This window comes from Echeneis naucrates, chromosome 9 (genome assembly GCF_900963305.1).
Source record: "Echeneis naucrates chromosome 9, fEcheNa1.1, whole genome shotgun sequence".
NCBI lineage: Eukaryota > Metazoa > Chordata > Actinopteri > Carangiformes > Echeneidae > Echeneis > Echeneis naucrates.
Genome location: NC_042519.1, coordinates 339,929 through 412,017, shown reverse-complemented (window position 1 = coordinate 412,017; position 72,089 = coordinate 339,929). Strand labels below are relative to the sequence as shown.

Here is a 72,089-nt window from a genome sequence, read left to right as displayed (position 1 = left end):
TATTGCTGCTTGTTTGTTTTGTCCAGCAAATGTGCATGTGACTTCAGTAGCCATGAAACACTAGTGTGTGTCTGCATGAACTGGAAGCTGGGTGTGTTGGGGCCTGATATGAGGTCTATGTGACTGTTAAAAGATGATAAGATGTGGCAATGCACTCCCTGCGCTGCCTGGAAATTATTATTTCAGCTTCCTCCCTCTATCTCTTGGTGGAACACACTTTTCTGGGCTAATGAATGGTAACGCCATGATATTTTCACTCTGTCACATTTGCAACTATGTTTTGTTTTGCTTTTTTTGTTCCTTCCTTCAATGTAACAATGAATCTTTTTAAAATATTTTTTTCTCTCGTTTTTAAATTGATTGCCCATCAGAGGTGCCAAATTTTCTTCTTGACTTTTTGAGAGATGAAAATGAATAGGGTGTCAGTTAACTGCCAGCCACTATAGACCTTGCTCTATAGTGGCTGGCTATAATAGAGCCTATAGAGCTGTTAATATAGCTCTATAGACTTTTTCTGTTGGATAACAAATCCTATTTAAACCAAAGAAAACTATGCTTTTGTCTGTCTTTCATAACATTTCCTGACTCTTCCCCCTGTCTATGAAGGTCCAAACCAAGCTCTTTATTTAGGCTGAAAATCTCTTTTTGAAGTAATTGAGTCGTTTCTGTAAATCTGTGGCCTCTGAAAGAATTTTCAGATGCAGATAACTGGTTTTACTGAACCGCATGGAACCCATGAAATCAATGAGCAGGAATTCTTTATGTCACATCTGAATAAATTCAGCTTGAAAAGAATAAGTTGGATTCACAACATATGATATATTTTCATAATGATTTCCTCTGTGTTTTAACCATGAACTGAATATAAATGTGTCAACTCAAGTCAGTACAGGGACAACCCCAGTGGGAGGCACTGTTTCACTGCCCCTTTTTGCTGTCTCTCAAGTGAAATAACAACAAGCGACATAAACAGCTGGCAAAATTGGTCACATCAGTTGGAGAGACAAGCTTATCTGGGTAATATGGAATCCCAAAGGACTCTTAGATACCAGCGTCTCACATATAACACACTTATTAGGAGATCATAGCCACCACAAGCTCCAATCTGGCAAAGACAACTGGACTGAGTGAATATTCATGCACTGTCTAAACATAAGTCTTCCATAAGAAGATCTTCTATTTCCATCATATTTAAATTTTTATTGGGTAAATACAAGTTTTTGATGAATGAATACGTTTGTGTTGACATGTTCATTCATTCATCTTCAACTGCTTATCCATTTCCAGGTTGAGGGGGTGCTAGAGCCAATCGTAGCTCACACTGGGAGAGTGCAGGGTACAACAGCCACTCAGACTCAGACCTACAAACAATTTAGAGTCACCAATTAACTCAAACATGCATGTCTTTGGACGGTGGGAGAAAACTGGAGTACCCACGCAGGCATGGGGAGAACATGCAAACTTCACACAGACAGGCCCCAGGCCCAGGAACCGAACATGCAACCTTTTTATTTTGGGGCAACAGCGCTAACTATTATGTCGTCGCCATGTATGTAGGACAAAATTTCAGAGATACGTTTAATTTAAAACATATGTAGGCCAGAACGGGAGTACAAAACACATTGTCTTTGATATGCTATGTACAACAGACAACACGATCAGTTCAGAGCTCTCTAGTCAAATGATCATACCACTGACTGCTGAGATAGACTGTCAATGATAAGAGGCACCTGGCAACAAACTGAACAAGGGGTGGTGGGAGGTGAACAACACGAATGAGAATGTTATTATTTTTGTCAGCGTGATTTGAGCACACACATACGCACACAAACACACAGATACCCTCTCAGAGAGGGATATGATGTGTACCCTCATCATACGAGACCAATCTAAGTGACGTTTCTGGGCTAAGAGTTGCCAGTCCTTGTCCTTGGTATTGACAGTGTCAAAGGTGGCACAGATCCTCTGGCGGATGGACAGGGGGATTTTGAAGGCCTTGGGGCCTGTCCGGGACGTGATGGCACAGTCTGTGTCTGTTCTGTTCCTCCAGACTGAAAAGGAGTCAGTTCCATTTCATACACAGACAGACTATAATCAGAGTTTAGAAAGCTTTGACAAATGTCAAAGCCAGATGGATGGGGTTTGGTGGGTCAGCGTGACTCAGACAGGTATGTTTAACATTTTAAAACATCAGTAAATAATCTGTAAACAAATCAGAGAAAGGTGCAGACATCTGGTCAACTCTGTCTTCCAAAAATGTAAAATGGCTTTAAATGCCTTATATGTTTCTCCTTCACTTCAACAGAAGCTCCTTCTTGCTTTCAGGTTTCAGGTGGTGGATATAGAGTCCTTACAGGCTGCATTTTGATCAGCCTTTCTCTTATTTTTTCCACTAATAATAAAAATTCACATACCAATCAAACCAACAGGCGTACTGCCTTGTGTTGTGTTTGTATAGATTCATTTTCAAATGCTAACCTTTTCTGAAAAAGGAAAAAAAAAATTCAAAGTATGTGAACTCAAAATAATCATCTTTTCATCTCTGTGGGCATCTCTGGTGGGAACATCACAGCAATACTTTAACCACTCAATACTTCCTGTTGTGTTTGTTGTGTTTGAGGTTTTCAGAAGATCTGAAAGTGAAACTTATAATATTCAGAAAATATTAAGGCTATAAATCAATCATTCAAGTAAAAAGTAGTGCAAAGCATGTTGGAAAAAACCCTCTCTGTCAATGTATAAATTACTGGTTATTGGTTTTATAACATTCCACCACATCAGTGAGATTTACTATTTGTTTTTTTTTGTTTGTTTGTTTGTTTGTTTGTTTGTTTTTTTAAATTGCTTGTTTGACGATTTTACCCGTATTATTTTAGTTCCAACCACAATGGAACAGAGCGGACAAGGGAGCAAGTCCGTTTAACTCATCTTTAAAAAATTAAACGGATTAGGGTTAGTGTAACTTGGTCTGTAACTTTTCTATCTCATACGCGCTCCTCTCACGTTTTTATCTCCCACATCAATTGGCTGATCTATGAATGGGTAGGCCATATTTCCGGGGTATTCATGGGTCAGAAGGCAATCTTTTATACCTGCTGAGCATTGATCCTGACCTTAAGCTGCTCCAGGGGCAGGTTGGGCATTCAAAGTAAACTACCATGGAAACATAGCAAAACCAACGGCAGGTTGAGCCAGCCTATCGGCCCTGTGTTTTGTCTTCTTCTTATATGATAAACCGGTAAACCTGAGAAAACCAAATTAAAATAATCTATATATATATATATGCTTTATATAGTGTTTGTATTTTAAATTAATTATTTTATGAATTAATTATTTTAGATTATCTTCTTTATTATAGTTCCCCCTAATGCTGCTGCACTGATTTCCAGTGATCAATAAAACAACATCTCTTTTTACTATTTCCATTATCTGTTTTTCAATTTCACCTGTCTTGACCTGACTGTAAAATGGAAGCAGTGTTGGTGTCCTTGAGGTTGTTTGTTTGGTAAAATCAATAAGTAACTGAGGATTTCTGTCTCTGCATCAGTGGAGCTGCTAAGGCTGATAGAGGACTATTGCTGGGAAGCTGAGATAGGACAAACTAGAAAATTCCATGGAGGAAATTTTGAATGACTCAGGGGGCCTGCTGCCAGGACAGCGACATTGGCTTGGCGCAATTCCAGAAGCGTGTATATCTGTCAGCCTAGTCTGACTTAGGTTGGGTCAAAGATGTTTTGCCGCTTATCCAAAGGGCTTTGTCAATTCCTAACACCTAAGTCCTGAGTTGAATTGCTTTCAATTCAATTGTGGGCCGGATTATACAATGACCTGTGTTAATGAGAATATACACAGACAGACGTATGTCTTTAGACGCGTCTATTTATTTCAGACATCCATTTCACTCATACACCCTGAGACACTATTGTAAAAACTGAAAAGTGTTGTCTATCTGTTGTGTTTGTGTGTATGCGTGTCTGTCTGTGTTTCTGTCTCTTCATGTAGACACGCGTCTTTTTATTTTACACATACACCCTGCGACACTATTGTAAAAACTGACAAGTGCTGTTAGTGTCTCTTTATGTGTGTTTCTGTGTGAAAATTTGTGTGTCTGTGTGCATTTGTATATTTGTCTCTGTGTGTGTCTGTAAATATGTGTGAGTGTGTCTGTCTGTATATGTGTGTGAGTGCGTCTGCATATCATTCTCTATGTGTGTTGTGCAGTTTAACAGAAATGTCAGTAGTAAGAGTTGATCAGCTGCTCTCATATCAGAGGAGTTGGGGATGAGTACATTGATTTATCAGGGCCGGAGAAAAAATCAATCAAATTGCCATAGCTATAGTGTTCATGAGCTTTGTATTTGTTTTTTGTGTTTTTGTGTGCCCGTCTCTCTATATGTGCGTGTGTCTCTACCTATGTCTGCATATGCGTGTCTGTATGTGTGTGTGCGAGTGTGTCTCCAGAAAGCCCATTAGAAAACAGGTTCATTTCTGTCGGCGAGCCTCTCACTCTGGGGCAATTTGTGACAAAACGGTAACTCCTATCTGAAAATTGAGTGGACGCTGAGCACCACAACAAGTGTCTGAAACTATGTGTGTATTTTGGTGTTTAATAGGATGTAAAATGTGGACACGGGAGCGATTTAAAATCATGTGAAAATGTGAACTCCTCTGTTTCCCGCCAGAGAAAAATACACGGGGAGAGATAGGAGAGACAAGGGGTGAGCATGACCTTCAGAGGGGCACAGTTCAAATTTGGTTTGTCTGAAGTAAACAGATTTTTCTAGAGAGGACAATAATCTCTACTACTTTGGAGAAAATGACGTGTGTACCTTAAACTGTGTGCCCGTGAGGGCAATTTACAAATAATTTTCTCGAGAATCATCAGCTCACTGACGCACTCTAACTGAAGAGTCCTCCACTCTAAGCAACCAACATTCTGGACCAACTCTGGGCTCCGCCTAGAGTCACTATTGTCTCTATAGCCAAAGGCTATAAGAGGCAGTAGTGACTGTGCAGAGCCCGAGTCACTAATAAAGGTTAAAAAATATGTACAATGGGATCCAAAGACTTCTTCACTGTACAGAACTGGAGGACTGCTCGATCTCTGTTTCACCATGAAATGATAAAGCAATGTGTTCAAATGTGACACTGTTGGCATCTTAAAGCTCCTGCAAGTAAAACGAACACAAAGGCTAAATAATCTCAAGTCATGTCTGTCTTTATGATGCTCGTGTGGGGAATGCGAATGATGCCAGGATACATGTTTTGAGGCTCCAACTGGTTACAGCTAAATGAAAATACACAACTTGTCCAAACAACATAAATAGTACAAGCTCAGAAGAAATTATTTTATGTTCCAACAACTGGTCCCAGAGGATCATATATTAACTCCCTTTCTGATGGTTGTTTTCTAAACCCAAGGGGACTGATTCTGTGTCGCATCTGATGATCTAAGCTGCAGTTTAGAAGAAAAATCTGAACTTATCATCACTCATCACAGTGAATTTAGCCATACTGAGTACAAATTCTTTAACTTCATTAATAGCAGACACATCAGAACTCACACGCTTTGATTAATCAGTAAACTTTACAGATCAACACCACAGATACACCACAGAAATTGGCTCCTTGCAGGAATGGCAGGATCTTGCAAATTAGCACTTTCATATCCTATCCACGTTATGACTCATTGCTTGCCGACTTTTTGCAATGGTTACCTGACATGTGGTAAAGGGTTTGATGCTCCACAGGAACTGGGGGACATCATGGATGGACACCTGGAGGCGGAAGGTGTTTGCTTGGAAAGGCAACATTTTTGGCTCCTCAAGGAGCTGACCTCCTCTGGTTTCCTCTGCCACCACCACACCCTGAGAACAAAAGGAGGACAAAGGGATGAAAAAAAGACAGAATAATGGAAAGAAAGGAAGGAAATGGGTCAGGGCATGAGAGAGTGATAACATAGACACGGGGTGTTGGAGAAGTAAATGCATGCAGGAGAAAACACAGAACCTTCTCCTTCCCTTTGAAACCACACCATTTTTGCATATCAGCACAGACACCTGTTGCTTTATCCTTTCCTTTGTCACATCCACTAATTGACTCATCATAAATATTAACACAGAAACAAACTGCCCAGAATTGACGTTAAGTCTCCACTGAACAAATCCTACAATATGTGCTCTCACATTAGCATCACATTTGTGGCCTGAACATGACAGATTGAAGCTTGAATTTAATGCCAGGGAAACGTGTATCGGGAGGCAAACGTCCACATCACCCAAATTTAATTTGCAATGATGAAAGAGTGCTTTGATTGTTGCTTGCAGGTATTCATCTGCCATCATTATTCAGTGGCCCCAGACTCTGGGATGGTTCAGCATGGCCTATCTACCCTAAGCCGTCTCAATCTCAAAGCAGGAAGACAGTGAACATAGCTGTGGCTAATACAGGGCAGAGCTGATGAAGTATCCATGTGAGGCAAAGCTTGTCTATATGAGTGTGTGTATAGCAACACATGCACTGTTAGGTGTGTGTATGTACATATTGTCTATTCTGTTAGTGTGGAAAAATTGGCTGATGGCAAAATGCAGATGAAAGAAATACATCATCTGGAAAATAAACATGACAGCAAGGGGACCTGAAATGTGATGTGTCTTAGTGGTCATCTGCTGCCACATAACCGGGTGACATGCGGTTTACTCCTATAGCTTTGCGTTTCTCAGTTTGAATTTATTCAAGAAGAAATTATTGAAGTTTTCTGTACACTGTGATTTTTTCTTATCTGTTGTCTGACACAATTCATGTCTCTTAGATCATGTCTTACAGATGAGGGAGTGTTGCAATGTCAACCAAGAATGAGAAATACAGAAATACAGGGAGAGATTTTGAACATCCAAAGTTCTACCAATTCCTGTCATTATGATGGTATATAAAAATCAAGTGGATAAATGGTTGGGTCAACGTCACCATAAAAGTCTGTGTTATTATGCTTTTCACAATGGTGGATGATCACATTCAGATGTGTTAACCTAACCTAACCCTAACCCTCTGTCACACATCTCAGGCTGACTGTGTCTCTTAATAAGTCTGCTCTTTGACGCAGTTCAGAGCTGAGAGAAAACTGTTATGTCAACCCAAAACTGATCAGTCACACAAGTAGAGCTGCTGTAGGAGAGAAAGACAATGTTATTCAACATCACTGACCAAGTTCATAGTGACAGTCACTTAAAATAAATTTCTTCTTCCTGAGGTTTCACTGCAAGACAAGACACAAAGCTCCAGTACAGCTCAAGGCTAAAGGTTAGGATTATTTCAAAGTTGAAAACATTGTCCCTGAAGATGATTTATTTTTGAGATGGAGAGCTGATGACATCACCATTAGCAATGGTCTAGATGAAATAAAAGATCAGCTGTCTTCCAGATCACAACTCGACTCTACAGTCCAGACCAAGCTTTCTTGGTCTGGACTGAATGATAGGTTTCCCTCACACAACTGTCTGTGCTGTATCAGATTTTCTGTTGATCCAGGATATAGTCTGTAAATGACTTTGTGATGGCACAGGAAAAACACAGCAGCGCTGTGGTACTATCAGACAGGAGTCCAGGGGATGAGCAAAAGTCTGCCATCTGCCTGGCTGGCTGGGAATTCATAAACCATATCCAGAATGTATTTTAAAGCCTGCTGCCACTGACAGTTGCAACATGACAAGCAGGTGGTCGGGAGGCAGTGCCAGCGACAAGGTTCACTGTGTTCTGCTGGGGTGAGTTTGGAACAAAACAGCACACACACAAGATAGGGTGTGGACTTCCTCATAGTCAGATAATGTTAACATGAAATAATGTACCCCCATGTTTCTGTGAAGAAGCCTAGAAAGTGAAACTGTTGATGGACAACTACAAACAGATGAGGAGTCAGCTGGGCTGAACTTTTCTGCCTCCACCCTAATACCATGGAGGAAAGAAAATTTCAATTTGTAGTGCATGGAAAAACACCATTGTAAAAAACAAATAAATAATATAAATATAAAAAATACAGCAACAACTCAACAGAAAACATGCTCCTCCAGCAGATCCACAGACTTTATTCTGTATATTTTTCATTTGAGCTATTTTATACTGAGTCCCCGTAGAAAGTTGTTTTCTGCAGATTCTGCAACTGGACACTGGAAAGAGGTAACATTTTTCGAAATCAAATTTTAAATGCACGGAGCAACACGAAAGCAATCTATTTTTTTAAGGAGGCTATATCATACTAACCCTAACCCCGAATCCTCTGTGCAGCTGTTTCCTTTGCCATATGGGGGCAGCACAACAATCTGTAAACACCATGGCGAACATGTCAACAAACAGTAGCCTAGTTATACATTGCACCAGTATTGAAAACCACCTTCTCCTGCTCTCATTTAGGTCATAAGGTGAACCCTGGTATCGTTTCATCTCGCTCTGATGTCTGCGAACTACATGATCTAAAGTTGATAAAAAAGAACAAGATATGCTAAGCTTACAACAAAACGTTTGTCGCAAAGATCCTGCCCATTCTTTATGGTGAGGCATTTCATGCAGAACTAGCTTCTTCAGGGCATAATATGATTTTTGTTTGCAAGTGGTAGCACGAGTCGTCGCTTGATAGTGCTTGACCAATACAGTAGCTGATTTATGACAACAGCTTGGCAACATGGCGGCTTCCATGGTTTTATTCAACGTTACCAATATAGAGGAATTCTTCCAGACGTCTTCTAAAGTGGGCCAAATGGATTCTAAACAGTGCTTTATACATAGCCGCCTCCACGAAGAACAGTGAGGCAAATAGATGATAAGGAGGATTTTTTATGTTAAGTCATTTTGATCAATAGAAGGAAATAATTGTTTTTAATGACAAGGACCATTCATTTATTCATTAGTTCATTTATTCGCTCAAAACTAAATACAACATTGGTCAACCATAAAAAACAATCTGCATTAAAAACATATAAACAGATATATAATATATAAAACAGCATAAGAAAATGAATGGTAATATTACCAATGCAACCAATGCAATACAATTCTGAGGCAATACCACGTGACATGCTAGTCCTCACTGTCAGTGTCAGGGCAGCTGTCATCTTCCTTCTCAATTTCCTTTCAAATCAAATCAGATTTATTTTTAGAGTGCCAAATCATAACAACATCAAGGCACTTTACACTTTATTTTGTGTTTAACCCTCCTGTCGTGTTCGGGTCAAATCTGACCGATTTCCAACTTAAAACACTCATAAATATTGTCTTTTACATCTAATTGCCTCAAGTCCTTATGATATCCTCCACACCATGCACTTGAACAGATAAAAGTGATGATCACCTCTTTCATTGAATTTTGAGTGTTTTAATCAACCTTGTTACACTTGTGGTGTTCCCTGTCAAAAGTGACTGCCATAGGAAATGAATGGGTATCCAGATTATATTCATCCCTCAGACAGAAAACATCCCCATACACACCACCCCAACTCACTCACACATACATTTCAGACTGAACAATGTCTTTTGCTGGTACACATCTCTTTCCCGTGCTTATGTGTCAATCCAACTTCCCAATGAAACAATGTATCATATCTTCACACAGACTAGACAGGTGTCTGTTATGCGAACCCATCTCTTTCCCACGCTTTTGTGCCTATCCCTCACGTGAACCACACCTTCCAGACTAATCAATATATCCTCTTCACACAGACCCCCTATATATATAGCATTATGTTTGCCTTGCACTCCTTTTACTCTGAGCACAATGAGTAGGCCACTGACCAAGCGGTTCTCTGTCGAAGAGGTTCTGCTCCAGCTTTTTGGACATGATGAAGAGGGCACTGAAATTGAACCAGAGATAGAGGAGGATGTCTCGGAAGTGGAAGACAACCTAGATTTTGATCCAGACTTTGAGGAGACAGACCAGTCAACAGATGGAGAGGGAGAGGCACCTGAAGAACAGGCACCTGAGGAGACATTCCAGTCCAAGAGTGGACATTTGCTCTGGTCTTCATCCCCCCAGGACAGAGGAAGTAGAGCAAGAGTGGAAAACATCATAAAGATTACGCCAGGGCCAACATGGTATGCAACATCTCGTCTGAATGACATCAATTCCAGCTTCCAAGTCCATTGAGGGAATTATACTCGAGATGACAAACCTGGAGGGGAAGCGTGTGTTTGGGGACACCTGGAGAGAAATCGACCTGGTAGACCTCCAAGCCTACATAGGTCGGTTGATTTTATCTGGAGTATATCGCTCAAACAATGAGGCTACAAAAAGTCTGTGGGATGCAGAGTCTGGGAGGCCTATATTCCGGGCAACTATGTCCTTACAACACGACCCATCTGCTGGCGAAATGACAAACTGGCTGCCATCAGGAACATTTGGGACAGGTGGGTGGAGCGCCTACCACTCATGTACAATCCAGCCCCTGACGTGACAGTTGATGAGCACCTGGTTCCTTTCAGAGGTCGCTGTTCCTTCAAGGTGTACATTCCAAGTAAACCAGGGAAATGCCTGGAATATGCAGGTATACATGGGAAAACCCAGTACTGGAAGGGCCGAAAAAAACCAGGGCATGCATGTTGTGCTGGACATGACAACCGGTCTCCAAGGGCATAATATCACATGTGACAACTTCTTCACATCATATGCTCTTGGTCAGGAGCTGCTGAAAAGAAAGCTCACCATGGTAGGGACAATGAGGAAGAACAAGCCTGAACGTCCCCCTGCACTTGTATCGACCAGAGGAAGAGAGGCACTCTCATCAAAATTTGCTTTCACTGTCACACACTCTTGTGTCATATGTTCCCAAGAAGAATAGAAATGTCATCCTGATGAGTTCGCTACACAAAGACGTATGATCCAGGACTACAACAAGAACAAAGGTGGCGTTGACTGCCTTGATAAGGTGATGTCAAGTTTCATCCATCATGCATTTTATTTTATTTTTATTTATGTGAATCATAGCATTTTGTGTATGACCGATTCAATATTGTTCCCAATCGCTTATTTATTGTTCCTTTTATTGCAGCTTACTGGTACATACACCTGGCAAAGCAAATGACAGCCCACTGGCCTGTGGCACTGTTCCACAACATCCTTGATGTGTCTGCTTTCAACACATATGTGGTGTGGCCAGCCATCGCCTAAAAACATATAAAAAAGCTCTCCGCAGTGCTAGAAGTTCATATTACTCAGCACTCATAGAAGAAAACAAGAACAACCCCAGGTTTCTCTTCAGCACTGTAGCCAGGCTGCCAGAGAGCCATAGCTCAGTTGAACCAGTGATCCCCTTAGCTCTGAGCAGTGATTTTTATTAACATTTTTACAGACAAAATTCTCATGATCAGAGAAAGAATTTATCAGCTCTTGCCTACGTTAGATAAAAATCCCCTTCTGAAGACGGCAACTCCTGAATCAGCTGCGGCGCCTCTTTTACATCTGGAATCATTCTCACCTCTAAATCTCTCAGAGCTAGCTTCTATAGTTTCATCATCCAGACCGTCAACCTGTCTATTAGACCCAGTACCAACTAGCCTCTTTAAAGAGATCTTTTATTTAATTGAGCAGTCCATTCTAGATTTGGTTAATCTGACTTTATTTCTGGGTTATGTACCTCAGGCACTTAAGACTGCGGTCATCAAACCCCAGCTTAAAAAGCCTAATCTTGATCCAGATGTTTTGGCAAACTATAGACCCATATCGAACCTTCCATTTATTTCTAAAATCATTGAGAAAGCTGTAGCAAAACAACTACACGAGCATCTGGATGGGAACAGTTTGTTTGAAGAGTTTCAGTCAGGATTTAGAGCCCATCATAGCACAGAAACAGCCCTGGTTAAAGTCTCCAATGACATTCTAATGGCCTCAGACAATGGATCAGCCTCCATACTTCTCCTTCTAGATCTCAGTGCTGCATTCGACACCATAGATCATAATATTTTGCTACAGAGACTGGAACATGAAATTGGAATTAAAGGAACTGCACTAAGGTGGTTTTAATCCTACTTATCAGAAAGACATCAGTTTGTTCAACAGCTCCTCCTCATGTACTGTAGTCAGTCATGGAGTCCCGCAGGGTTCGGTACTTGGACCAATCCTCTTTACGCTTTATCTGCTTCCTCTAGGCAACATTATCAGGAAACACAGCATCAACTTCCACTGCTACACAGACGATACTCAGCTGTACCTATCAATGAAGCCAAATGAAGTCACTCAGATAGTCAGACTGCAGGCATGTCTTGAAGACATAAAAGTCTAGATGACTGGAAATTTTTTACTTCTCAACTCTGACAAAACAGAAGTTATTGTACTCGGTCCTAAGCGCCTCAGAAAAATACTATCTAATCATCTCATCAGTCTGATGAGTAATTTCTGACCAGGACATGTCCTTTGTCCCTCACATAAAACAAGTTAGTCGGGCAGCTTTCTTCCACGTGAGAAACATTAGGAAAATCTGAAACATCCTTTCTCAAGATGATGCAGAAAAACTAGTCCATGCATTTGTAACTTCTAGGCTGGACTACTGTAACTCATTACTATCTGGTCCAAACAAATGTCTAAAAGGCCTTCAGTTAATTCAGAACGCTGCTGCACGGATATTAACAGGAACTAGGAAAAGAGATCATATCTCTCCTGTGTTAGCTGCTCTTCATTGGCTGCCAGTAAAATATAGAGTAGAATTCAAAATCCTTCTTTTAACATATAAAGCTCTTAATGGCCAAGCTCCATCATATCTCAGAGAGCTCATAGTTCCTTACTGTCCTAGTAGGCCACTCCGCTCTCTAGATGGAGGTTTACTTGTGGTTCCTAGAGTCTCCAAGAGTAAATTTGGAGACAGATCGTTCAGTTATCAGGCTCCTCTTCTATGGAACCAACTTCCAGCATCGGTCTGGGGGGCAGACTCTTTAGTAATTTTCAAGACCAGGCTTAAAACTTTCCTGTATGACAGAGCTTATAGTTAAAAAGTTAAAGTCCTCTACTCTTTAGCTATGCTGCTATAGGCCTAGGCTGCTGGGGGAAGGACTGAGCTTCTCTCTCTCTCTCTCTCTCTCTGTCTCTCCCTGTCACCCTCTCTCCCCCTCTCCCTCTTTCTCTCTCCCTTCCTCCTTGCATCCGCTGATAAGAACCATCCTTCCTAAAAAAAACACAGTTTCACCCAGTTCTAAGCAATTATACTGCATTTACTAACCATGTTCTGCCAAAGTCTCTGTCTCTCCCATTTCCTCTCCTCTTTCTCCCTGTCCTCATCCTGCAGGTGGTGACTCATCGCCATCCCATGTTCCTGCAACACCTGCTGGTCCCATATTTCATGAATTCTGTATTACAGCTCAACTCCATGAACTTCATGCAGCAACATGTTCCTGTCTACACCTACCCCCCTCCAATGCCTGTCTCTCTCTCTCTCTCTCTCCCACTCTCAACCCAACCGGTCGAGGCAGATGGCCGCCCCCCCTGAGCCTGGTTCTGCTCGAGGTTTCTGCCTCTTAAAGGAAGTTTTTCCTTGCCACTGTTGCCAAGTGCTTGCTCATCGGGGGGTCTGTTGGGTCTCTTTAAATAAATTTATAAAGAGTTTGGTCTAGCCCTGCTCTATATGTAAAGTGCCTTGATGTTGTCATTTGGTGCTATACAAATAAATCTGATTTGATTTGATTTGCCCCTAGAGACAACAAAACAAGCCTGAGATGCTGCAAATGTGATGCCTATAGGCCCACTCTGACCTGAGTGTCACATGCCACTCCTGCATGAATTCACATGCGCGCGCACACACACACACACACACACACACACACACACACACACACACACACACACACACACACAACTTCATGTTGAGTTTGGTCTTTGGTTTTCCATTTTGTTTTTACATTACATGTTCATTTTTCACTGCAGTTATTTTTTGCCTAAATCTATAAATTCATGTTAAACACTACTTTGAGACATTGTTCACAGCTAAAGAATGTTGAATAGAAACTTGGTGGTGAAAAATGGTTTTAGTGCTAACTTAAGAGCAGTTAAAACAGACCGGTCAATTTTGACCGGGAACACTAAAGTAAGGGGCGGGAGGTGAACTTGACTGGAGGGTTAAACAGTTGCAACACCTGCACAAGTCTGTGCAACAGAATCCTGCAGAATCCAGGGACTCTCTTTGCAACTGCAATGTATCACATGCAAAACACTGTCAGAGGCTGAATTCCTCATCATCCATGTGACTTGTAGGTTTTCATCTTCCAGATGCCAACCGTATCCAGCTAGTGATGGAGCACCTATCTTTTGCTTGACACAGGACCTCATGATTGCCACCTGATAATTTGCCCTTTTGCAGTGCTTCATCACTTGAATAGATAATTCTGGCAAGGCCGTTGATGCCATACAGAAAGCCTTGTACCTAGCCTCATTGACATTTTCACCAGCTGGCTGATCATACATGTGGCATACATATTTGCAAAGTAGTGCAAATGTTGAGTGGTCCAAGTTAAAGTCAGTACCCAGATTTTTAAAAGCCTTAAGGTACTCATCTTTCTCACATGCCACAGAAAATGTCTTTCCATTGTCTTGACCATAAAATGCACCCAGCGAATGTATGTACCCCAATCAAGGCTGAACACACACTGGCTCCGAGAGCTGATGACACCTTGGTAATGTCAATGATGCATGTCCTATTACCCGTCCTTGTGAAAAAATATAAGCTGCATGGTAAATTTGTCAGTTTCAGGTCTCTTAATGATGACAGCTGTATGCTCTTGTGCAGCATGTTGTGCATGGAAAAACACAAGAAGAGTTATGCACAGGGCAGGAAAGGTGGGGCCAGAGCTCAAGATAGGCAGGCCTGACCTGGATCTAAGTTTCTTTGTCGGACTTGTCAGACTCTAAGTGGTCCTGCTTCTTGAGCGCTCTTCCGTATCATCTCTTCTCTCTCTCTCTCTCACGCATGAGACGTCTTTCTACTTTTGCAATTGTGCTTTTGACAATAAACCTCCCGTTGCATGTGGGATGGAAGGCAGCGTCCTTGGGAATGCTTTCAAACTCCAAATCAAGGCAATATTTGTAGTTTTCAGCACTGAGCCCTCAACTCGAGCCACTGTCGTAGGCTGTTCCTGTAAGTATTCCACCGTGTGAGTGTGAAATCCTGACTTTCTTTGGGGTTCACAGAAGCTATGTGCATATAGCACTGTTTATGTCCCAAAGATTTTTTTTTTTTTTACCACTTTCTGTAGAGTTTTCCTAATTTTTCGTACTGCTAGATGAAACTCTGCTGGTAGCCATCTTGGTTTTCTGTTTATCAATCGTTAGCCCAATAGCATAATTGCCAAAATGCGATATCTGCCAAACTTTACTCTCCTACCACTGCTGCATCACCCTGCCTTATTGCCTATGTCCTCAGCCTATCAGAACGCTTTTTAGGGTCTAAAATCACTGTTTGCCTTAGTCATCTTAGGCAAAAATATCTAAGTCAAAGAAACGACTAAGGCCTAAAAAACATCACTAGTTTGATGTATGTATTGGTGCCAAGGTAGGAAATATAGATCAGGACACCCTTGTTATTCATACGAAATTAAAGTCTCAAGCTCAACTTGAAAAAGCTAAGGATAAACAGGAATCCAGTGAAAAACTCTCAGTTTGGACAATGGACCTTTAGTGTGTTCTTTTGTGCCCCAAGACAAAAGCAAGCGCTATGTATTATAAAACTAAACTACAGATGAATAACTTTACTTGCTTCAACCTGGGCAACAAATATGGGATTGTTACGCCTGGGAGGAGCATGAGGGCTCCCTCAGCAGTGAGGTTTTTGCATCAAATGTAGCCACAGAAGCACAAGAGGGGAAACCCTTACAGAAAACCTACAAAGAAAGACTACATGGATTCAAACGGAACACACATCCAACCAAATAACCCTTTGGATGCTTACTCAAAGTATATGGCTCCAAATAAGTACATTGATTTAACTTGAACAGTTCAGTTTTTTTTTTTTTTTTTTTCTCGATTGGACTATTTAAGAACGAAACAGGAACTAAGTGTTTTATTTGATTACAAGATGGGGCTATTTCCTAACTTAGGCCTAGTTTTTGGTTTTTTCATTTAAAATATTTTCGTTGTTTGGGGAATTCACGCAGTTGTGGCGGGTTTTTCTTCATTTGGAGCTGGAACAACATCTGGTACCTATTTGATAGGATCTGGCCCCTCCGTTGTCAATGGTGGGGGAGTGTGTGACACAGCAGAGACGCTCTAAGGGAGGTTCTTTGTGTGTGACGTCACTGCACCATTTGGATGAAGACGTAAATATTTTTACTCGACATTGTGATCAGAGAGATTTTAAAATACTGCCATTCAGAAGCTCTTTACTGTTAAGTCTAATTAAATTCAGCTCTCCGGCAGTGATCTGTTTTTATGCTGCATTAGACTTGATAATTTATGGTTGATACTAAATAAATGCTAATGTATCTTTTAATTTACACAGCAGCAATTCACCGTGTAGAGTGAGTTTTCACATTTCAACAAAAAACTACTAAATATGTACTTTCTGTTGATCTACTGCTGGAAATGCTTAATTTACTAGTTTTCACAGCAATCCACAAGCAATTCACCATGTAGAGTGAGTTTTTCACATTTCAAGAAAAAGGAACTCCCATTGCTGAAATCTCTTCACAAACTGCTAAAACATGCTTTTCAGTGGATTTACTGCTGGAAAATGCTTAATTTACTAGTTTTCACAGCAATCCACAAGCAATTCACCATGTAGAGTGAGTTTTCACATGTCAAGAAAAAGGACCTCAGTTACTGAAATCTCTTCACAAACTGCTAAAAACATGCTTTTCAGTGGATTTACTGCTTGAAAATGCTTAATTTACTAGTTTTCACAGCAATCCACAAGCAATTCACCATGTAGAGTGAGTTTTTCACATGTCAAGAAAAAGGAACTCAGTTACTGAATCTCTTCACAAACTGCTAAAACATGCTTTTCAGTGGATTACTGCTTGAAAATGCTTAATTTACTAGTTTTCACAGCAATCCACAAGCAATTCACCATGTAGAGTGAGTTTTTCACATGTCAAGAAAAAGGAACTCAGTTACTGAAATCTCTTCACAAACTGCTAAAAACATGCTTTTCAGTGGATTTACTGCTTGAAAATGCTTAATTTACTAGTTTTCACAGCAATCCACAAGCAATTCACCATGTAGAGTGAGTTTTTCACATGTCAAGAAAAAGGAACTCAGTTACTGAAATCTCTTCACAAACTGCTAAAAACATGCTTTTCAGTGGATTTACTGCTTGAAAATGCTTAATTTACTAGTTTTCACAGCAATCCACAAGCAATTCACCATGTAGAGTGAGTTTTTCACATGTCAAGAAAAAGGAACTCAGTTACTGAAATCTCTTCACAAACTGCTAAAAACATGCTTTTCAGTGGATTTACTGCTTGAAAATGCTTAATTTACTAGTTTTCACAGCAATCCACAAGCAATTCACCATGTAGAGTGAGTTTTTCACATGTCAAGAAAAAGGAACTCAGTTACTGAAATCTCTTCACAAACTGCTAAAAACATGCTTTTCAGTGGATGTACTGCTTGAAAATGCTTAATTTACTAGTTTTCACAGCAATCCACAAGCAATTCACCATGTAGAGTGAGTTTTTCACATGTCAAGAAAAAGGAACTCAGTTACTGAAATCTCTTCACAAACTGCTAAAAACATGCTTTTCAGTGGATTTACTGCTTGAAAATGCTTAATTTACTAGTTTTCACAGCAATCCACAAGCAATTCACCATGTAGAGTGAGTTTTTCACATGTCAAGAAAAAGGAACTCAGTTACTGAAATCTCTTCACAAACTGCTAAAAACATGCTTTTCAGTGGATGTACTGCTTGAAAATGCTTAATTTACTAGTTTTCACAGCAATCCACAAGCAATTCACCATGTAGAGTGAGTTTTTCACATGTCAAGAAAAATGCAATCCAGTTACTGAAATCTCTTCACAAACTGCTAAAAACATGCTTTTCAGTGGATTTACTGCTTGAAAATGCTTAATTTACTAGTTTTCACAGCAATCCACAAGCAATTCACCATGTAGAGTGAGTTTTTCACATGTCAAGAAAAGGAACTCAGTTACTGAAATCTCTTCACAAACTGCTAAAAACATGCTTTTCAGTGGATTTACTGCTTGAAAATGCTTAATTTACTAGTTTTCACAGCAATCCACAAGCAATTCACCATGTAGAGTGAGTTTTTCACATGTCAAGAAAAATGCAATCCCCTTACTGAAATCTCTTCACAAACTACTAAAAACATGCTTTTCAGTGGATTTACTGCTTGAAAATGCTTAATTTACTAGTTTTCACAGCAATCCACAAGCAATTCACCATGTAGAGTGAGTTTTTCACATGTCAAGAAAAAGGAACTCAGTTACTGAAATCTCTTCACAAACTGCTAAAAACATGCTTTTCAGTGGATTTACTGCTTGAAAATGCTTAATTTACTAGTTTTCACAGCAATCCACAAGCAATTCACCATGTAGAGTGAGTTTTTCACATGTCAAGAAAAAGGAACTCCCGTTACTGAAATCTCTTCACAAACTGCTAAAAACATGCTTTTCAGTGGATTTACTGCTTGAAAATGCTTAATTTACTAGTTTTCACAGCAATCCACAAGCAATTCACCATGTAGAGTGAGTTTTTCACATGTCAAGAAAAAGGAACTCAGTTACTGAAATCTCTTCACAAACTGCTAAAAACATGCTTTTCAGTGGATTTACTGCTTGAAAATGCTTAATTTACTAGTTTTCACAGCAATCCACAAGCAATTCACCATGTAGAGTGAGTTTTTCACATGTCAAGAAAAAGGAACTCAGTTACTGAAATCTCTTCACAAACTGCTAAAAACATGCTTTTCAGTGGATTTACTGCTTGAAAATGCTTAATTTACTAGTTTTCACAGCAATCCACAAGCAATTCACCATGTAGAGTGAGTTTTTCACATGTCAAGAAAAAGGCAATCCAGTTACTGAAATCTCTTCACAAACTGCTAAAAACATGCTTTTCAGTGGATTTACTGCTTGAAAATGCTTAATTTACTAGTTTTCACAGCAATCCACAAGCAATTCACCATGTAGAGTGAGTTTTTCACATGTCAAGAAAAAGGAACTCAGTTACTGAAATCTCTTCACAAACTGCTAAAAACATGCTTTTCAGTGGATTTACTGCTTGAAAATGCTTAATTTACTAGTTTTCACAGCAATCCACAAGCAATTCACCATGTAGAGTGAGTTTTTCACATGTCAAGAAAAATGCAATCCCCTTGCTGAAATCTCTTCACAAACTGCTAAAAACATGCTTTTCAGTGGATTTACTGCTTGAAAATGCTTAATTTACTAGTTTTCACAGCAATCCACAAGCAATTCACCATGTAGAGTGAGTTTTTCACATGTCAAGAAAAAGGAACTCAGTTACTGAAATCTCTTCACAAACTGCTAAAAACATGCTTTTCAGTGGATGTACTGCTTGAAAATGCTTAATTTACTAGTTTTCACAGCAATCCACAAGCAATTCACCATGTAGAGTGAGTTTTTCACATGTCAAGAAAAAGGCAATCCCAGTTGCTGAAATCTCTTCACAAACTGCTAAAAACATGCTTTTCAGTGGATTTACTGCTTGAAAATGCTTAATTTACTAGTTTTCACAGCAATCCACAAGCAATTCACCATGTAGAGTGAGTTTTTCACATGTCAAGAAAAAGGAACTCAGTTACTGAAATCTCTTCACAAACTACTAAAAACATGCTTTTCAGTGGATGTACTGCTTGAAAATGCTTAATTCATTAGTTTTCACAGCAATCCACAAGCAATTCACCATGTAGAGTGAGTTTTTCACATGTCAAGAAAAAGGAACTCAGTTACTGAAATCTCTTCACAAACTGCTAAAAACATGCTTTTCAGTGGATGTACTGCTTGAAAATGCTTAATTTACTAGTTTTCACAGCAATCCACAAGCAATTCACCATGTAGAGTGAGTTTTTCACATGTCAAGAAAAAGGAACTCAGTTACTGAAATCTCTTCACAAACTGCTAAAAACATGCTTTTCAGTGGATTTACTGCTTGAAAATGCTTAATTTACTAGTTTTCACAGCAATCCACAAGCAATTGACCATGTAGAGTGAGTTTTTCACATGTCAAGAAAAAGCAACTCAGTTACTGAAATCTCTTCACAAACTGCTAAAAACATGCTTTTCAGTGGATTTACTGCTTGAAAATGCTTAATTTACTAGTTTTCACAGCAATCCACAAGCAATTCACCATGTAGAGTGAGTTTTTCACATGTCAAGAAAAAGGCAATCCCAGTTACTGAAATCTCTTCACAAACTACTAAAAACATGCTTTTCAGTGGATTTACTGCTGGAAAATGCTTAATTTACTAGTTTTCACAGCAATCCACAAGCAATTCACCATGTAGAGTGAGTTTTTCACATTTCAAGAAAAAGGAACTCAGTTACTGAAATCTCTTCACAAACTGCTAAAAACATGCTTTTCAGTGGATGTACTGCTTGAAAATGCTTAATTTACTAGTTTTCACAGCAATCCACAAGCAATTCACCATGTAGAGTGAGTTTTTCACATGTCAAGAAAAAGGAACTCAGTTACTGAAATCTCTTCACAAACTGCTAAAAACATGCTTTTCAGTGGATTTACTGCTTGAAAATGCTTAATTTACTAGTTTTCACAGCAATCCACAAGCAATTCACCATGTAGAGTGAGTTTTTCACATGTCAAGAAAAATGCAATCCCTTTGCTGAAATCTCTTCACAAACTACTAAAAACATGCTTTTCAGTGGATGTACTGCTTGAAAATGCTTAATTTACTAGTTTTCACAGCAATCCACAAGCAATTCACCATGTAGAGTGAGTTTTTCACATTTCAAGAAAAAGGAACTCAGTTACTGAAATCTCTTCACAAACTACTAAAAACATGCTTTTCAGTGGATGTACTGCTGGAAAATGCTTAATTTACTAGTTTTCACAGCAATCCACAAGCAATTCACCATGTAGAGTGAGTTTTTCACATTTCAAGAAAAAGGAACTCAGTTACTGAAATCTCTTCACAAACTACTAAAAACATGCTTTTCAGTGGATTTACTGCTGGAAAATGCTTAATTTACTAGTTTTCACAGCAATCCACAAGCAATTCACCATGTAGAGTGAGTTTTCACATTTCAAGAAAAAGGAACTCAGTTACTGACATCTCCTCACAAACTACTAAAAAACATGCTTTTCAGTGGATGTACTGCTTGAAAATGCTTAATTTACTAGTTTTCACAGCAATCCACAAGCAATTCACCATGTAGAGTGAGTTTTCACATTTCAAGAAAAATGCAGTCCCATTGCTGAAATCTCTTCACAAGTTACTAAAAACATGCTTTTCAGTTGATGTAATGATGAAAAATGCTTAATTTACTAGTTTTCACAGCAATCCACAAGCAATTCACCATGCAGAGTGACTTTTTCACATTTCAAGAAAAAGGAACTGAAATCCACAAGCAATTCACCATGTAGAGTGAGTTTTCACATTTCAAACAACATGCAGTCCCATTGCTGAAATCTCTTCACAAGTTACTAAAAACATGCTTTTCAGTTGATGTAATGATGGAAAATGCTTAATTTACTAGTTTTCACAGCAATCCACAAGCAATTCACCATGCAGAGTGACTTTTTCACATTTCAAGAAAAAGGAACTCAGTTACTGAAATCTCCTCACAAACTACAAAAAACATGCTTTTCAGTGTATGTACTGCTGGAAAATGCTTAATTTACTAGTTTTCACAGCAATCCACAAGCAATTCACCATGCAGAGTGACTTTTTCACATTTCAAGAAAAAGGAACTCCCATTGCTGAAATCTCTTCACAAACTACTAAAAACATGCTTTTCAGTGGATGTACTGCTGGAAAATGCTTAATTTACTAGTTTTCACAGCAATCCACAAGCAATTCACCATGTAGAGTGAGTTTTTCACATGTCAAGAAAAATGCAATCCCATTGCTGAAATCTCTTCACAAGTTACTAAAAACATGCTTTTCAGTGGATGTACTGCTGGAAAATGCTTAATTTACTAGTTTTCACAGCAATCCACAAGCAATTCACCATGTAGAGTGAGTTTTTCACATGTCAAGAAAAAGGAACTCAGTTACTGAAATCTCTTCACAAACTGCTAAAAACATGCTTTTCAGTGGATGTACTGCTGGAAAATGCTTAATTTACTAGTTTTCACAGCAATCCACAAGCAATTCACCATGTAGAGTGAGTTTTCACATGTCAAGAAAAATGCAGTCCCATTGCTGAAATCTCTTCACAAACTACTAAAAACATGCTTTTCAGTGGATGTACTGCTTGAAAATGCTTAATTTACTAGTTTTCACAGCAATCCACAAGCAATTCACCATGTAGAGTGAGTTTTTCACATGTCAAGAAAAAGGAACTCCCGTTACTGAAATCTCTTCACAAACTACTAAAAACATGCTTTTCAGTGGATGTACTGCTTGAAAATGCTTAATTTACTAGTTTTCACAGCAATCCACAAGCAATTCACCATGTAGAGTGAGTTTTTCACATGTCAAGAAAAAGGACATCAGTTACTGAAATCTCTTCACAACTACTAAAAACATGCTTTTCAGTGGATGTACTGCTGGAAAATGCTTAATTTACTAGTTTTCACAGCAATCCACAAGCAATTCACCATGTAGAGTGAGTTTTTCACATGTCAAGAAAAAGGAACTCAGTTACTGAAATCTCTTCACAAACTACTAAAAACATGCTTTTCAGTGGATTTACTGCTGGAAAATGCTTAATTTACTAGTTTTCACAGCAATCCACAAGCAATTCACCATGTAGAGTGAGTTTTTCACATGTCAAGAAAAAGGAACTCCAGTTACTGAAATCTCTTCACAAACTGCTAAAAACATGCTTTTCAGTGGATTTACTGCTTGAAAATGCTTAATTTACTAGTTTTCACAGCAATCCACAAGCAATTCACCATGTAGAGTGAGTTTTTCACATGTCAAGAAAAAGGAACTCAGTTACTGAAATCTCTTCACAAACTGCTAAAAACATGCTTTTCAGTGGATTTACTGCTTGAAAATGCTTAATTTACTAGTTTTCACAGCAATCCACAAGCAATTCACCATGTAGAGTGAGTTTTTCACATGTCAAGAAAAAGGAACTCAGTTACTGAAATCTCTTCACAAACTGCTAAAAACATGCTTTTCAGTGGATTTACTGCTTGAAAATGCTTAATTTACTAGTTTTCACAGCAATCCACAAGCAATTCACCATGTAGAGTGAGTTTTTCACATGTCAAGAAAAAGGAACTCAGTTACTGAAATCTCTTCACAAACTGCTAAAAACATGCTTTTCAGTTGATGTACTGCTGGAAAATGCTTAATTTACTAGTTTTCACAGCAATCCACAAGCAATTCACCATGTAGAGTGACTTTTTCACATTTCAAGAAAAAGGAACTCAGTTAGCTGAAATCTCTTCACAAACTACTAAAAACATGCTTTTCAGTGGATGTACTGCTGGAAAATGCTTAATTTACTAGTTTTCACAGCAATCCACAAGCAATTCACCATGTAGAGTGAGTTTTTCACATTTCAAGAAAAAGGAACTCCCATTGCTGAAATCTCTTCACAAGTTACTAAAAACATGCTTTTCAGTGGATGTACTGCTGGAAAATGCTTAATTTACTAGTTTTCACAGCAATCCACAAGCAATTCACCATGTAGAGTGAGTTTTTCACATTTCAAGAAAAAGGAACTCAGTTGCTGACATCTATTCACAAACTACTAAAAAACAGCTTTTCAGTGGATGTACTGCTGGAAAATGCTTAATTTATTAGTTTTCACAGCAATCGACAAGCAACTCACCATGTACAGTGAGTTTTCACATTTCAAAAAACATGCAGTCCCATTGCTGAAATCTCTTCACAAGTTACTAAAAACATGCTTTTCAGTTGATGTAATGATGAAAAATGCTTAATTTATTAGTTTTCACAGCAATCCACAAGCAATTCACCATGCAGAGTGACTTTTTCACATTTCAAGAAAAAGGAACTGAAATCCACAAGCAATTCACCATGTAGAGTGAGTTTTCACATTTCAAACAACATGCAGTCCCATTGCTGAAATCTCTTTACAAGTTACTAAAAACATGCTTTTCAGTTGATGTAATAATGGAAAATGCTTAATTTACTAGTTTTCACAGCAATCCACAAGCAATTCACCATGCAGAGTGACTTTTTCACATTTCAAGAAAAAGGAACTCAGTTACTGAAATCTCCTCACAAACTACAAAAAACATGCTTTTCAGTGTATGTACTGCTGGAAAATGCTTAATTTACTAGTTTTCACAGCAATCCACAAGCAATTCACCATGCAGAGTGAGTTTTTCACATTTCAAGAAAAAGGAACTCAATTACTGAAATCTCTTCACAAACTACAAAAAACAGCTTTTCAGTGGATGTACTGCTGGAAAATGCTTAATTTACTAGTTTTCACAGCAATCCACAAGCAATTCACCATGTAGAGTAAGTTTTCACATTTCAAAAAACATGCAGTCCCATTGCTGAAATCTCTTCACAAGTTACTAAAAACATGCTTTTCAGTGGATGTACTGATGGAAAATGCTTAATTTACTAGTTTTCACAGCAATCCACAAGCAATTCACCATGTAGAGTGAGTTTTTCACATTTCAAGAAAAAGGAACTCAGTTATTGACATCTCCTCACAAACTACTAAAAACATGCTTTTCAGTGGATGTACTGCTGGAAAATGCTTAATTTACTAGTTTTCACAGCAATCCACAAGCAATTCACCATGTAGAGTAAGTTTTCACATTTCAAAAAACATGCAGTCCCATTGCTGAAATCTCTTCACAAGTTACTAAAAACATGCTTTTCAGTCAATGTACTGCTGGAAAATGCTTAATTTACTAGTTTTCACAGCAATCCACAAGCAATTCACCATGTAGAGTGAGTTTTTCACATTTCAAGAAAAAGGAACTCAGTTACTGAAATCTCTTCACAAACTACTAAAAACATGCTTTTCAGTGAATGTACTGATGGAAAATGCTTAATTTAGTAGTTTTCACAGAAATCCACAAGCAATTCACCATGCAGAGTGAATTTTTCACATTTCAAGAAAAAGGAACTCAGTTACTGACATCTCTTCACAAACTACTAAAAACATGCTTTTCAGTGGATGTACTGCTGGAAAATGCTTAATTTACTAGTTTTCACAGCAATCCACAAGCAATTCACCATGTAGAGTGAGTTTTCACATTTCAAAAAACATGCAGTCCCATTGCTGAAATCTCTTCACAAGTTACTAAAAACATGCTTTTCAGTTGATGTACTGCTGGAAAATGCTTAATTTACTAGTTTTCACAGCAATCCACAAGTAATTCACCATGTAGAGTGAGTTTTTCACATTTCAAGAAAAAGGAACTGAAATCCACAAGCAATTCACCATGCAGAGTGACTTTTTCACATTTCAAGAAAAAGGAACTCAGTGACTGAAATCTCTTCACAAACTACAAAAAACATGCTTTTCAGGGGATGTACTGCTGGAAAATGCTTAATTTACTAGTTTTCACAGCAATCCACAAGCAATTCACCATGTAGAGTGAGTTTTTCACATTTCAAGAAAAAGGAACTCAGTTACTAACATTTCCTCACAAACTACTAAAAACATGCTTTTCAGTGGATGTACTGATGGAAAATTCTTAATTTACTAGTTTCCACAGCAATCCACAAGCAATTCACCATGTAGAGTGAATTTTTCACATTTCAAGAAAAAGGAACTCAGTTACTGACATCTCTTCACAAACTACTAAAACATGCTTTTCAGTGGATGTACTGCTGGAAAATGCTTAATTTACTAGTTTTCACAGCAATCCACAAGCAATTCACCATGTAGAGTGAGTTTTCACATTTCAAGAAAAATGCAGTCCCATTGCTGAAATCTCTTCACAACTTACTAAAAACATGCTTTTCAGTGGATGTACTGCTGGAAAATGCTTAATTTACTAGTTTTCACAGCAATCCACAAGCAATTCACCATGTAGAGTGAGTTTTTCACATTTCAAGAAAAAGGAACTCAGTTTGCTGAAATCTCTTCACAAGTTACTAAAAACATGCTTTCAGTGGATGTACTGCTGGAAAATGCTTAATTTACTAGTTTTCACAGCAATCCACAAGCAATTCACCATGTAGAGTGAGTTTTTCACATTTCAAGAAAAAGGAACTCAGTTACTGAAATCTCTTCACAAACTACTAAAAACATGCTTTTCAGTTGATGTACTGCTGGAAAATGCTTAATTTACTAGTTTTCACAGCAATCCACAAGCAATTCACCATGTAGAGTGAGTTTTCACATTTCAAAAAACATGCAGTCCCATTGCTGAAATCTCTTCACAACTTACTAAAAACATGCTTTTCAGTGGATGTACTGCTGGAAAATGCTTAATTTACTAGTTTTCACAGCAATCCACAAGCAATTCACCATGTAGAGTGAGTTTTTCACATGTCAAGAAAAAGGAACTCAGTTACTGAAATCTCTTCACAAACTACTAAAAACATGCTTTTCAGTGGATTTACTGCTTGAAAATGCTTAATTTACTAGTTTTCACAGCAATCCACAAGCAATTCACCATGTAGAGTGAGTTTTTCACATTTCAAGAAAAAGGAACTCCCATTGCTGAAATCTCTTCACAAGTTACTAAAAACATGCTTTTCAGTCAATGTACTGCTGGAAAATGCTTAATTTACTAGTTTTCACAGCAATCCACAAGCAATTCACCATGTAGAGTGAGTTTTTCACATGTCAAGAAAAAGGAACTCAGTTACTGAAATCTCTTCACAAACTACAAAAAACATGCTTTTCAGTGTATGTACTGCTGGAAAATGCTTAATTTACTAGTTTTCACAGCAATCCACAAGCAATTCACCATGCAGAGTGACTTTTTCACATTTCAAGAAAAAGGAACTCAATTACTGAAATCTCTTCACAAACTACAAAAAACCAGCTTTTCAGTGGATGTACTGCTGGAAAATGCTTAATTTATTAGTTTTCACAGCAATCCACAAGCAATTCACCATGTATAGTGAGTTTTCACATTTCAAAAAACATGCAGTCCCATTGCTGAAATCTCTTCACAAGTTACTAAAAACATGCTTTTCAGTTTATGTAATGATGGAAAATGCTTAATTTACTAGTTTTCACAGCAATCCACAAGCAATTCACCATGTAGAGTGAGTTTTTCACATTTCAAGAAAAAGGAACTCAGTTATTGACATCTCTTCACAAAGTACGAAAAACATGCTTTTCAGTGGATGTACTGCTGGAAAATGCTTAATTTACTAGTTTTCACAGCAATCCACAAGCAATTCACCATGTAGAGTAAGTTTTCACATTTCAAAAAACATGCAGTCCCATTGCTGAAATCTCTTCACAAGTTACTAAAAACATGCTTTTCAGTCAATGTACTGCTGGAAAATGCTTAATTTACTAGTTTTCACAGCAATCCACAAGGAATTCACCATGTAGAGTGAGTTTTTCACATTTCAAGAAAAAGGAACTGAAATCCACAAGCAATTCACCATGTAGAGTGAGTTTTTCACATTTCAAGAAAAAGGAACTCAGTTATTGACATCTCCTCACAAACTACTAAAAACATGCTTTTCAGTGGATGTACTGCTGGAAAATGCTTAATTTACTAGTTTTCACAGCAATCCACAAGCAATTCACCATGTAGAGTGAGTTTTTCACATTTCAAGAAAAATGCAAATCAGTTGCTGAAATCGCTTCACAAACTACTAAAAACATACTTTTCAGTCGATGTTCTGTTTGAAAATGCTTAATTTCCTAGGTGTCACAGCAGTCCACAAGCAAGACACCATGTAGAGTGAATTTTTCACATTTCAAGAAAAAGAATCTCAGTTGCTGAAATCTCTTCACAAGTTACTCAATATTTGATTTCAGTGGATGTACTGCATGAAAATGCTTAATGTATAAGTTTTCATAGCAATCCACAAGCAATTCACCATGTGGAGTGAGTTTTCACATTTCATGAAAAACGCAATCCCCTTGCTGAAATCTCTTCACAAACTACTAAAAACATGCTTTTCAGTCGATGTACTGCTGGAAAATGGTTAATTCCCCTTGCTGTAATCTTTTCACAAGTTATTAAAAAGATGCTTTTCATTCGATGTTCTGCCAGAAAATGCTTAATTTAGTAGTTTTCACAGCAGTCCACAAGCAATTCACTGTGGAGAGTGAGTTTTTCAAATTTCAATAAAAATGCCATTCAGTTACTGAAATGTCTTCACAAACTACTAAAAACATGCTTTTCATTGGATGTTCTGTTGGAAAATGCTTCATTTACTAGTTTTCACAGCAGTCCACAACCAATTCACCATGTAGAGTGAGTTTTTCACATTTCAAGAAAAATGCAACTCAGTTGCAGTAATCTTTTCACAAACTACTAAATACGTGATTTCTGTTGATGTTTTGATGGAAATTGTTTAATTTACTATTTTTCACAGCAGAGAGTAATACGTACACATTCTCTTCAAACTTGACACGTCCTTTGATCTTAGTTGATATTTTGACCCCTCCCCTCTCAACCAATGAGAGCGTTTCCTCACTCCTAACCACTCCCCTAGTGTTTCCACGCCGCTGGCGATGAGGTCACTACCAATCAGATCATTTGAGGTCGGGCACGAGCAGAATGGTAGCAAATTCATTTCCAGGTTGACAGGCAAAGAGAGAGGACGTGTTCTGATAGAGTGAAAGGAGCACATTGAGTATGTATTTAAAAAATTGATAATATGTCCATACTTATTATTTAGTGCCACGAGCTATAAGCACAGAGGGCACTACTTCTACACAGTAGAAGTAGTGGCCTCTGTGCATAGCACGAGGCACTACTTATTCTTCGCCCATACTTATTATTATTTAGTGCCACGGGCTATAAGCACAGAGGGCACTACTTCTGCACTACTTCTACACAGTAGAAGTAGTGCCCGAGGCACTACGAGGCACTACTTAATCTTGTCCATACTTATTTAGTGCCACGGGCTATAAGCACAGGGGCCACGTGGCACTAAATAATAAGTATGGGCGAAGAATAAATAGTGCCTCGTGCTATGCACAGAGGCCACTACTTCTACTGTGTAGAAGTAGTGCCCTCTGTGCTTATAGCCCGTGGCACTAAATAATAGGGCCACTCTGTGCATAGCACGAGGCACTACTTAATCTTCTCCATACTTATTATTTAGTGCCACGGGCTATAAGCACAGGGGCCACTACTTCTACACAGTAGAAGTAAATGGCCTCTGTGCATAGCACAAGGCACTACTTCATCTTCTCCATACTTATTAAGTAGTGCCACGGGCTATAAGCACAGAGGGCACTACTTCTACACAGTAGAAGTAGTGGCCTCTGTGCATAGCACGAGGCACTACTTAATCTTCTCCATACTTATTATTATTTAGTGCCATGGGCTATAAGCACAGAGGCCACTACTTCTACACAGTTAGAGTGGAGACGCTCGTTAACTAGAGTGAGAGCACTATGAAAAATTCATGAAAAACCGTGAAAGGGACGCAAATGATTTTTTGACAAAACGTAGACACAGGTCTTGGGATTCAGAAAATCTAATTTTCACAGCTCAGCTCCTCACCAAACTTAAACAGGAGCGCTCAGAGCGCCAGCAACACCTGCTTTTGCCCCAATTGACTGCAATGCAAATCAAGGTTTCACTAAAAACAATTTCACTCTGACTTCGCACTGTCCCTACAGGCTCATTTTAAGGACTTTTCAAATCAAATAAAAGCCTGCTGGAATCCCCAGACTCTTCTGTCTCTCACGGTGTTTTTGCTTTTCGGACCGGAGCTACGGTTTGCTCGCAATTCGAAGTAGTTCGGGAGGTGGTCAAAAGCCAATTTTGGGAGAGTTTTGGAGGGAGTCTGAGCTCTGACCAGACTGAATTCTCAAATCACCGTGGCAACTGCAGGTCCCTCAGCACAGGTCTGTGTGCAGCTGTTGCTGTGGATCAAACCCACCTCACTTTGGAGCCTCACTGCTTCGTCATACATTGTCACAGAAACGCCGTTCAAAGTTTAAACGGCTCAGAAGACCTTGACCTCTGACCTTGAACACTCACACATATACACAGACACACACAGACACACACAGAGACACGCACTCACACATATACACAGACACAATCACACATATACACAGACAGAAATAGAGAGATATAGACACACGCTCACACATATACACAGACATACACACAGAGACAGATGTACAGACGCAGTCACACATATACACAGACACAATCACACATGTACACAGACAGAAATAGAGAGATATAGACAGATGCACTCACACATATACACAGACACAATCACACATATACACAGACAGAAATAGAGAGATATAGACACACGCTCACACATGTACACAGACATACACAGAGACAGATATACAGACGCACTCACACATATACACAGACACACAAAGAGACACGCACTCACACATATACACAGACGTACTCACACATTTACACAGACATACACAGAGACAGATATCCAGACACAGTTACACATATACACAGACGCAAATAGAAACAGATATACAGATGCACAGACACAATCACACATATACACAGACAGAAATATAGGCAGATATAGACACGCACTCAGACATATACACAGACATACACAGAGACAGATGTACAGACGCACTCACACATATACACAGACATACAGAGAGACAGATATGCAGCTTATCATAGTTCTTACGCTTACTACACAATCATAGATCAATTGCCATGCTGGTCTCATCTCACTCTGTCTGTGGCCTATGGCCATCACTTTGAATGATTTCTTCTCAAACACTGACACAGAGATATAGAGATCCAGATACAGACAGATATACAGACGCACACAGAGACAGATATCCAGACGCACTCACACATGTACACAGACACACAAAGAGACAAATATCCAGACGCACTCACACATATACACAGAGGCAAATAGAGACAGATATACAGATGCATGCACACATATACAGACACACACAGTCAGATATAAAGATGCACTCACACATTTACACAGACATACACAGAGACAAATATCCAGACGCACTCACACATACACACAGACGCAAACAGAGACAGATATACAGACGCACTCACACATATACACAGACACAATCACACATATACACAGACAGAAATAGAGAGATATAGACACGCACTCACACATTTACACAGACATACACAGAGACAGATATACAGATGCACTCACACATATGCACAGACTTACAGACAGTCAGATAGACAGATGCACTAACACATTTACACAGACACACACAGAGACACATATAGACACGCACTCACACATTTACACAGACACACACAGAGACAGATATACAGATGCACTCACACATATACACAGACGTACACAGACACAGATATACAGATGCACTCATTGAGTCAAGATTTGATTTGCTGTGCGCAAAACTTGTTGGAAACATATTCCTTGTTTTTCTCATTAAGTCTTTATTAAGTCTTGAGTCCATCTTGGAGAAAGTCTTGAGTCTTGAGTATATAAGTCTTGAGTCCATCTTGGAGAAATGCAGTGCTTTTGTTTGGTTCTTCAACAACAGCACCAGAGCGACTGACAAACTAAAAGAAGTACAAAATCAGGTGATCTTGCCACAGCAAAAACTAATCCAAACAGATACTAGATGGAACTCTGTGTTGTACAGGCTTGACAGATTGTATGTGCAACAACAAGCCATCCCAACAGCACTTTGTCTTCTTGGGAGAAGCAACATATGCCTAAGTGATGTTTTTAGAGAAACACAAGAAACTTGTGCGACAGTTCCCACATCAGGCAGGCCATTGACGTCTTCAGGCCTTTTGAAGATTCCACTCAGGAGGTTTCAGCAGAGCAGTATGTAACTATTTCTAAAGTCATACCTCTGGTCTCTCTTCTCCAGCAACAACCTCATCTGCTGGGCAGAGGAGTAACACTGTGGCTTCACAGCTTGAAGCACAATGCAAGTGACGCTTTCAAAACATTGAGCACAACCACACTCTTGCAGCCAGCACCTTTTTGGACATTCTATTCAAAAACATTGTGTTCTGTGTCCAGGAAATGTAGAAACAATCAAATCATGCATCATCACTGAGATGCAAGCCCTGGCCTGCGCTGAAAGAGAGTCAACCAGACATGAGGCTGCTGCAAGTGACAAGTGACACAAGGGTCACCTGCTGCAAACACAGAGGAATGACACAGAGTGTTCAACATCCAAGGGATAATGGCAGGAGTTTGACAGTCAGGTTGCAGCTTTTAAAGAGCAATCACACACACACAGATGTATATATTAATATGAGAAGATACATGGAGAAAAAGGTGATGTCAAGGAGTGAAGACCCTTTGATTTGGTGGAGAAAAAATTAAACCTTTTTTCCACTGCTGAACAAAGTTGTGAAAAAATACCTTGGAACTGTTGCAACCTCTGTTTGCTGCCAAGGGATTCATCACGTCACCGTTGTCTGAGGAGAACATGGACTGCTTGACCGAGTTGAACAACACGTTGTGGACACTCAGAGCGGATTCCTCTTTCTCTTTAACTCCCTCACTCCGGAGGAGCGGAGCAAACAAAGTAAGAGGCTTATGTCTGGGCAGAGGCAATTAGAATAGCATGCATTGCATTTTGTTTTACTGAGTCTTTTGGTTATCTGGGATTCAGTTCTGTTTGTTTGCTTTGTTTTATTTCCCTTGAATCCCATAAGTTGCAAAATTCATTGGTGCTACAGATCTTGTGCCGGCCATCACTGTGATCAGTGAGTGAGCAATATCACTAGTTAAAGGACCAATACCCGACCTGTGAACTACATTCGCCGGCTCGGTTATTGTGTAGTGTGGCATATGACGCCTCCTATTTGGTCACTAAACCTGGTGAATCTCTCATCGTCTCTATGTCGCAGCGTCCCTGCCTGATTATCTATTTCTCTCATGTCAGCGTTAGTCAAGCATCTTCCTGCCACTGCTCTGAAGTCAGCATCTGGCCCGCAGTCAAACTGTTCAGTTTCCCTAACCACAATGCTCCTCCCTCTGACACGGGGGTAGCTTGTCCACTATGGCCTGAACATCTCATAGTCCAAAAGGTCAGCATTTATGTCCTTGTGCTATTGACAGTAATGGCATGGCTAACCCTGGCCCCTTATGTTGCTTGGATCTCGGAGTCATTGTATGTGTCTCTTTTGCTCGTACAGTCTCTCCTCTTTCCCCTAACTTCTGGTGTATATGCTGTAGCAATTGTCCTGATGCCTCCAACATCTGCTCTAGGCCATCAGTGCTACCTGTCTCACTATCCTCTGCTTCTTCTTTGGGCTCTCTAGTTTCTCCTCCGAGCCAGGCGTCCCCCTGGCTTTCTGCCCACTGTCTGCTCATTTTTTCTGTGACCTGCCCTGCGCTCCCATTCTGCCATAAACCTGTCAGGTGCAATCTGACTTGATTATATCCTCCTCCCTGTGAACCTCTCCTATTCATTCTCTGTTTCCCTTCCCTCCTGTTGCTCCCTCATCATTTGTTCCTCCATGCTTCTGAGCTGATTTTCTAACATCTCTTGTTCTTTTTTTTTTTTTTTTCCCCATGATGCTGGCCTTTTCTTCCTTTTGCTTTGCCTTATCCCTCTCCTACTTGCACTCATTTTCTTTTTTCCAAATTACTCTGCCTAATAGTTCTATTTCCGTACCGTCTTTGCCAGCCTGTTTTAAATCCTCTTCAAATTTCCCTATTTCTTTTTTCTTTTTCAAATTCTTCCTTCCTTTTTTTTTTTTTTTTAATCTGATATTGTAGCGGCTGCTGATATTACCTTTTGAACTTGTATCAGCAACGGCTTCCAGATTGGTGGTCCCCACCCGTCGTCATCTATCTCCCTGTCGAATTCACCGTCCATCCTAATTAATCTCTCAACCGGTCAGTTGGTATGACACTTTCGTTCCAAGCAACTGGTCCTTGACCTCTACTGACACTGTTTGTGTTATCACCGTTAGGTTTCCACAGTAGTCAGTTTCAGTCTGACACTACACCTTACAGATATCAGGACACTGAGAGACTTCCCCTCTTTTAAACTTCCCCTGTGTGTGTGTGTGTGGATACTTACAACACGGCGTCTTCTTATCCTTTATCCAATTCTGTCCGGTTTTTCTGTAATAACATAACTGAACAATGACCTTTAGTCCAAGGAGGTGAATTCTCCTGAATTAAAGTCTTTTAAAAACCAAACTAGTGTCCCTGACACTTCCAGATCCTCGTCAGAATCTGGTAGGACCCATCACGGTCAAGATATTTACTGAGTGGCTGCTTTTGACTCCTCGAGTCGGGACCTCTAAACCCTGAACTCAGTACCGAGTGGCTGCTTTTGACTCCAGAGAGTCGGGGACCTTCTAAACCCTGAACTCGGTGCCGAGTGGCTGCTTTTACGCGGAGAGTCAGAGACCTTCTAAACCCTAAACTCAGTGCCAAGTGGCTGCTTTTGACTCCGGAGAGTCGGGAACCTTCTAAACCCTAACTCGGTCTTTCCTCACTTTTATGCTATTCAAGTAGTTAATTCACAGTCAACTTCTTATGTTATTTTAGAATGCTCAATAGTGCAGTTTTTAGAAAAGGTCTGCTTACCTTTATTTCATTGCGACTAGAAGTTGACTGATCCTTTTTCCTTGAACCCGTCCTAATGAAGATTAGCGGACGTGTCTCGCTATCCCCAAAATTGTACCCCCAAATTGTTGCAACCACACTTGCTATGCTTCACTCATGGTTGCTGTCCCAAAGTCCAAATTAACGCAAAGACAGGTAAACCGGGTGAGGATAATCACTTCTTTATTCAACGATCGTTGGCGAGCATTACATGCAAGCGCCGTGTGTGAAAATGCTCTGGACAACAAAGAGAGGCCCCAGTCTTTTGTACCCCCGGATTTCCCTATGTTTTTTTGTTATATTATCCTATTATGGAGTTGTTTTTCTGCTTTCGAATGACAGTGAGTCTTTGCAGCTCTCGGATCCCCCTCCCCATCTTTCTTGTTCAGAGCAGTTTTCTCAAGGCCATTATTACATAGGCTGCTCTGCTTTACTGTTACACTACTAGATTATGATTTAAACATATTATATGAATTCCCACACTTGTTACAGTACCAGATTATGACTCAAACATATTATGTGAATTCCCCACACTGGTAATAGGGTGGTGCCCTGAAATGTACTACTTATAGTAAATATTCTTAGATATTAATAATCAGTTTCATAATCAATTGATATTAATTGCCAATCTCCAAATTACTCCTACTAGTGCACAACACTCAAGCACACTAAAGGCGTGATGGTGTCTGACATTTTTCTAGTTAATTTTCTCAGGGAAAAACTGTCTCTCTAATGCAGGTTTATAGGATAAGGAAATCCTAGTTGATTATGATAAGGAAATCTTTATAACCTCTTGTTTTTGCTTCAGTGAAGTGAATATATGTTTACTTCTACAAAGAGGTTTTCAAAGCATAACATTGTTATGATGTATTGGGGTTTGTTTTTATACCAAGGTTGGTCTTTTTTTGAGAAATAAGGGTGTATGTCTTTGCTCATATTTAATTTCATTCATATTTGTGGTATTTATTTTTAGTTTTATGTATTGACCATAATAAATTTGGTATAGGTGGTCTGTATTTGTCATGTAATTTGTCTTAAATGTAATAATATTTTGAATGACAAAAATTGCCAGTAAGAAATCGGTATCGGTATTGATGAAAATGCAAGAAAAAGTATTGATATCATCTTGAAGCCTGAAAGTGTGGTATCGCCCATCCCTATGGAGTGGTGTGCCAAACAAACTGGAAAAGTAGAGGCTTAGACTAAGATGTGAGAAACTGAAGAATAGGCATATACTTAGGGGACACACACACACACACGATTGTTAGAGGCCCAGGCTCTGACTCTCAGCCACTTATCACACTAAGCTATGCACAATAATCAACTAAGAGACTTCTTTTTGAAGATACAGATGTTTACTACATCCCACACTCATTAGCAAATGTGTGTATGGACGAGTGTGAGCATGAGAGTGTAGGTGGAGAATGTGTGCATGCATGTCTGCTTATGAAGTATATGTGCCTAAGTTTCAGCTCTTAGTCTAAACCTTCCACTTTGTTTGGCACACCACTCAGTACACGAGAGGCTACACGATGCCTTTTCTGTTCCCTGCAACTCTGGGCCTTAACGACCCCTCCCCTTTTCTACTTACGCCAACTTTTCAATTTAATAATCTACTTCACATCCATTCACTGTCTAATCCATCCCTTATTTCTGCTACAGCATACATTTACATTTATTTAAATTTATATTGCTCAATGCTAAAATATTAGGTGTGACCGATTACTTCAATTTATTTATTTACATTTTTTTTTTAGACCCAAAGTTTCTTCTTTTTCAGTGTAGTACAATGCTAAAATATTAGGTGTGACCGATTACTTAAATTTATTTATTTACATTTTTTTTTTAGACCCAAAGTTTCTTCTTTTCCAGTGTAGTACAGTCTCACTCATACTCTTTCGTCTGCACCATAGTTTTATCATGCAACACATAAAGCTTTTACCTCAAAAGACTGTTGTTAGATTGTTAGTTTCATCAATTATGCCATCATATTAATTTCGGCCAAATTAAGATGGTCTCTTTGGTCTAACCCTAACCACCCTAACCCCAAACTCATTTCCATCGAGGGCCAATTCAGCATAATGGTTGCCCTCAAAGGGCCACATGTAACTGTAAGACAGTGTAAATTGTCTTACAGTTTTTTTTTGTCAGGTTAAGAAACCCACATTACTCCATCACTCAACGATCAAACTATCCAGGTGAATAAAGAAAAATATCATCCAACACCAGTTATGATATCAACTTTGTTTAAAACTTTTTTGTGACAGTTGAGAGGGGCAGAATAACGGTACAACCAACAATTGTGACAATTTGTTGTTTTTCAGGAAGGCTGACTTTAGCATACTTCCGTGTTTGGTGTCGAGTATGACGCCATACTCGACATCACCTCACCGCCTTCCAGTTTTTCTCCTGGAAGCACAAACAGGTATTCACCTTCCCATCTTTCATGAAACGGTCTTCCATCTGCATCAGTTTTTCTCTTACTTGACATTTTAGGATCATTTGTATTTGTCAATTCCAACTGTTGAAAATTGTATCAATCTGGATACACTCCAAACTAGTGGCGGGAGGGTTAGGGTTAGGGTTTTTATTTTATTTTTTATTTTATTTTAAGACAGTCAGAACTTTAGCTCTCGTGGGCCTCATAAAATGACGGGGAGGGCCACATCTGGCCAGCAGGCCTTGAGTTTGGCACATATGGTCTCAACGCTCTGCAGCAGTCTGGTCTAGTCTGTGGGGAGGTCCCATCTCTGCTGTAGACTGGTCTGAGCCGTATCAAATCAAATCAAATCATATTTATTTGTATAGCGCCAAATCATAACATTGTTGCATCAGCAACAGCATTTTACATATAAAGCAGGTCGAGACCAAACTCTTTATAAAATTATTTAAAGAGACCCAACAGATCCCCCGATGAGCAAGCACTAGGCGACAGTGGTAAGGAAAAACTTTCTTTAAGAGGCAGAAACATCGGGCAGAACCAGGCTCGGGGGAGGGCGGTCATCTGCCTTGACTGGTTGGGTTGAGAATGGGGGAGAGACAGAGAGACAGAGAGTGAGAGAGGCACGTGGGGGGTAGTGTTGGGTGAGAATGAGAGCAGGAGAGGGGGATATTCAAAACAGGTGTAGCCAGGAACATGATGCTGCATGAAGTTCATGGAGATGATGCTGTCGTATGGAATTCATGAGGATAAAGGAGCAGCAGGCGTTGCAGGAACATGGGATGACGATGAGTCCCTACGTGCAGGATAAGGAAAGGGACTGGAAGAAACAGACTTCTGGAGAACATGGTTAGTGAATGCAGTATACATGCTTAGAGCTGGAAGAAATGGGAAGTTCTAAGAAGCATGATTATTGTCAGCGCATGCAAGGGGGGCAGAGAGAGAGAAAGATGCTCAATCCTCAACCCAACAGCCTAGGCCTATAGCAGCATAAATAAAGAGTAGATGGACTTTCACTTTTAAACTATAAGCTCTGTCATACAGAAAATCTTTAAGCCTGGTCTTGAAAATTGCTCAGGAGTCCGGCCCCCAGACCGATACTGGAAGTTGGTTCCATCGAAGAGGAGCCTGATAACTGAAAGATCTGCCTCCCAATTTACTCTTGGAGACTCTAGGAACCACAAGTAAACCTCCATCTAGGGAGCTGAATAGTCTCATTGGACAATAAGGAACTGTGAGCTCTCTGAGATATGATGGCGATTGGCCATTCAGGGCTGTATATATATATATAGTAACAGAAGGATTTTAAATTCTATTCAGAATTTTACCGGCAGCCAATGAAGAGGAACTATTATGACCGAAGGTTCTTTTTAAATTTAGCCACAGCATCTTCAGATAAACATCTTCTATAGCTGGGTTAGGGTTATGCCTTGATACTGTGCAATCTATTAAACTCAAATGTAATGAGGTAATTGTTTTGGTTTGTTCTGCCTCCTATAGACTTCACAAACTGGACAGTTGAGTATTACCCTTACTCACAGGGAACTTTATTTACTTTCCGTAACTCTCTTACAATACAGTCTCTCTCATTTCAGGTACAACAACTACTGCGCATGTGCAGCATTTCAACTAATACGGTCCATGTGTAAACAAATTAAATAACAGTGAAACAGTGAAAGAAAATATTTTCATTGTCCTTGTAGCAACGCATTATGTAATAATGGTGCAATTTGCAATAATGTCATACATTTTAATCTCATTATGGAATAAAATTCTTGAACGCAATATGTAAAAAACTTGCCGAATTCTGTAATAAGTTGTTTCATATTGCGTCAGTTATTACAAATTGGGAGTGATGCAGTTTTTTTTAATGAAGAAAATGTTATAATTTGGCGTATTATGTAATGCACCACCAAAATATATGTCTTAATTAGGAAAAACCTTAAACCATCAGAACAACATTGACTTTAAGCATACCAGCATGAATCATAAATAAGAATTTATTTCAAAAACTAGTAATATGTTTCATTAGTATATATAAATATATATAAATAACATAACATATAAATCAAATATAACATTATTCATGGTAATAGAGAAAGCTTGTAGAGACAAAAAAACAGCGCTAAATGAATGTTACTGAAGTGAACACGGACATGCAATCTGCATTATGTTATGCAAATATATGTGATAGAAAGTAGACAAAAGCAAATGTGGAACAGAAAAAAAAAAATCATCTACCAGCATTTGCATGTTGTTATTAAACAAAAAAATTAAAATGAAAACATTTGGTGCATTGTGTAATAAACAAATTTTGTACTTTATCTGTGGTAATAATTATATGTTTAACAATTAAAATTAAACATTTAGATTCCTGAATTGGGCTAGCATTATGATAGGATTTGCATCATTCATCACCAGCCAAACTACCCCGTTGGCCAGTGTAATTTAGAGCCCAGGCAGAATGTGTGCATGTACCACAGCCAGCCACTAGGGGGAGATTTAAACATTTCGGCTTTGGTCTTGGGGAACATTAGTTCAACCCAACAACCCAACCGGTCGAGGCAGATGGCCGCCCCCCCTGAGCCTGGTTCTGCTCGAGGTTTCTGCCTCTTAAAGGAAGTTTTTCCTTGCCACTGTTGCCAAGTGCTTGCTCATCGGGGGATCTGTTGGGTCTCTTTAAATACATTTATAAAGAGTTTGGTCAAGACCTGCTCTATATGTAAAGTGCCTTGATGTAACTTTGTTATGATTTGGCGCTATACAAATAAATCTGATTTGATTTGATTTGATTTAGTTTTTGTACTCCATAGTCTACTCTTCAGATGGAAGATAATTGAAAGGCAACTTGTGGAATGGTATTGACAAAGAACAGATTTGTGCAATATTATACATGATAGAAAGTAGACAAAGACAAAAACAAATATAGAACATATGGGAAAAAACTTTATTCCAACTCCAGCTTCTTTGTATAGCCTCATAATACTCACAACATTGTCAGCATCAAGTTCTAGCAGAAGGCTATCGGCTAAATATTCCCTTATGTAAATTTGAGGGGAAAAAATAGATGTAAAGTCCCAAAAAAGACTTTGAAACCCTGTTAGATACCCTGAGCATTGATATGTCTGCATCTATTGTTAACTGAATACTATTTGACAGTAATTCTGTCGGCAGGTTGGACAGGAGGAAGAGTTCTGAAGAGGACCGATTCTCCTTTTACCTCTTTCCACAACACTGGATGATTCCCCTTCTTTTATTGCCACGTCCACTCTCAAATTTGATAGACACACCAAAGTCAGCATGGACCAGTCTGTTGAGGCGAGTGTTGCTTCTGCAAACCTGGGGCCATGAACCTCCTCTTTTGCCAACTGGTAAAAACACACCTTGTGCGAGGTATAATAGAAGACGTAGCCATACACGCCGCCATCTGACAGCTGTTACTCTCTGTGGAGAACCTTGGGTGCTGGAGTCTGAATCCGAAACAAATACGTCACCAGCTTCTTGGGAGCTCCTCATAATTCATGATAACTCGTGACCAGAGTCTCGCTGGTCACCATAGTCTGGACGGTAGACTCTGTGGATGATTTAACGCCTGGACACAGGCTGTGCTAATAAAACCCTCATTGGTCGGCGGCGTGACTCTGGGTGGTTCCGTGATCTCATCACTAAGGGGACTTGGGAGCGTTTCTCGTTGGACAGGGGGCATGACTAGGAGGCGGAGAACACTCTCATTGGCGAGGAGCAGGGAACGCTCTCAATTTTTTATGCTCTCTGAGTGTAATTAGCACTCTCACAGGTGTTACATACCTCTTCTCCACACTGCACGATAATGACCTCCCTACATGGGGTCACCCACCTGTTTTTCAACAAATGACCAACCCACAGGTCATTTCACACACCTTACAGATATTACATATCTCTTCTCAAGACAGGGTGAAATTGACTTCTACACTTTTCCACTAATGACATGGGGACGTGGTTAATGGCGTGGATGGACAGGTGCGGAGTTAAGGCCAGCAAGATCAAAGGACCTGTCAAGTTTGATGAGAAGTGTTGCATATAACTCTCTGACATGCATATCTTTGGACGGCGGGAGGAAACCAGACTATCCGGGGGAGGCCCTTGCAAGCTGAGGAAGAACATGCAAACTCCACACAGAAAGGCCTCAGGCTGGAGGTCACACCCATGATCTTCTTGTTGGCAGCAGCACTAACCACTATGCTTCCATTCTGTCTAAAATATTTTTTTTTTTTTTATTATTGTTAATATTGTTAAAAAAATAAATAAATAAATAAAGATTGTTCCCTTGAGTCAACTATCCATCAGAAGAAATATGTAGGGTGCAGCACAGATTGGGCCGTGGTCTTGGCAGTTCAACCCCTGCCGGAAAAAACTGGCTGTTAGGGCAAGGAACGTCAACTCTCTGGTTGGAAAGGAGCCTGAACTTGTGCAAGATGTTTAAAGGTACCGACTAGATATAGCTTACCTCAGTCCACACCTCTGGCTCTGGAACCAAGCTGCTCGATGATCTGGACTATTTTCTTTGCTGGAGTTGCACCACATGTGAATGGCAGGTTTGGGCTTATTAGTAGCTCCCCAGCCCTCTGCCAGTGTGTTGGAGTTTAAGTACAGGGACACAACAAGAGGGTTGTGTATCTTCACCTTCGGGTCGGGGAATAGTTCCTGAGGGTAGTTAGCATTTATGTACCAACCACTAGTTCAAAGTACCTGCACTTTTTGGAGGCCTTTGACTGGTGCCGGAAGCCACGCTACTGAGGACTCAATTGTTCTACTGGGGGACTTCATGTGCAATGACAGCGTGAAGGTGGAAGGTACAGTTTGTCCATAATTAAAGCCATTTCCAAACATAAGAATGTTGATTGTTGAACATGGCACTGGACGGTCTACATTTTAGATCAATGATCAACTTGTTGTATTAACTGATCATATATTTTGGATATTGGATCAAGAGAGGTGTTCTGTAGGGGAATAACACTCACTCAGAAATACTAATCCTAAATTCTGGAGAGGAGAGTCCTTGCATTAGTCAAGTCCCAGATCCAGAATGAGCAATGCTGTTTTCACCCAGGTAATGGTACAGTGGACTAGCTGTGTACCCTCACTAGAGTGCTGGAGGGGGCATGAGGATTTGGGTGATAATATGACCAGTCCCAGTAGCAGGGGTTTGGGAGTATGGGATGGATGGCAAACTGCTACAGGCCATTCAGTCCTTCTCTGAGTGACAATTATTTGTGCTTGCTGGCAGTAAGTCAGACCCTTTCCCGATTAGAATTGTTTTCTACCAGGGCTGCCCTCACCAGTTCCGTTCACAATTTTTATGTACAAAAACTCTAGGCAAAGTCAAGTTGCAGAAGGGGTCCAGATCATCTCAGTTGTTTTTAAACAATGTCGTCCTAATGGTTTCGTTGGCCAGTGACCTCCAGCTCATGCTGGAAGGGTGTCCAGCCAGGTGTGAAGCTGCCGGGATAAGAATTAGCACTTCTAAGTCTGAGACCACGGTCTGCACCCAGAAAAGGGTAGAGTGCCCACTTTGGATTGGTGAGGAGTCCCTGCCCTAAATGAATGCATGTAGGTAAGTGTCTTGCATTCTAGTTCACATGTGAAGGGAAAATGAATCGGGAGATGGTCAACTTTGTAAACGTACGGAAAACCAGTTCATTGGCCTCTTCCATATTTTTCATGGCTTTTGACAGTTTCACTTTACTTCCAGTCAACCCTCTCCATTGAATTCAGGCACTTATGTTCACGTAATAGAAGCATCACAGAGCAGACTAGAAACAGCTGTTGAGTCCCCTGCTGGCCTTGGTCTGAAGTAGCAGTAAACTCAATGTCAGATGGGGTAAATTGGGGTAAGAATACCCCCTTCACTTAGTGCCCACCTGAACACTATATTTTCATGTCAACTATTTTGCTTAATATTGGTCGTGCTAATGTTTGTATAACATCATAATTTGTTTAGTAATGGAAGATAATCTAATGAAATTAATGTAAACTTAGACACCAAACAAGTAGCTTGAATTAAAGTTTTCATTCTTTAATGGCTGATTAAATGTGCAGAGGCAGGAAGCTGAGGTAGGAGAAGGGTGAAGCAACCTTGTGATGGCACAGTTTGTTCTGTTACCAGGCCAAAACTGGACACAATGGTGTAGCTGCTCGGTGGATAACAGAAGGATCCAGAGCAGGTAGATCCCAGCAGGGCTTATCCAGAGCAGGTGGAGAGCACTGCTACATTAAAAGTTACAGAAATCCACATCTTCAAACACACAGGCAAGACAGGATCTAAAAGTACAATTCTGTATGAGTGTGAAGTCTGATCCTGTATGATCCTGCACCATGGTCTTGTCTGATCCCAAACTCTGGTCCTTGTCTGCCCTTGTCTCATCGTCCTGTCTTATCCCGAGTCATGATATTGTCTGATACTGAACCATCGTCCATCCTGTGATCTGACTCTGAGGAGTACAGCAGAGACACTGAGGTACTGGATGGCCTGTGAGCACAGGCAGCAGTGGAGGGATGTGCAAGTGCAGGCTGAACCATAAACTACAAGTGTATATTTTCTCATTGGATTGTTCACATTCATGCTCTGAAAAACGACGCATATGCACAGCAGCTTTGCCTCCAACATCAGAGTCAATTTTCAATCTCATTGAAGTACTCAGAGAAGCCGGAGTAAGAGGTGCCATCACCAGGGTCTGCAGGACAACACAGCACAGTTGTTTAACAGTCATGTGGAACACAGATATCATAACAATCACACTGATGCTCTGGTGTGACAACATGTTTATGTTCATTTTACGAACAAGTGAAAGTCAAAGGCAACACAAGCCAGCTGTTCACAGGCAAGATCTTCAGACTCTACCTTCACACAGTCCCCTTTTAAAACGGATGTCATCAATAGCAATGTCACTAAGTAGAGACGGCCCCCGAATGGCTTCAAATATAATCTGCAAGAAACACAAACCATATGATGTGTTAACCATTAACCATGAATAGTCCAACACCAAGAATCACCATTCACTGTGAGTCAGTGAGCTTCCTGCTCCTCTGCGATCCAGATATAAGTGGTAGATAATGGCTGTATAGGTAACTTATTTAAGTTTTTTATGCAACATTAGCCTGAAGTTTTGTCTTACTAATGTTTAGCTAACTAATGTTAACTTGCTTTCATTTTTAATGTTGTCTTTTTCAGATGAGCTTCTACAATAGTCACTTTTTCTTTTTGTATTCTCTTGGGAGTCAGTGTGACCCTTAGCAACACCTAGGTTCCCAGAATAAGGATTGGACTCCAATCTATGTGTAATGCATCACTATTTCCGACAACTGCAGGACAACAGACACAGGATCACAAATGTCGTGTTGATCATCATTGTCAAAAAATGCAATCTAGCTACGAAGTGAATTGTATTGAGTGCAAATCCAGATGAAGTATGAGGACGGAGGACCAAGAGCACAGACTGCACATAATCAGGGTCAGCGTTTTCAAAATCTGATCACCCATTAATGGTACAAAGAGCTTCTAAGAGTTTTTCATTTAATCACTCCACTGTTAGAACGTGCTGTATCATTACTCAGGGACTCATTCTACTGCTTAATCCTTTATGGGTCGTGGGGGATGCTGGAACTAGTTCAAGCTGACATTGGGCAAAGGCAGGGTACACCCTGGACAGATCACCAGTCCATTGCAGGGCCAACAGAGACAGACAACGACAAACAACCACTCGCAGTCACACTCATACCTAGGGGCAATTTAGAGTCACCAATCAGCCTAGATCTTGGGACTATGGGAGGAAAGCAGACTACACAGGCATGGGGAGAACATACAACAGAGCAGAAAGGCCCCAGGCCCGGGAACCCGACACACAACCTTCTTTTTGTGGGGCAGCAGTACTAACCACTATGCCGCTGCACTGCCATTACTCAGGGATCCTTTTTTCTACTTTTTTCTAAAGATTAAAGTTTTACTGTGAGCTCCGTCTTTGTCAGGTACACTTCATTACACCACCGCAGCTCGCAAATTGCCTGGTCCATCTGATCATGTTTGTGGGTAAGAAAGGAGATTTTATATTTTTTAATATGCATATTACATAATTCCATGTACCTGGTGTTGGGCATCACAGTGATATTCCACCATGGCTCTCATCCAGCTGATGCTCTGCTCGCCCTGCCTTCTCCACAAAAGCATGTCTTGCTCTCTACTGCTGTGATGCAGGAACACACTCAGGATGCCAGTGCCAGATCCATACATGTGGTAGTAGAAGATCAAACACTGAGTGGATGAGGAGCCCCACAGGTCAGAAGTCAGCAGCCGAGCTTTGTGACCCGGACGCATGAGAGATGCTTCAATGTACATGAAGTAGCCTGTAGGAAGTTCAAGGTATAAAAAAAAACATCACTACACACTAAACCTAACAAACTGTGGGATCATTGTAATAAATTCATATATACCAATTAATTGTATGAATGAATGAAGCAGTGACTGAACAAGCACTTACCCACCCCACTAGTGTGGTCTCCTCTAGGTCCAGTGTAGAAGGTGGGTGTGTGTCCTCGAACTCGCAGCCAGTCAGCCTTGTCTCCTGTCTTATCCTGGATGTACCCACAGACTCCACTCTCAAAGTCACACTGGCGTGAAAGGGAGCCTGGTGGGGTGGGAGTGTGGAATGATGATAAAGCACAGAGATTCTTGATTGTTTTATTTTGTTTTTTACATGTTAAGGAAGTTACATCCAACTCCAATGTAATTACTGGAATGTTGGAATGCATAATTAATGGAAAGAGGAGTTGGGGGTGTCTTGGGGTCAAACTGGGCATTGAGAGAGTGGCGTGATAATCTCCAGAGACCTGTCCATTGTATTCTGATTAAGTGGATTGATGATAAGCCACCTGCTGTCACATTATAGCACAGGAAAATGTTCAGGGTCCTTCCCTAGACTTACTGCAGTTGCAAGAGGTCCTTTACTGAAATGTGGGCTCCTATGCATAACTACCTGCCTGTGGAATTGCCAAGCCAGCCAACATTCCGCGTGAGAGGCAGGGTACAGTCCATCACAGGGCCGACACACAGACACAGACAGAGACAAACAACCACTCGCTCACATTCAGGCCTACAGACAATTTAGAGTCACCAGTTAACCGAGACATGCATGTCTTTGGACAGTGGGAGGAAACTGGAGTACCTGAAGGAAACCCACGCAGACACAGGAGAACATGCAAACTCTGCATAGAAAGGCCCCAGGCCATGATAGTGACATGTCACTGTAAGCATGTTTACATGGCACCTAAAAAAATTAAATTGCTCCTTTAGTCTGACCAAAAGTGTACTTTTAAGGTACATGTAAACATGTTAGCTTGAGTAAAATCAAACTTAAAATTATCAGACTAACACACCCAGATAATGCAATTAAATGGTGATCTACTGCTGCATGTATACAGACAATTGGACTGGAGCTGGAGGAGTTGATCCCCGCTTGGGGATCAAAGTGTCTATGACCCAGAAGTCGAACAGCATTTAAAACGTAAATGCAAACGTAGGAGGTCAGACAAAAGAAGCTGGCTAACTGCTCACACATCAAAAATGGCAAAGTCTGCAGCGAAAGCTCATTTTTGGACGGAGACAGACACTAACTTGCTAGTCAGTATTTTCTTTATAAGAATCCCTATTCCACTGAAAAAAAAATTATTTTGTCTAACCCTTCAGACATCAGATATTTGTGCAGTGTTTTTGGTACACCATAGTTACAAATTTCTGTTAAATATAGTAATTGGCAAGCGTATTTCTTTTTTTTCCTAATGGAAAGAGCTACCTCAGATCAGTTTATTTTTATTCAATGGAAGGATGCAATTGGTGTTAACTTTATTCTCTTTTATTAGGGTCTGAGCACTCAACAGTGCAAGAGCCCCAATTGCGTCCCTTGGCGTTATTATTATCATGTTTCTGCCTCTTTGATAGCCTTTTTTGTATTCTAACATGTCAGGACTCTGTATCTAAACTCTAACTCTATATCTAAAGATGTAAAACTATCAAAACCTTTTTCCTCTGTTATACTTGCTTGTTGTGGCTGCGAGTTTTTGAGGCTTTGCAAAATTTGCCATAGAAAAGGACACCGTCCCTCCAGCATTCATTGTCCAATCACATCTAAAATCCCCACACATGATCAGCATTGAGTAAGAGCAACACGTATTCACTTTCTGGACACAGAAAGCCACTTTCAAGGTAGACACCTGGACAGATGTTGTCCAATCTGCCCCGAATTATGTGCCCATGCAGCAGGTCCCGTCCTATTTCATATTTCATCTGCACAGGAATGGCTCAGATAAAAATTCCGAATGGAATTTTAAATTCTTCTCCTAAATTTAAGCTCTCAATGGCTAAGCTCCATCATATCTCAGAGAGCCCATAATTCTTTACTGTCCCACTTCACTCTTTGAACATAGGTTTAATAATGTTTTCTAGCGTCTTGAAGACTGAATCTTGAGGCAGATCTTTCAGCTCTAGAACTAACTCCCACTATCAGTCTAGAGGGAAGACTTTCATGCAGCTTTCAAAATCAGGCCTAAAGCCCTCCTTCATGACAAAACCTGTAGTTGAAAATTTATAGTATAATTACTTATTACTTCATTATTTTTTAGTTATGCTACTATAGGCCTAGACTACTAGGAGATGCACTGAGTACTTCTAACTCTCTATGGCCCAAAGGGAACATGCCCAGAGGAATTGCAGGTCGGTAGCTGGAGGATCACAACCATTGCTCTTTGCAGATGAAGTGGTCCTTTTGGCCACTTTGGTCTTAGATCTACAGTGTTCCCTGGATCGGTTTGCAGCTGTGTGAAGCAGCAGGGATGATGTTCAGCACCTTTAAACCTAAGGCCATGGTTCTCAGTAGGAAACCGATGGCTTGCCTACTCCAGGTGGGGAATGAGTCTTTGTCCCAATTGAAGGAGTTCAAGTATCTCAGGATTTTGTTCTCAAATGAGGGAACTCTGGAGATTGACCAGGGAATCAGGGCAGCTGGTGCAGTGCTGCATTTGCTGGACCGCACCACTGTTATAAAAAGGGAGCTGAGCCAGAAGGTAAAGCTCTCAATCTACCGGTCAGTCTTCATTCATACCCTCCCCTATGGTCATGAGGGATAAGGCATGACTGAAAGAACAAGACTGTGGATACAAGCAGCCAAAATGGGTTTTCTTCACAGTGAGGCTGTGGTCTCCCTTAGAATCAAATCAAATAAAATCTGATTTATTTGTATAGCGCCAAATCATAACAAAGTTACATCAAGGCACTTTACATATAGAGCAGGTCTAGACCAAACTCTTACTCCTATGATTATTTAAAGAGACCAAACAGATCCCTTGATGAGCAAGCACTTGGCGACAGTGGCAAGGAAAAACTTCCTTTAAGAGGCAAAAACCTCTAGCAGAACCAGGCTCAAGGGGGGCGGCCATCTGCCTCGACCGGTTGGGTTGAGAGTGGGAGAGAGAGTGAGATAGGCATTGGGGCGAGGGTATAGGCAGGAACATGTTGCTGCATGAAGTTCATGGAGTTGAGCTGTAGTACAGAATTCATGAAATATGGGACCAGCAGGTGTTGCAGGAACATGGGATGGCGGTGAGTCACCACCTGCAGGATGAGGACAGGGAGAGAGAGGAGAGGAATTGGGAGAGACAGAGACTTTGGCAGAACATGGTTAGTAAATGCAGTATAAATGCATAGAACTGGGTGAAACTGTGTTTTTTTTAAGAAGGATAGATCTTATCAGTGCATGCAAGGGGGGAGCGAGCGAGAGGGAGGGAGGGAGAGGGGGAGAGAGGGTGACAGAGAGAGAGAGAGAGAGAGAGAGAGAGAGAGATTCTCAGTCCTTCCCCCAGTAGCCTAGGCCTATAGCAGCATAGCTAAAGAGTAGAGGACTTTAACTTTTTAACTATAAGCTCTGTCATACAGGAAAGTTTTAAGCCTGGTCTTGAAAATTACTAAAGAGTCCGCCCCCCGGACCAATACTGGAAGTTGGTTCCATAGAAGAGGAGCCTGATAACTGAATGATCTGCCTCCAGATTTACTCTTGGAGACTCTAGGAACCACAAGTAAACCTCCATCTAGAGAGTGGAGTGGCCTACTAGGACAGTAAGGAACTATGAGCTCTCTGAGATACGATGGAGCTTGGCCATTTAGAGCTTTATATGTTAAAAGAAGGATTTTGAATTCTACTCTATATTTTACTGGCAGCCAATGAAGAGCGGCTAACACTGGAGAGATATGATCTCTTTTCCTAGTTCCTGTTAATATTCGTGCAGCAGCGTTCTGAATCAACTGAAGGCCTTTCAGAGATTTGTTTGGACATCCAGTTACAGTAGTCCAGCCTAGAAATTACAAATGCATGGACTAGTTTTTCTGCATCATCCCGAGAAAGGGTGTTTCTGATATTCCAAATGTTTCTCAGGTGGAAGAAAGCTGCCCTACTAACTTGTTTTATGTGAGGGACAAAGGACATGTCCTGGTCAAAAATTACTCCAAGGTTTCTTATAGTGGAGCTGGAAGCCAAAGTGATGCCTTCCAGACTGATGAGATGATTAGATAGTATTTTTCTGAGGTGCTTAGGGCCGAGTACAATAACTTCTGTTTTGTCAGAATTGAGAAGTAAAAAATTTCCAGTCATCCAGACTTTATGTTTTCAAGACATGCCTGCAGTCTGACTATCTGAGTGACTTCATTTGGCTTCATTGGTCGGTACAGCTGAGTGTCGTCTGCATAGCAGTGGAAGTTGATGCTGTGTTTCTTGATAATGTTGCCTAGAGGAAGCAGATAAAGCGTAAAGAGGATTGGTCCAAGTACCGAACCCTACGGGACTCCATGACTGACTACAGTACATGAGCAGGAGCTGTTGTTAACATGAACAAACTGATGTCTATCTGATAAGTAGACAGGATAGGTAGGATTTGAACCACCTTAGTGCACTGAGTGAGAAGCTCAGTAATCCAGTAGGGATTTGGAGTAGAGCTGCAGCTCCTTTGTGTTGAAAGGAGCCAGTTGAGATGGTTCAGGCATTTGACAAGGATGCCACAAGGGCATCCCTAGGGAAATGCTACTAGTGCATCCAACTGGGAGGAGACTTTGTGGTAGACACAGGACCTTATAGAGAGCTTATATCTCCTCACTGGCCTGAGAGCACCTCAGGATTCCCAGGTCAGAGTTAACCAAAGTTGCTGTGCTAAAGCTGCTACCCCTGCAACCTGATTTTGGTTAAGCAGATGAAGATGAATGGATGGATGTTTTATTTGCCTTTCCTAAGGCATCTTTTCTCCTCCATCCCCCAACCAAGTCCCCTCACCCCCTGCCTTTCCTTCACCCTCCTTTCACCCTCACTCTCACTGTATCTCTCTCAAGATCTCTCCCAGTATCTCCCCCAAGCATGTTTACATGACACCTAAAAAAATTAATTATTGCTTTAGTCTAACCAAAACTGGACTTTTAAAGTACATGTAAACATGTTAGCTCGACTAAAATCAAATTTAAAATTGAAAGACTAACACACCCAGATAATGTAACTGAAAGTCGATCTACCGCTGCATGTATACGGGCAGTTGGACTGGAGCTGGAGGAGGTGATCTGCACATGGGCTAAAGTTGACCCGGAAGTCGAACAGCATTTACAACAAACTTAGGAGGTCAGACAGAAGAAGCCTGCTAACGCATCAAACATGGCAAAGTCTGCAGCAAAAGGTCATTTTTGGATGGTTAAAGAGGCTAACTTGCTAGCTCACCAGTCTTCTTTTCTTTCCACCTCTGTTATGGTCTGTGACGTCATAGGTCAATCGATAGTGTGTGATAGAGTGTTGATAATTTTATCAACACTCGCCAAAATGAATTTTAACCTGCATTTGGCGGGTCGGTGGGTGTTAATTTAGAACCCTGCTTGTAAATATATAATATCTACAGGCTGTGTTCTCCACATCTTACATTTCAGCATTACATAAGATTTTGATTGAAGTTAGCCTCCTTATGCAAACATTGGCCGTTTCACATTATATTTACAGGACTGTACACTGTCACATGACATAAAACTTATTGGTGTTCTCTGGCACCATTTATTGGACACTCGCACACCACTCACAGTTTTAATGCATTTGGGTAGGGGAGAGTCTGGAGGGCTCCGAGTTGTAAAGGGGTGCAAAGGCCTCTGAACATATAATGGTCAATGGTGTCAAATGTGGCACTAAGATCTAACAGATTTGAACAGAAAGATGGGTGTATGTATTTAAGGCAACCAAAAATAAATGGTTTCAAAATATTTTGTTGTCTGTCCTTCTCCTACAGTTTTATGGGTCTTAAACAGCCTTGGTTGTTGATTCATATTGGTTCAAAATAAAATTTGCAAAATATAACATGTTCAATACCTGAATGTACTTCTGCAACTGTCACTCAAAACACTTTTGGCAACATTGCATTTTGAAACATTTAACATGTTCACAGTCAACAACACAATTCTTGGGAGATGAGTGAGAAAAAGATGAAAATTAAATTTCTGAGACTAAAAATTCATTGAACATAGCTAACAAAATTAATAATACTGCAGGCTGGTCTCCAAATTGATAAACCCAGGACTTAATGGTACTGTGTAATTGGAATAAAGACATTTTACCCAACTATCTACAGACTGTAAGGTTAAGGTCACACCACTCTTCAGGTTTGCCCCTTAACATTGCCGTGCACCAATGTTGTGTGCTGAGTTGTCAGCCAAATTTATTTTAAATTGCCATTTATAAATTTAAATTTATACTCAATGTACTGTACCTCCAATTATCTTTTGAACAAATTAATTAAATTTACAGAGGGCCCAATTGTACTGGTACTGATTTCTAGCAACAACAAAGATACAGCGTACGGGGATGAAGTCAGCAGTTTAATAAAATGGAGCGAAAATGATAATCTTACACTTAACACAAGACAGAGCAAAGAGCGCATCTTAGGAGGCAGCATAGTGACCCTGCTCCTCTAATTAGGGAGAGGAGATGGAGAGGGTCTCCTCTTTTAAGATTCAGGGGACCCATATCACCAAGTAGCCTATCTCACATTGACAACCAACAGTACAGCTCTGGTTAAAAAAGGCCCAGCGGCAGTCTATTTCTTTTTTCAACACTTAAAAACAGAAATTCAGGGCTGCTCAGGGCCTTCTACAACTGCTGTATCCAGAGCTGCTAACATGTTGCATAACAGCTTGGTATGTGAATTGGATCGTTTGTGTATGCTGTATGTACTTTGTATGATTGTATGTTTGGGACATGTTTTATTGACATGATTGGCTGATGGATGGATGACTGCCATTTTTTTTTTTTTTTGGGGGGGGGGGTCATGGAAGCACATTTAAATGTCATTTTACTGCTTTTTTGGTCCATTGACAAAAACATATTCAGATTTTGATTCTAACTGGCTGGCTTCTTCATTACAACAGCTTGAGTTTGTTTGGCATGCCCTGGAAAAAGATGTTGCCAAATCAGCAGAACTCAATCTGATTCTTCTGTTTTATTTCAGACATGATTAACAGTTGTCATTTTATGTGGCAGTGAGGCTTTTACCTGTTGTGATTTGACAGTCACCCATACTGACAGTGATGTCATCAATGGCAACCAGACCACATTCCCAGAAATTCTTACAAATGCTTACAAACACCACCTGGGAACAAGAGAAACAGAGAGTAAGACTTTTCAGCCAAATGTCCAGTTAACATGGAGTCCATCCATCATTCATTTGTTCATTCACCTATTCATCATTCATCAATCCATAATTCATCCATTAACTGTTCATTGTTCATATATTCATCAAACATCCATTTATCATTCTCCTATTCATCTTTCGGCCCTCCATCCAATCCCAGTCTCTCCTCCAGGCCTTCAGCCAGTCAGGAGTACCTAGCTCTGTTTACAGTACATCGTTGTTACCTTGGAAACCATGGGTTTCCTGTAGGTGATTTCCACCTGAGTCCACATATCTCTGGACATGTCAGCTAGACTCCACACCTTTTCTTGGGCCACGTTGTGCTCATCATAGATGTAAAGAGACAGAGCATTGTCCACTTTTCTGAACCCATGAAGCAAGTAGTAAAACCTTAGGCAGTACTTGAGGTTCCCTGGTAAGAATGGGCCATGAAGTCGACCCACGTAGCCAAGCCTTGAGGTATAGTGAGTATTAGCCAGGAGGAAACAGCCTAAGAGACATGGCAAAGGGTTAGTTGACTGAATGCTGGAATGGTACAAAAAATTTTATAAAATTTTACTTTTGTTTAACTGTGTTCATTTGTATTCTTCTCCTCTGAGACATGTGTTACCATCTGTCGCAAAGTTTTGTAGATTGTAGGTCTGTTAACTCATGATATAATGATTACTTACTCATTAGACATACAGTATAAGAGATGTTTGCTCTCATTCATTTCTTGAGGTTTGACATGAGGCAAATGACACTGGCGTGAATCAAACCAGCGTTACTGAGGAGGGCGTAGCCTCCTACTTTGAGTGCTCTTTAACCACAACGCCACTGGTACCACAAGTCATTTTGACACAATCCTGACTCACCTGTTCCTGTGGTGTGGTCACCTGACCTGTAGGCGTTAGCCTTTACTGAAGCCCTTATCCATGACTTTGTCTCTGCTCTCTCCTCATGGTACAGACACAGGTCTCTCTCAAAATCACAGTTGGCTATGGAGGGGTCAAACGTTGGCTCTGTAACACAGGCAAAAAGAGAAGAAGAGCAACAGTGAGAGAGGTAGCATGAAGAAAAGGGGGATGGGAAGAGATCAAGAACAGGAGGAGAGAAGATGCTCTGGAAAATACAAACTAATTATAGGAAATATACAGTGAATGCAACCTGGTAGCGCTAAATGTGCACTGGTAAAGATTAGCAATAGGGGAGAAGAAGTGGTTACAATGAGAATTGAATAGCAGTTTGTAATGATAACTAAAGGTAACTCTTGCAGGAGCAGGTATTAAGGTATTATTAGGAGCAGTAAGAGCATGGAGCAGAGATGATTCAGCACCTGTGGGAGGGGGACAGGAGGGACAAAACAGGAACAGGAAGAAACAAAGTTATACACATGTAAAGTTGTAATGATAAACTCACATCGACCAGATCAAGAATATACATTGTTCAGAAGGACAGTACACCAAACAATCCTCCGCTCATGCACCGATCAAGGTGCTGAGCATGTGATCTGATCCTGCATGGCTCAGGTGCTGAATATGTGATCTGGGCCTGCAGGGCTCATGCACAGGTGAGGTCACCACTCTCTGCTCCAATCAGACCTCTGCCTTGCTGTTTACACTGGGTGCCACGAAAGGATGGAGAGAGAGTTGCTCACTTCGCTTTGGTTTTGAACAGCAGAACACATCCACAGCTCCGGTTTGGATCTTCATCGGACTTCACCTTCTGGACCTTTCCCTTTTGCTTGTTCATTCCTTTATGTGCATCCATGACACTGTAAATCATCTAGATTATTTTTCCAGTTGCTGCTCTGTTATTCACATTTTGCTGCAGTATTATATTATCTCAGTTATATGTATATATATTGTTAATTATTGTTGCCTTTACTAGTCATTCCACTGAACCTATCAATAAGGATGTTCGAATTAAGTCATTTCTGTGCAGCTGGGGATTCTGGAGTGCCTAATTATTTAGGGCAACATTTAAATAGTTCATAGTCATTTTGTTAGGATTCATGTAGAAAAGGACCCACAAGCAGACAGCGCAGTTCAGAGTAGGGTGTAGTTTAATGATTCCTCCAACAGTCCAACAAACAGGAGCAAAAATACCAGGCAGAGGTACAAGAACAGGATCCAAACGGTTAAGTCAAAAAGCAGGCTAGGTCAGACACAAGGCAATCAAAAACTAGATGTAAATGCGGAAAAGGCTCAGTAAAAGACTAGCATGATCTGACAGAGACTGAGAGTCACACCAGGCTTAAATACCCACAAGGTAATCCCTGAAGTGGAATCAAGTGGGCTTACAAAGCGGTGGGAAAATCTAACAAAGACAGAAAGTAGGAGGGTGGAGGAACATATCAAACCGAATAGCTCTTGGGACCTTGGCAGGGGTGGTCGCATTCCTCCTCTCTCCTCTCTATCCTGTCTTGTCTTGTCTCTGTCTTAACTTTTGACGAGCCCTATCTCATCTTGCCTGTGAATCCTCCAGTCTCCAAAACTTCAAACATGGAATTGATCAACTGGTCTCTCAGCGCTATTGACACTATAATTTTGACAAGAAAATCAGGATCAGGGGAGCCTGCTTGCTGGACAGAACCCACGCAGCGGGCTATGTCCTCAGTTCCTGGGGAAGCTGGCGTGGAACATGCTTGGCGCCACTCTCCATAGAGGATATTGAGGACCTCTACTTCTTTCGATCCATGGTTGGAGGTCTCCTTCTTCTCAGATTAGCAGGTGTCCTTGTATACGCAAAAATGCCAAGACGTTTGCTGCTACCAAATCTGGATCTCCACATCCGCCCGTCATGATTAACGAGGTTGGCAAAGCGGTTCAACAACAGACTGCGTTAATTCTTGAACTGAAACTCAAAATGGAAACCATCCTGGATAAGTTGTCCACTTTGTGAAGAAGTTGTTGCTGAAAACCAGGAAACATGAATGAGAATTCCATCAGCGTTGGAGATATAAATCTGTTCCCGTTTACTCGCCCCCCCCGTAATCTGCTGTTGCCTGCAAGATCTCACACATACACAGACAAAGACTGATACCAACCACCTGCACACATAAAACGCACACATCCACCTCCCCCCACCTCCACTCCCCTGCCCCTCCCTTGTGTTCCTGCCCCCCCCCCAATCCTCTTCCCCTACCCCCTCCCTCATCCTGCCTTTGCCCTCACCACTGGTTGGTAGGTAGCTGAGTGGCAGCGCCAAATAGAGACTGCAGCCATCCTCATCTCCTCCCCCTCCCCAAGCCCGGTGGTCCGATGCACGTTGCGACACCCCGTACCCACGATGCCGGACTGTCCAAAGTTTTAGCATACATACACAATAAAAGGTACATGTGCTGTTTGTATAATTCTGATGTGTGCCATTGTTACGTTTCAACTAGTAATAATTGTGATTAATTTTATGTAGTTGTATGAGGTAATGGGTGTGAAACGAAATCGCCCCTCAAGGGACAAACATAGTATTGATTGATTGACTGATTGAAAACAAAAGCAAATGACAACCACCACCATCACATAAACAAAGGTACATGTGACTGAAAAACCTAAACAGCAGAGTCACAAATACCTTTACAATGCTGATAGATAGTTTCTCCTTATCCACTCCTGCTGACACTGTTAATTTCATTACACTACATTATTGCTGCACCTTGACTACTAATGTATGTCGATTAGGTCTCTTCTGTTGATGTCTTTGATGTTGATGGTTTAGATATTTAGACTACAGAAACTAGCTCAGAGAGATTGAAAGATGAAAAAGATTCCATTCTGGGGTTTTACATTTGTCTGTTCAACTTGTATGGAGAGCTGCTGATCTCTGAACTTATCAGTAAACTCTCTTCAGCACCAAACTAAGCCACTATCTCAGCCACTACTAGTCATGAGTCAGACATTGGCCCTGGAATCTAGCATACTGAAGAGAACCAAGACTGGAGGCAGGTCTGAGGTTTGGGTGAGTCCTCTCACCTGTGTCAGTGTGGCAGAACTCAGGGGAGAAGGAGATGTCGTCTATGCCCACGTATCCACCATGCGCGCTGTTGAAGGCCACTTCAAACACCACCTGGTAATACACACCCCATGTACACAGACACATAGAGTGTGACTGTTAGTCAGTGGAGAAGGAAGGTAACACACCATGGAGGGAGCTCTGGCTCACGCTGAGTTGCAGTTGGATAGAAATAACACCAACTGACGAACTGACCCACTTAGTGCAGTTAAAGAAGCTTTTTCCAAAGCAGCAAGAGGTAGAAGGAGGGGAAAGAAGGGGTGACAAGACAGGAGGCAGGAGGTGTCTAGGCTCAGAGCTCAGGAAGAGGAGAGAAACCATAGCACAGTGAATGAGCGTTTGCAGAACTGAAAATAAAAAAAAGAAAATAAAGAGATCTTGCAGAAGATCAGTGGTGGTGTGGTCATTGCTGGGGAGAACCTGGGTTGCTAGTGGCCACAACTCCAAAACCACAAAAAGCATAAAGACCAAAAAGACATTTGTGAACCACATGCCAGGACATGACAGGGCATGTCAGGGATGGTTTCTCTCGACAGACATCAACGAACAGTGGATTAAAGATTTAAAGTGTGTGTGCAAGAATTGACAATGTTTTTGTGTAATCATTTGATTGTTCCATCTCTCACCTCTAAAGGGTGAAGTGCCTTAATGTCCACGCTAACTAGAATCCAGCTTGCAGTTGAGTAGACCTCAGGCCTCCAGATCTCCTCATAATGCCCCAGCTGATCTTTGGTGAAAACAGAAAAGATGTTCCCCTTCTCCTGGTCCCGCTGGTAATAGAAGGTCAGGCAGCCAGCCATGGGCACTGTAGTCATGGGGGAGGTCAGCTTGGCCACTTCCTGAAAGTGCTTGGCATATACAGAGTCCACATACATGTAGTGGCCTGGATAAGAAAAAGATGAATATGAAAATTCAATCTTTTGAACCTTTCCTCCTCATATATCAGTAATATGCCAGGTGTTTTAGGTTAAAGATGTTGGCTGATGATCCCAGACAGTACACACTGTTGACTGATGCAGCTGATTGAAACAAGACAGGAATCAACTGACTGCGATTTAAGACCAACTGGATGCTTTCTGACTAAAGAGCAAAACAAACAATGACTTGTAGCAGATCAGTGATGTTTGCAAAGTTCTCTCTGCCACCATTTGAAGTGTGAGGGTTCTTAGTGTGAGTGGCTCCTTCATTGTAACATCAGCCACATCATTTATTAAGACCAACCTGTATGATGACCTCACCTGACTGATGGCCACTGACAGATCCAGGTATTTCCCAGGTTCTATTACATCACAGATTCCTGTCAGACTCTCACAGCTGACCAACACGGACCCATGTGTCAGACTCTCTGATCCACAGGAACTCATGTCTGATGCCTCAGTCTAGTGGGACACCTAGTCTAAGAACTTGTTTAGGGCCCTGAGTGGGTTGTCTGGTCATTCCAGTTGGAGACCTGGTATAAAGACTCAGTGAGGGACCAGAGTGGACCTTTGATCCAGAAGAATCCAGACCTGGTCTAAGGACTCAGTTCCCTACCCACCTGATACATAGAAAAACAAGAGTCTAGGTTAGACCTTTAAGGCTGTTCGAGAAACTTGATATCCAAAGACCCGGAGCAGGATGCAGAGGGACTCTGTGAACACATTTGTCTAAAGAGAGGTTCTTCAACAGAGAGAGGGACCTATGGGCTCTGAGAGATTTCAGGACCTGGTTCACAATCAAAACCACAGACCACAACAGTTAGTTTTATGTGCAGGATTAATATAGCACTCTAGTCTTTGGGATCACACTGTGGACGTGGAGCTAAAGGATGGATTTCTGATGTGGCTGTTTATTTTCTGAGGTGTCAGTGTAAACTCTCCTGGCTGGACAATTTAATTATACACACTGGTTCAGCATGTTCATGTATCTGATGGGAGAACTTGGCTCATGCCATAGCAACATGACATCAGTTTATGTGACATCATTTTTTATTGCTACACTGGTTTTAGACACTCAGCTGAGAGGGACAGGCCTGGTTGTCAGCCAATCAGAGCTCAGTACTGTCATTAAAAAGCAGCTACAGGCAGTTAACTAAAGTGGTGACATAGTAATAAATAGTTGTGTTTAGCTGTTCTCTGGAAGAATTTGTGTTTGGACTGAAACACCAAGGACAGAGAGGACAAGGACTGAGCTTCTGTTGATTCTAGAGAGACTAAAACTTCAAGCTTCACTTCACAACTTCACACTTTTGAATTTGTTCTCAAGCGGAAGAAACGTGTTTTCAACAGAGAGTTGTAAAGTGGGTCAGTACTGATCCACCTATCCACCTTATCTTCTCCATACACAATCTCTGGAGATAGAGTGTCCATCAGGTTTTGCGTCTCCTGTCTCACCAATACCCTTCTTTCCCATGGCTAAATTAGGCCTGAACCTGGGCTACTTCAAACAGTTCCCGACTCTTTCATGTCAGAATAATCGAGCCCATGAATTACCGAAACTTCACTGACACAGTCCAGTCTCTGAGCTCCCTCGGTCAGAGACCTGATACCAGCATCAGTTGGGACTTCAGTCCAGGAGTAGAAACCTCTCAGATGGCCCAGACAGATGTGGAACCTGATCTAAACGTCTGTGTCTGTGTATGCGTGAAGATGTGTGTTTGTGTGTGTATGTTTCTGTACCTCTTTGGTTGTGTTCTTGCTCTCCCACCACACCTCCAACGTACCAGTTGACATTTGGGTTCCAGGTGTTGCTGTAGCCACACAGATGATGCTCCTCAAAGTTGCACTCTGTTACGGGAAGCATACTGTTAGCCTCAAGATCATGCCTGTGTTATTTCACACTTCACCCGTTACACCTGAAACAGCTGGACCAGCCAACAGGGAGCTGTCACTGACCGATGCAGTAACCAGGAACAATATGGATTTCAAAGATGGCCACGCTGTTTCCCAAGCCAAGTTCAGGTCGTCCTTCAAGAAGAATCTGTGGAGAAGAGTCTGACCTGTAAACAGTTTCTGTCACCAACATGACATCACCTCATGTCATGATGTCATCACAGGCAAGTGATGACATCATGTTGTGTGTCTTTCTCGTGCCATTGTGTGTGTGAAGGTTTCATCAGGTTTGACAGGGCAAACTGTAATGACAACCATCATTTTCTCCATCATTACCATCATCATGATCATTATATTCATCCACACATCATCATCATCATCATCCCTCTGCCCTCCCCTGGCTGTCAGAAAAGGGAGTTGTTGGAACCAGATACTGAACTCAAACCAGGTCCAGGATTGATCGCTGATGGCTGATGATATCATTATTATCCTAATCACACAGCAGTTAAAAACTTTAACCAGTGAGAGGACAGAGCTGTTGACCAGAACTGATCACATCATTATTATTATTATCATAATTATAATGAGAGAGCTGGATAAAAACTGTTTCATCATAAGTTCCAGCTCAAGTCCTGGACCACTTCAAAATTCACATGTACTCAAGTACTAGTGGTTACTACTGGATATTGCCCTTTGGAACCCTGGTGTGATCAGCCCTGGAGTTAAATTGTTATGTGCAGCTTGATCTCTTGCTGTGAGCCTGATGGTGGGATCAACCATTAGACTATTTAAGTTGATTAAGGACTTAAGGACTGTGAAATTCAGGGTCAGATCATTTATATCAATATTATATTTGTTATTTGTAAACGTTGCAGGCCTGCTGTTCAGGCTGGAAGTGCTGAATTTATATGAATTCTGCCACATCTATCAGTTTATTCATTGTTCAATATTGTCAGATTTCTTTTTCTTTCTTAAGAGACACTGTTATAGAAGGCTAGTTTAGACACAACACAAATTAGATACGCCTGTTCCCTTTGAGTGAAGCATAGGATGCATTAGTACTGATTGGTTTGAGGTTGTGAATCATGCCTATGGTCTTGGCCTGCTGTGTGATAATTTCCAGGGATTCCTTGTGCTCAACTCAGTTGCTCAAGTCAGTTTTTTTCTGTTGCTACTAGAGATATATTGTAACACTTTGCTATGAGCTGCAAAGCCTTACAAATTACAATACATTTATCCCAAAGACTAGCCAAGTTAACACACAAATAGTGCAAAAATTCCTTACTACATTTAAAACAGACACTCCGATGCAGTTTGTAAAACGATTGTCTATTTCTTAACACCTAACACCATGACTATGCCAAAACTGCAAGGATTGGCCATGGATAAATGGCCCTAATAGACTTGGTCCAAAAGTGTCACTCCTCTTTCTAATGCTGACGTGCATAGTTTGTCATCATTTGACACAATCGTAGAGACATATCCACTTTAACCTGCTGGAATCCATGCATCTAGCATCACCAGATAAGGAACATTCATCATCTACCACTTCTCCCGTTCTGGTTTGCAGGGGTGCTGGAGCCAATCAAGTAAAAACATTCAGCAAAAATTTATGCCACTATTACTTTCCGGCACCCACAGACATGACAAGGCTCCAGAGATTCCCAAATTTAGTGGGTTGGTGCCAAAGGTTAATTCTTAGGTTGGCAAATTTTGTGGTCCCTCTCAACAAGGCCTACCGTACTATAGTTACAAGCTGCCTTTGAGCACCTGAAGGGTTTGTTGTAGTTACAACTAGTATTGGCTCAACTTAGACCACATCTTGGTTTTTAGTAACCTGAACGGCTTGTCACCCCAGTGGGCAATTGAAGGGCAAGACTAGGTCATCTGCTTTCACAGATCACAGCACTATATATATATATATATATATATATATATATATATATATATATATATATCTGTACTATAGGAATTTTCCTTTAAGGTTTATTAAAAAGGGTTTCTAACCCCAATGCCCTGTCCTATGCCCTTTCACCAAAAGAAGGTAGTGTTTGTGTGTTGCAGTAGCAAAACCATGCTGGTTGGACTTCCACAGTTTGGTGCACTGTACTGAACAAGATCAAGAAATTTGGTTGGGAGTTTTCAGAGATGTGACATGTGCTGGGTGTTCTAAGGCCATAAGTTGGTCACTGAGCTCAATGCTGTCTCTGCGGCTCTTGGGTGATTTCCTGTCAGATGTAACGTGTTGATATCTGATAAAAATTCTTCTTCTGAAGGTTATATTCCCTCTGAGTTAAAATATCACATTTTCTGCTGTTTAATCTGGGAAGATTAAGCTTGAATAATTAATTTTCTGGATAATGTAATAGCAGCTCTGCTTCCATGCGCTTTTGATATGTACAAATATACTGTACATCATCACATTAATAAAAACAAATTTATATAAACAAAAATGAACAGAGGCTTTGATTTATATAAAATTTTATTAGATTTTTAATATACATTATATACCACATATGAACTTTATTCAACTACACTGTCAATTCTGTTGGTGTATATAAGATTACTGTGTCACATGTCCAAACTGAGTCACACTTCTGAAGTTCAAACTCTAAAAGTACAAAACCCTGACCTTAATGTACTTGAGCAATTTCTGCAAACTTAGGCTAAACACAGGACAGAGCTGCTGACCAAGACTGATGACAACCATCTGATCACCAACACGTCCATCCACACAATTGTGTCTGATTTGATCGCAGTCCTGACCTACCACACCCAGACACACTAGAGCTTTGCTGTCATGGTTACAGTAATAAACATGACATTATATTTCTGGAACAGTCACAGCTTGGTTTGGATCAGAAAAAGCTTGTGGTTTGGGTTAACTTGAGTCATCATAGTTACAATAACTATAACACATAGTTGTATCTGTGTCATGGGTTAAAGAAACACCCTCTTGTATGAAAGAGAACATCACCTGCCTCCAGAGTATACACAACCTATAGGACAGCTAGATTGAACTGGACCTCAGGAACCGGACTTCGGGGACCAGGGGTCACTGAGATTACGTTCTGTGCAGACTTCCCTACCTGGTATGGGATGGTAGAGTTGGCTAAGTCCACGCTTGCGATAAGCCAGCTATCAGAGGCATTGTCAGCTGTCCAGATCTGGTAGTCAAAGTTATCACTGTGTGGTCGGAGATGCAGATGCAGGCACCCTCGTCCAGTGATCTGGTACACCAGCCTGACACAGCTCCAGTCCTGCTGGTCCAGAACCGGACTGACAAGAACAGCCCGCTCCTGGTCCTGCATGATAGCTGAGTCCACCATGATCAAATGTCCTGTGGGAACAAAATGAAGAAGTGTCAGATTATGAGGATTCTCTACAGACTGAGAGCTTCATCCAGCAATAACGTGGACCTCTGACAGCATCCCTGTCTGTCTCTGCCTCTGTCAGTCTATGTCTCTGACTCTGCCCCTGTTTCTGACTGTCTTTATCTTTGACCTGCAGCGAGAGGAAGGCAGCAGTGAGGAAAATGATGATGATGATTATGATGCGAAATATCGAAAGAAAGGTATTTGTTTTTGATTCCCTATGAAGGTGAGAAAACTGAGCTCATTGTCATTCATACTGAGGAAAAACTTGACATACAAACCCATTATGATGGCATCAGGAAAAACAGCCTAAGAGACCTAAGAGAGTTTCCAGTTTCACTAAGGTCTGAGAGACTCGGAGGGTAGTAGTTTATACAGCTGAAGGGGGAAGGGTGTTGGGGGGTGCTACGCTGTTTCTGGACCACCTTATTTGGTCAAATGAAGTGAACACAGTCTGAGCAGCTAAAACTGTGGACCAACAAAACCAGCTAATGTAATGATCAGAATGTTGATCATTGATTATTGTTTTGATCAGTGTGCTGATTAGTGGGATGATCAATGTGTTTGCAGCCTCAGCAATACTTCCTTAAAAGGACAGACAGGTTTACTTTTTATCAGATGAAACCTCTTGTAAACTCTACAGCTGTAGTCACACAACTGATTGTGTTCATTTGTGATGTAGATCTTCAACATCAACTAAAGTCTTCATGAGAAGTTTTCTCAGCAGCAACTGGATACAGAGGCTACGACTGAGATTCTGCTTTAACATCTTTCTGTTTCCATTACATTGACACAGGGAGGAGGAGATGGGGGTAGTTTGTGGACTCATCCCCCTCAGGAGTCCTGTGGTGGAGCTCTGCCTTTCAGTATAATCACCTCCATGCTCCTTCAACCACAGTTTCTTTTTTCGGCAGCCTCCCGAGCTTGTGGCAAAATTGCTATGGCAACCAAACAGGGAACACCACAGTGATCCCTTATTCATCTGTATGAGCATATTTACTGCCACAGTAGGTGGAGTCTATCATGAGCTTCAACCCCACAGGCTGATTAGTGGTTAACGCTGCATCTCCTGTTCAGCTCTTCTCTCTAACCGCTGAGTGGGAGAGGTGGTGCACATTGTAGGGTGAGGTTAATAGCAAAAAATAAAGAAAAGAAAACATCAATTATTTTGTTATTTTGTCTTATTTTTATGATAAGTTGTGGTTTCAATATCAATAGCAATTGTTCATGTAATTTTTACTGAAACAACAAAAGGGATGAGTTTGTACAAAAAAATGTGTGGATATACAATGAGTTGATGACTGTCTTCAAAAGAACTGCAGCGCCTATATTTTAGTCAAAAACATCAACTATGCTGCTACGACAACTGTAATCACAATCATTAATGTCACATAACTACAGGTATGAAAAACCATCATTGGAGTCACATGCAGTCAAGTGTTGATAGTTATGCAGTCATGGGAGTGGATGAAAATACAACCTTGCAGTTGGAGGATACGCTTCCCCTGTTGAGTAGAGAAGCCATCCTTGAGGACTCTTTTGGGGGCAGATTTCAAAGACAGTAAAGGGAAGACTTGGTATTCATTGCCATCTGTGATACAACTGTAAACCTGAGTATTTGTAGACATCACATAACATTTGGCAAAAAGATTGGCTTATACACAAAGTTGTGCTCATCTGGAACCTTCTGAAGAGGTAAAAAAGCCAAAAGAGAAAAAAGGTGTAGTTGAGGTGGCCGGCTAGGGAGAGAAGCAGGAGTGCAGCATGAAGAAGAGAAGGCTCATTTGGTGGAATTATTCAACCAGTAGTGATGCCAGAAAATGACTTGTATCAAGCGTAATTCCAAGGAAAATCAAGGCGCATGGAGGGGCCCCATGTTTTTTTCTTGTACTACTGAGATCAAGATGATCAGGTCAGAAAAAGGTGACAGTCAGGGAGGTAGAATGATAAGGAAATCATCCAGAAGATGGACAATTGCATCCAGCCTCACATTTATGTCAAGCAACAAGGGGCCATCCTTAAAAAAATTGTGGAAGAATAAACAGCGTTTTATTAGCTGTCTGGATTTCCTCCAGTTTAGTCCCATGATTATAAATGGCCATGCGGTTATTAATTAACAAACAAGTATAACTGTCTTAGTACTATGATTGACAGCAAAACTGAGCTTTGACACTCAAATTGATATAGTCTGCAGGAGATCCCACTACTGCACAAGCTTTTATTGTTATTGTTATTGTTTATTTATTTTTAATGTAAACCAGACATTTATAAGAATATTTTACTCTTGTTTCATTGAATCAATATTCCCTTTTCCCTTTGTTTGATGATTTCGGTTACTGTACATTAAAATTAAGAAAAAAACTGCAGAGAATTATTTGCATGTGCAGTGAGATTGGTGGCTTTTCACTTAGTTATCAATCTCACATTCAGAAGGTGAGATCCTTAAGATTAACCCAGGCATTCCTGGCTGACCTGTGCCATCAGTGCTAACAGATTGAAGTACTCATTTGTCCCTTCTGCCATTGGATTTGTATATAATTCAATCTGACCTTACATGCTATCTATTGCTGCTCTTTGCCCTGTAGCTATTGTGTGTGGATTTCTTTTTATATACTTCTGCTTGTGCAAACATGTGGCACTTGTTGGATCATAATGATCATCATAGTGAAACACTATGCATCGCACTAGAAAACACTGAAAAACCACCAGATGTCACCTTTTCAGAGCTGACACTCTTGCAATCAACTGATAGGACAATCACAATGATGATGGCATTGTGAAGAGAAAAGTCATAACTAGTAGATAGTTCAGGAAAAAGATAGAGTGACGAGTGAAAGGGCAGATCATTCTTTATTTTTCCCTGGAAGGCAGGAGGGTGACTGAATCTGGGTCGGTTTAAGCATTTCAAATAAATGGATGAATATGTCTTTAAATCCAAGAAAGGAAAAGCCAGCTATTGTCTGTGGAGGGATATTCATGTATGCAGCTCTGTATATTCAGGAGAAATTAACTGGGCAGAATAAGGGCAATTGAGAACACCAATGTACAGGATTGGGGTTGGCCTAGGAAATTAAATCAGAGGTTGTGGAGTGGAGCAAACTCTGGAGTAGGTCATTCTGATTTCTTCTGAAAAAAAAAAAAAAAAAAATCATCATCTAATGGAGATAAGAAGATGAAATCCATGCTTTGGGTGATGTGAGTAGATGGACTATTCCTCTCATATAGTTTGTAGCATTCTTCTTTCTGGCATAGGATACAAGAACCAAAGAGAGCCTTATGTTGATACCTATGGATTGCCAGAAGAGGTTAGGGTTAGCCTTTGCTCAGAGAGGACGAATGTGGCCACAATAAACAGTCTCTGTGCCATCACATGTGCAAGGCGTGAGTAGACTGAAGCCTTGGTCACCCATTCTGCCTTTGCTTAATAAATGAAATTGAAATGCATCGAAATTTTGCTTCATTTCCTACCACTCATGGCAGGATCCGGTTCTCGTCGTGCATTTCAAAGAGCTGGCTCTTAGAGTCGTATCATTCGCAACACATCACTAATCAATATTCTCAAAAACAACATCAGGCAGTCTGCAGAGAAACTTGGCCTTGGGCACCAGTGGACATTTCAGCCCAAAAATGACCCAAAACACACAGCAAAAGTGGTGAAGAAATATTTAGCAGACAAAAACATCAATGTTTGCAGTGGCCCAGTTAGAGTTTTGCCTTGAATCCGATTGAGTATCTGTGGAGGGAGCTAAAGATCAGGGTGATGGCAAGGAAACCCTCCAACCTGAAAGAATTGGAGCTCATCACTAAAGATGAATGGGCAAAAATACCAGTGGACACTTGCAAAAAGCTGGTCAACAATTATAGGAAGCGTTTGATTGTTGTAATAGCCAATAAAGGCATTTTCTATCAATTATCGAGAAGGGTATAAAGAATTTTGGACATGCCACTTTTTGTTAAAATGTAAATAAAAGTTGTGAAAAAAAATTTTCCACAATGATGCCTTTTCATTTTCAATCAATATAGGCATTAACAAAGAGATGGCCCTTCTTCGCTGCTATAACAGCTAGTCAAGCATTTGCCAAACGCAGTCTGGCCCTGTGGCTGCCAAATAAAAAAGCGTCAATCCATCAAGCATGTTCCCAGTGGCCGTATGCTTTAGATCAAATCAATTCAAATGTATGTATATTAGGGATGAGCAAGTACACTAATATCTGTATCTGTTCAACCATCTACATTATCTGTATCCATATTCGTAAGAGGAGGGACTTAAACCAAAATTGGGCATGGTTTCTACGAAAGTTGTCATTTTAAGCCTGAAATTGATATGAGTTGATCAGAAGTTGCTATATTTATTGTAAGCCTCAATATAGTTTTATTTACAGCTTAATTTGTATTACACCAAGGTAAGAAGACCGAGCCAACCAGAAAAAAAACTGACCTGACAAACAGCGAGAATGAAAAACACGAAGCGGGCTACATGCAACCCTGTCTCGTCACACAAGCACCGCTTCTGTATGAATCAATTTTTTACCCCATAGCCACATAAAGTGGGGCAGATTTGAAATATTTGGGTTATAAAAAGTTATTTTGAAATGACATAGTAGTGTTGAGGTAGCCTACCTTTTTATCGCTACTGGGGGACTCGATCAGGTAGCTGTAAATTTTGATGTATGTCACCTCCAGCCATTCAGTGGGATAATTTCTCCATAAAAATTAAGGCAAACAGAAGGGACAATGAGAAAGTCCTTACAGATGTGAGTTTTTCCCACTGTACCGTTTCTCTCCGATACAGCTTGTGTGTTAAAATAGTCATCTAACATGTTGAAATAATGTTTTAAGCTAACTACTGGGCAGTGATTTTTTAAATTGTGCAGCAAATTGGTTTCCCCTCTGGTGGGTGTGGCTGTCAGAGTATGGCACATTGCACTCAGTCCTATCACAGGCCACCCTGAAGAGGATTTTCCTTCAGCCCGAGCATGGATATGGGCTCATATCACTCATATGGTACTCGTCAAAATTGCTATTTCTATACTGGATACTCGTTTCAGCCGAGTAACTGGCTCAACCCTAATGTATATAGCGCCAAATCATATTAAAGTTATGTCAAGCACTTTGGCACTTTACACAGAGATATAGAGACAGAGGGAAGGAGGGAGGGAGAGAGAGCAACCAAGACAGAGAGAGAAAAAGACAGAGTAGCTAGGCCTATAGCAGCATAACTGAAAAAAATATTAAGCAATCAGAAACAGGAACGTAATTAGAGTTTAACAATGCTCCATCCAACGCTTAGCACACGATGAGCTTCACACTCTATGCACCTCAGCACTCTATGATCGCACTTTGAAATTCATGTGGTCTGAATGGATATGGCTTGTAAACACTTCAACTTTGCATTAACACAACTTGCAGTCAATTGTGGAATATCTAGGAGAAGAAATTTCAAAAGTTGAGAGTTTGAGTTTGAGTGCCTTTATTGTCATTGTACATGAGCACAACAAATATTTATATATTTAATATTAGCCTTCAGAGAGTGGCATGCCATTCCAGAAAATGACCCTCTCTTCTAGAAATATTTGTAGTATCTCACAGTTTTGAGAGCATTTTTATTCAGTCAATGAGAAAATAATCAAAACACTTAGTGACTCTTCCCTTGTCTCATCCCCCACCATCCACATGGTCTAAAAGAAAAACTGATCCATCAGACGAGAACTCCTTCTTCCATTGCTCCATGATCCAGTTCTGATGGTCGTGGTGATTGTAAGAGCTTTTGTTGGTGGACAGGGGCCAGCGTGGACACTTTGACCAGTCTGCAGCAAACTGTGATGCTCTAAATGTTCTGAAAACTTTCTACCAGGACCACCATGAACCTATTCAGCAGTTTGAACTACAGTAGGTCTTCTGTTGGATCAGATCACATTGTCTAGCCTACAGTCCCTATAACCATCACTGAGCCTTCATCCATGACACTGTGGTCCAGTGGTTTTCTTTCTTTCCTTCTTTGGACCACCTTTGATATGTCATGTACCCTGCAAACTGAGAACATCCTGAACAGCTACAGTGTCAGGAAATCTCTGACTCAGCTGTCTTCACACATGACAGTTTGGAACTTTTCAAAGTCTCTCTCATCTTCACGTTGGACCATTTACTTGCTTTAACATAAATTTCAGTGTTAAATATTTACCTGCTGCTGATAGAACCCACCCACTGACAGCTATCCAAGGTAACCAGATATATCCAACCCACTGACAGATGATATGTAATCAACGTCAGTGGCTTTAATGTTATGGCTGATGAGTGTGTAACACTACAAGCTGTAACTGTGTGTAGGGTTCATATTCACACTTTACCTTCTTCATTAATGCTCCAACCGCCGAACTCTGGGTCCGAGATGTAGCCGCAGGTGCTCAGCTCAAAGTTACATGACCCGGGTAGTAGCTCCTGCGCATCGATGAGCCCGCACAGCAGCGCTAAAACAAAAGCAGAACAATGTGGTGGTTAACTTCTGTGTCCGTGGAGAGGAAAGGAAGTGAACCGACACCGTAGTTTAACATGCACAAATTGATTTACCCAGGACGGTGAGACACGCGCCAGGCATCTTGGCCTAAGATCGGTCGTTAAATCACAGTTCGTCCCCGAAGAAGCAGCTGCTGGTAGGGGATCTCACAAGCTCTCTTTGAGTCACTGTCTCTGTCCCTCACATGTTGGACCGTTTGTCTGCCTGGGTGGTGGAGTTGAACCCCTGGCGGAGAGGCAGAGGCAAAGTGCTCCAGAATAGAGCTGGGCGGTTCCTAAATCTTAATAATTCGAAACTTCGTACTGAATCACTAATCGTGCATAAACCCGGATCCCATGAATCCTCAGATCGGCGGCTGCTAAGTAGGCTACACAAGGCGAGTCGGTGACCACACCGGAAATAACGCAGACTCAGATGATGCCCTTCCTGACGCAACCCTCACAATTTATCCGGGTTTGGGACCGACACAAAACCACTGGTTCGTATGCGCCTTGTGGCTGATTCCCCGTTAGGGAAATGAACCCTTCCGCGTGACAGGTGGAGATACTGTCCATTCTAGCAACGCGGAAAAGCCTGTAGTCAGTAAATGCAAGTAATAAGTTAAAATAAACATTGGAATAAATCAGCGCTATAAAGACACTAGTTTTCGTTATGTGGCTGATATATTTCATGCACATACTATAATAATAATAATCATTATTATTATTCATTCATTCAGTCAGTCAGATAAGATAAGATACATCTTTATTATCTCCCTTAGCAGGAGTCAGTCATAATCTTACCCCTGTCGTTCATGTAACTTCCGAGGCACAGCTTCTTTTCACATGGTGACAGGCTAAAATGAAAATTATTTGTGAGGTAATAAAATATATATCAGAAAATTTTGAAATCATGAATGCGTCAAATAAAACTTATATTTATTAATTCATTAATCTTCTGTCGCTTATTTGTTCCTGGATCATGGGAGTGCTGGAGACAATCCCAGCTCACATTGGGCGAGAGCGGGGTACACCCTAGACAGGCCGCTTGTCCATTTCAGGGCAAATATACTAGTGTGAGGCAACAGTACTAACTGTGTCCTTATAAAGTTGAGAAAGACTGAACTAGTATTTTTTTTAAAAACTGACAATAGCCAACTGTACTGCACAATTTTTTTCTGAGTGGCTTTCAATCTGATAAGGGCCAGGACTGTTCCTCTCTTTCACACCTTGAAGATTTTTTAAAACTCACTGATTCTTGAGACTTGAGGAAAAAACATGTTCGCCTAAGAAACATGCTAATTCTGCTAAAAATGTATATTTTCAAGTAAAAATAGTCAGGATTGATCTTTGAAGGGTATTTTGCAAATGTGTACAAGTTTGTTTTAATTTTAATGAATTTTATGATCAGGTGTTATGGCCCACAAAATGAGTTGTCCACAGACAAGAGATTATAATTTCAAACAGTGAAAAACTCTTTTTAAAAGAATTAAATATTTACCAAATGAAAGAAAAGAGTGAAGAACTCTCTTGAAAACTGAGAGTGAATTTTCATTTGTTATATTTATATTTACATTTTATTTCCAGATCTTTCACATCCAACAAGTTCACTCAGCTTCCTGTAAGCTTGCTATTTCTTCAGAACTCTTTATATATTAATAGATATATAGATTTACTGTCAAAGCCATCACATCATCTTCTGTTTTGTATAGAAAATATTAAATTGAATTATTATGTAATTGTATACATTTGAACTAGGGTTAGCAGTAGCTAGCAACCAAAGCTTACACAAGATGGATGATGTATACACCTGATGTATATCATGCAATTTTTTTTTTTTTTTTGTCAACACCTTCAGACATCAACACTGTCATGTTTTCTGTCTGACAGTGGTGACATACAGCTTGGATGTGTTGACGAAAGCCCCCATGTCATTCAAAATGGGGGCTTGAACATAAATTATGAACACAATAAATACTGATATGGCTTTTAACGTTTCATTATCGAACGAACAAAATAAAATCTACTAATTTAAAAAAGAGATTAACATTTGAATTCTGCTTAGCCAACAGAAAGAAGGAAGAGGCCCCAATAAACAAGTCTGACTGAGGCTGAGGAGCTCAGGGCATACCGGGGTCACCTCCCAGGACCAAGTACTTACATAAGATATAAGTATAAACTTGTGTCTTTTAAAAAATAAAAATCATATATATAACACTTTTTATATATATATCTCCACCCCCCCACCCCCCACCCATCCCCCAACAGTTGGGCAGATGGTGTCCTCTGCCTCATTCATCCTCTGACTGAAACTATTGAATCCCAGCAACTGCAAGTATTCCAGACTCAGTATTCCAGACTCTTGCCTCAGGTGGCTGTTCAAAGTATTCTGAAACAGAATCATTTCCTGGATCACAAGAGGAGGATGATGATGGTGGTGGTGGTGGTGATGATGATGATGATGAAGAAATGCCGTCTGCTGCCACAGGGAG

At 40.5% G+C, this 72,089-nt stretch overlaps 1 protein-coding gene across 3 annotated transcripts; it reads right to left on the bottom strand.

The window, feature by feature from the left end:
• Window positions 1–43,270: 43,270 nt before the first annotated feature.
• On the bottom strand, window positions 43,271–70,002 carry mamdc2a (MAM domain containing 2a). 3 transcript variants are annotated; one of them, XM_029511300.1, is made up of 14 exons: window positions 69,673–70,002; window positions 69,453–69,572; window positions 62,821–63,071; window positions 59,795–59,879; window positions 59,579–59,686; window positions 57,548–57,804; window positions 56,882–56,975; window positions 53,786–53,932; window positions 53,156–53,421; window positions 52,793–52,889; window positions 45,719–45,865; window positions 45,325–45,584; window positions 44,086–44,170; window positions 43,271–43,918 (listed from the first exon to the last, which is right to left on the bottom strand). In XM_029511300.1, the coding sequence occupies exons 1-14, from the start codon at window positions 69,698–69,700 to the stop codon at window positions 43,857–43,859; spliced, it is 2,007 nt and encodes a 668-aa protein (XP_029367160.1). In that variant the 5' UTR covers window positions 69,701–70,002; the 3' UTR covers window positions 43,271–43,856. The 3 variants fall into 3 exon arrangements, with proteins under 3 accessions (XP_029367160.1, XP_029367161.1, XP_029367162.1); XM_029511301.1 differs by having other exon boundaries at window positions 53,234–53,421; XM_029511302.1 differs by lacking the exons at window positions 43,271–43,918; window positions 44,086–44,170 and having other exon boundaries at window positions 45,393–45,584; window positions 45,723–45,865.
• Window positions 70,003–72,089: the final 2,087 nt, after the last annotated feature.

What these genes read in the sequence shown, in the direction of transcription:
- mamdc2a (XM_029511300.1), bottom strand. Translation starts at nt 69,700, where the DNA reads ATGCCTGGCGCGTGTCTCACCGTCCTGG. An exon ending in ACTCTACCATCCCATACCAG is followed by an intron (nt 59,880 to 62,820) that starts GTAGGGAAGTCT and finishes TCTTCTCCACAG; the next exon opens with ATTCTTCTTGAAGGACGACC. An exon ending in AGGCACTTCACCCTTTAGAG is followed by an intron (nt 56,976 to 57,547) that starts GTGAGAGATGGA and finishes GTGTATTACCAG; the next exon opens with GTGGTGTTTGAAGTGGCCTT.